Source organism: Ahaetulla prasina, chromosome 7, assembly GCF_028640845.1.
Source record: "Ahaetulla prasina isolate Xishuangbanna chromosome 7, ASM2864084v1, whole genome shotgun sequence".
Lineage (NCBI taxonomy): Eukaryota > Metazoa > Chordata > Lepidosauria > Squamata > Colubridae > Ahaetulla > Ahaetulla prasina.
This window is the reverse complement of record NC_080545.1, coordinates 4,551,019-4,623,107: the sequence shown is the minus strand read 5'-3', so window position 1 is coordinate 4,623,107 and position 72,089 is coordinate 4,551,019. Positions and strand designations below refer to the sequence as shown.

Genomic DNA, 72,089 nt, shown 5'->3' with positions numbered 1-72,089 from the left:
TGGGTTCGTGTGTCAGAGAAACAGGAAAATGGAATTGACCCAGCCAATTATGCCTGCAGAGATTAAACAGAGACCCAAACAGGCTTAGTATTTTGGGAGGCTAAAATAACTCCACCTGTTCCCTGGGTTGTGTGAACTGCGATCGGGATGGGTTGACCGCCAGCTCAAGACGACTTTTAAAATCTAAACAACGTCTTGCAGGGGTCTTGCTCTAACGGGTCACCTGGAATAGCATCCGTTCTAATGTCGTTTTTGCAGCCATGTGATTCACTGCAGTTATTAAGTTAGTTAGAGGGGCTGTTAAATGGATCTTCCTTCCCTGTCGACTTCGCCGGTCAGAGGGTCTCAAAAGGGGAATCACGTGACTTCCGGAACACTGCAACCGTCATAGGTACACGCCAGTTGCCAAGCATCTGAATTTTGATCACGCGACCACAGGGATGGCTGCGACTGTTGTTGAAAAAACAATCCTAAGACACTCCTTTTGGTGCAGTTGTCGCTTCGAACCGTCACTAAATGAACAGTTTGTAAGTCGAGGACTATATCTGTAAGAGATATCAGAGTTTTGGAAGGGACCTTGGAGGTCTTCTAGTCCAACCCCCTGCTCAAGCAGGAATTTATCCTTTACAAAATCCTTGATTAGAACTTGTTCGCTTGAATGATGTTGCTGAATGTCTAATTCAATATTTTCACGTGCTGGAGAAAAATAGATGAAAACGCCTTTCCGAGAGACAATCCAGTTAGTCCGTTGCGTTAAATCCGTTGCAGTCCATCTTTGGCGGCTCCTTAAATTGTTGTGAAGATGCCATTATCCCTTCAGCTTTCGTGGAACAGGACCGCAGCTTCAGATAATGGCCTGAATTCCTGGAAGAGAGACTTTTATAGGGTTAGGAGGGGGGGGGGAAATGAGAGGTGGAAAATGGAGGAGAGAAGTAAGAAAAGGCAGGGTTGTTTTCCAGAGGTGGGAGACTCCAAGAAACAAAATTGTTTAGATTGCGGGTCATAAATAACGCAGGAAAATCTGTCTTTATTAGTGCTCTGCAGCCCGATCAGCGGAGAATCTTAGGGCTTTTCAAAGACCCAGACATTCTCTTATCGCTTGAGTTTTATTGCCCTGAGACAAGTTTATGTACTTATGTCACCGCTGTAATTCAGGGGAAGGATTAAAAAGAAGAAGAAGAAAAAAAGAAGGGGAAAATTGCAAAACAACAAGGCGAAATGCAGAGTTTGGAAGAGAATGGAAGCATCTGTAACGTCGTCGTCTGAAAACGATTTGAAACAGTTGATGGAGATGGCTGAAACGGCAAAAACGGACTAAAGAAAAGAATACAAGTTACTTTGGTTTCCACATGGAAACCGCCTCTGAACTTCATGCTTGTGTGTGGAAAAGAATGAAACTTTGATTCGGGTTTTTTTTTTTTATTTCTTTTTGTCACAACAGTATACGCCAACAATTGTCATAGATAAAACAACATATTTTGAAGAAAATATATACATATATGTAAAAAAATATGCATCAACTATATCAATTTGATATGATGAAGGGAACAATAGGACAGGAACAGTAGGCACTTTTGTGCTCTTATGCTCTTATGCACAATATATATATATTTATATATATATATATATATGTTTTGCAGATCAGACTGATAGATCTTTATAGAAACGACTTAGGCAAAAGTAAAAAGTTGTGATTTCATGTTAATGCCTTATTCGACGGTGACAAAGAGAGTTGGAAGTCAATGTTTCTTTCTTTTTCTTTCCCTATCCTTCCTCCCTTTTCTTTCCCCTTTTCCCTTCCCTCTCGCTGTCCTCTTATTTGCTTTTGTATTTTATAATACCTTAAAACTTAATTAAAAAAAATAATGTATTGGTAAAAAAAAAAGAAGAAGAATTGAAACGTTTCAATCTCCTTGGAGCCCAGTTCAACTCTTGGTGACTTCGTGGATATATTAAACATGCGGTTTTCTTGGCAACAACACGTCCGCCTTTTGCCGTGGCTTTCTTGTGGGATAGGTGTATTTTTAAATTTGAATAGGTGTCATTTTGAGTTACGGCCTAGGGATTTCCTCTTGAAATAATAACCTGTTAAGCAACTTTACTTTTGAGCTCAGACAAGGCGGCCCGATGAAACTATAAAGTGATTTAATAGTCTACATCAGGGATGGCTAACCTTTTTCGGACCAAGTGCCCAAAGCATGCGAATACACATGTGCATGCCCAAACCCCCCAAATGTAATGCGCGCACAGCCAGTACATGTGCCCCGCCCCTGTGCATGCTACCGGTTCTGTGGGCGTGGCTTGGTGGGTGTGGCTTGGTGGTCATGTGACCTGGTGGGTGTGGCCAGCTTGTAAAATGTGGTGAAACTCACTTAACAATGCTCTTGCTTAGCAGCCAAAATTTGGAGCACAATTGTGGTCATAAGCAAGCTTTCTTTCTTTCTTTCTTTCTTTCTTTCTTTCTTTCTTTCTTTCTTTCTTTCTTTCTTTCTTTCTCGTCTCTCTCTCTCTCTCTCTCTCACACACACACAAACACACACACAAATACACACACACACACACCTGGTCTGGGCACATAGACGGTCACAGAGCTCTTCCCGGGGAGTTTTTCTGCCCAGACACAGCAGCAACAGTGGCAGAGGCAGCGGCACCAGAGCTTGCCTGGGCTCTCCTGCCATCCTGGAACTGCGCTGAGCTTACGAATCCGATGGCGGCAGCAGCGGCAGAGCACACCCTGCCCTTGAGGGACCCAAAGGTGGGTGGCCTGGCCCAGAAGTGGTGCATTCCCCATCATGGGCTGGATGGGGGAGGGGGGAAGGCAAGCGGGCAGCAATCAGCCAAAGTGTTGTGACTCCAGCCCCCGAACCTGGCCCCATGCCCGAAAGTGACTCCGAGAGTGAGGGGGAAGGGCCGGTAAGGCTTACCTAGGGAGCACCACTGCCTTTGGCCTGGCTCCAGAAGCCAGAACCAGACCAGTCGGAGGATGTAATGAGGCCGTCATCTTCTGATTCCTCCCTTCCCCAGGCTACGCCTTCAGACCCAGCTGATAATAATAATCAAGCTTGGCTTGACCCGCGCTTCAGAAGATTAGAGAGGTGGCATCATCAAAAGGAAGGGTGGGGCCATAGGATATATAAGGACCTTTGGGACTGCTCTCACTCCACAGGAAGCAAAGGTTTAACTGAACCGTTTCAAAAAGAGCTGAAAGTCTTGCTACATGAGTCATTTGTTTGAACTTTGGCAGGCAGCTGCGATTTCTCTGCCAGGACTGATAAGAACGGTGAATCCACTGGCTGAAGGCCAGCTCGTGGGACTGAAGTGGGGAAGGAGACAGAACACAAAGGCCCCACGGAAGCCACACCCAAAAGCCGAGCAAGCCTTGCCAGGTCCTCCCGAGGTCGAGCACAGTGGGTCTCCCTCCCCCACCCCACTGCCAGCATTGGCTTACCTTCTAGATTCTCTCCCTGCAGCCCTGCCACTCTTTCCTCAGTTTCCTGCCTTCCACTTGCCTACCTTCACACATGGCTGCGGGCTGCAGACTGGTTCAGGAGCGTGCCCAGCCAAAGATTGTTACCGGTTCTCCGAACCAGCCCCAATCTCCGCTACCTACTTGCCCGATCCGGTCCAGTCCGGTAGCATTTCACCCCTGTGTGCAGCCCATGCATGCACCTCCCACCCCCAGTGCAAGCATGGCAGAGACTCAAAGACCAGTTGACCGGTGGGAGGCACACGCACAGGTGCAGCCGAGCTGAACTGGGACGATGGGTCACGTGCCATCGGAGAGGACACTGCGTGCCATAGGTTTGTCATCACGGGTCCACATCAACTTTGAACTGATAATAATAATAATAACAACAGAGTTGGAAGGGACCTTGGAGGCCTTCTAGTCCAACCCCCTGCCCAGGCAGGAAACCCTACACCATCCGTTTAGTAATAGTTTAGTTTATTTTAATTTCTTTTAATTGTATATATTTTGTATTTTATTCCGGCTGTACACCGCCCTGAGTCCTTCGGGAGAAGGGCGGTATAAAAATTTAATAAAATAAATAAAATAAAAATAAAAAAATCTCAGTCAGATGGTTATCCAACATTTTCTTAAAAATTTCCAGTGTTGGAGCATTCACAACTTTTGGTGGCAAGCAGTTCCAGTGATTAATTGTTCTAACTGTCAGGAAATTTCTCCTTAGTTCTAAGTTGCTTCTCTCCTTGATCAGTTTCCACCCATTGCTTCTTATCCTGCCTTCAGGTGCTTTGGAGAAGAGCTTGACTCCCTCTTCTTTGGGGCAGCCCCTGAGATATTGGAAGACTGCTATCATGTCTCCCCTGGTCCTTCTTTTTAAACTAGACATACCCAGTTCCTGCAACCGTTCTTCATATATTTTAGCCTCCAGTCCCCTAATCATCTTTGTTGCTCTTCTCTGCACTCTTTCTAGAGTCTCAACATCTTTTTTACATCACAATGACCAAAACTGGATGCAATATTCCAAGTGTGGCCTTACCAAGGCATTATAAAGTGGCACTAACACTTCACGTGATCTTGATTTTATCCCTCTGTTTATGCAGCCCAGAACTGTGTTGGCTTTTTTGGCAGCTGCTGCACACGGCTGGCTCATATCTAAATGGTTATCCACTAGGACTCCAAGATCCCTCTCACAGGTAATACTATTGAGCAAGGTACCACATATATGGTACCTGTGCATTTTTATTTTTTATTTGCCTAAATGTAGAACCTTACTTTTTTCACTGTTGAATTTCATTTTATTAGATAGCGCCCAATGTTCAAGTCTGATGGCGGATCAGATTTGATGAAGAAAGGTCTTTAATTGCATTCTTGGATGACCCATGTCAAAAAGCCACGTAGAACGATCAAATCTAGGCAGAGGTGAGCTTCCTATAATTTAACAATCGGGGAGACATGATAGCAGTCTTCCAATATGTCAGGGGCTGCCCCAAAGAAGAGAGGAAATCAAGCTATTTTCCAAAGCACCGGATAGATAGATGATGAAAGAAAGAAAGAAAGAAAGAAAGAAAGAAAGAAAGAAAGAAAGAAAGAAAGAAAGAAAGAAAGAAAGAAAGAAAGAATGAATGAATGAATTTTTATTGGCCAAGTATGATTGGATACACAAGGAATTTGTCTTGGTGTATATGCTCTCAGTATACCTAAAAGAAAAGATACCTTCATCAAGAATCATAAGGTACAACACTTTAATTATAGTCATAGGGTACAAATAAGATGATAGATGATAGATAGAGAGCGAGCGAGAAAGGAAGGAAGGAAGGAAGGAAGGAAGGAAGGAAGGAAGGAAGGAAGGAAGGAAAGAAAGAAAGAAAGAAAGAAAGAAAGAAAGAAAGAAAGAAAGAAAGAAAGAAAGAAAGAATTTTTATTGGCCAAGTATGATTGGATACACAAGGAATTTGTCTTGGTGTATATGCTCTCAGTATACCTAAAAGAAAAGATACCTTCATCAAGAATCATAAGGTACAACACTTTAATTATAGTCATAGGGTACAAATAAGATGATAGATGATAGATAGAGAGCGAGCGAGAGAGGAAGGAAGGAAGGAAGGAAGGAAGGAAGGAAGGAAGGAAGGAAGGAAGGAAGGAAGGAAGGAAGGAAGGAAAGAAAGAAAGAAAGAAAGAAAGAAAGAAAGAAAGAAAGAAAGAGAAAGAAAGAAAGAAAGAAAGAATTTTTTCTTAATCAAGTGGGATCGGACACACAAGGAATTTGTCTTGGTGCATACGCTCTCAATGTACATAAAAGAAAAGATACATTCATCAAGAATCATAAGGTACAGCACTTAATGATAGTTATAGGGGACAATCAGATAAGCAATCAGAAAACAATCAAATCAATATAAATAGTAAGGATACCAGCAACAAAGTTACAGTCATACAGTCATAAGTGGAAGGAGATGGGTGGTGGGAACGATGAGAAGATTAATAGTAGTGCAGACTTAGTAAATAGTTTGTGGGGATGGGGCTGAGTTTCTGCCTCCCTTTTAGGGGAAATATTCTGCCCTTTTAATATTTCGTAAAATATCTCATTTTCCTAGGAGAGGGGTGGATGCTAACCTCCTACAGCACTTTTGGAACAACTATGACCTGGATGACTGCAAATCTCCCTAAACGTTAAACTCTAAAGGTCACTTGCAATCCTCAAGTTGTCTCTTTCGTGGGCTACCTTCTCCATTTCGAAAAGGGCCGAGGTTGCTTCTAGAGTCTGTCCTTGCTTTTTTTCTTAATTTAAGAACTTATAATAGCCAGACAAGCCCAGACTTGTTTTGATAGACATAATCAGGAAACCAGTCCCAATCCAAAATTATGCCCTAGAATCGGTCCTGCAGCCAAGCGTCTTGTAAATATATACAGTCAAATCTTTAGCTAAGAGTCATCAATCTGGAAGAGTTTCTCGGACTCCCCTCTTCTGCCAGGAAAGCCCTTTCTGACTCAAAATGCTAGTTGCCTGTTGCTGTGGACCTCATCCAACATCTGCTTGGCGTTCCATCATGAGTTGGAATCCACAGGAAAATAGTCCAGGGGTGAAATCCAAAATTTTTCCCTACCGGTACTGTGGGCATGGACAGGAGAAGGATATTACAAAATCTCCATTCCCTCCTCACTCCTGGGGGAAGGATATATTGCAAAATATCCATTCCCACCCCACTCTAGGGCCAGCCAGAGGTGGTTTTTGCCGGTTCTCTGAACTACTCAAAATTTCCACTACCGGTTCTCCAGAACCTGTCGGAACCTGCTGAATAGCATCCTTGGAATAGTCCACTTCTCTTCTCTGCTGATGCTCTTCAGTCCCCAGCAAGAAGCATACCGTAGTTGCTTCTGTGTAGGGAGACCCTCTTCCCAATTCAGCAATGGAGACATTTCAGCAGATAGAAAAGGGCCAGAGGTGGGTTTCAGCAGGTTCTGACCAGTTCTGGAGAACCGGGAGCAGAAATTTTGAGTAGTTTGGAGAACCGGTAGTAAAAATTCTGACTGGCCCCACCCCCATCTATTCTCTGCCTCCTGAGTCCCAGCTGATCGGGAGGAAATGGGGATTTTGCAGTAACCTTCCCCTGGAGTGGGGTGGGAATGGAGATTTTATAGTATCCTTCCCATGGAGTGGGGAGGGAATGGAGACTTTACAGTATCCTTTCCCTGCCACGCCCACCAAGCCACGCCCACAGAACCGGTAGTAAAAAAAATTGAAACCCACCACTGAAAAGGGCGTAGAAGCGCTGATCACTTCAGATGAATTCCCACCCCTCCCCCGTGGCCATTTGGACAGTAAATCATCCTTCAAAATTATTAAGTATGGCTGGAAAAGAATGAAGTGAAATTGTGGTGTGTGAAATTATGATGTATTATTGAGTTATCAGGAGTGGCGTGTTGAAATAGTTAACAGTGGAAGGTAGCTAAGATCTGGGATTCTCCTTTCTGATACTGCTCTGTGTTGTTTTATAAAGAGAATATTGCCTGCCTAACAACACACATGCACAAACACACACACTCTTCCTACCCACCCCAGGAGAAGGGGAGGGGAGGGAGTGAAGAGAAGAGAAGGGAAGGGAAGGGAAGGGAAGGGAAGGGAAGGGAAGGGAAGAGAAGAGAAGAGAAGAGGTAGAGGTGAGTAGAGGAGAGAAGAAGGAGGAGAGAAGAGGAGGAGAGGAGAGAAGAGAAGAAGGAGTAGAGTAGAGTAGGGTAAGAAGAGAAGAAAAGAGAGGAGAGGAGAGGAGAAGAGAAGAGAAGAGAAGAGAAGAGAAGAGAAGAGAAGAGAAGAGAAGAGAAGAAGTAGAGGTGAGTAGAGGAGAGAAGAAGGAGGAGAGAAGAGGAGGAGAGGAGAGAAGAGAAGAAGTAGAGTAGAGTAGGGTAAGAAGAGAAGAAAAGAGAGGAGAGGAGAGGAGAGGAGAAGAGAAGAGAAGAGAAGAGAAGAGAAGAGAAGAGAAGAGAAGAGAAGAGAAGAGAATATTTGTAGCTCAGATTTGAACTGTGGGGTCCTTGGTGCTCTCTAAGCTTGGAGGTTTTATTGCAGACGTTTCATGACCCAACTAGGTAACATCATCAGTGCTCAAAGGAAGTGGAGTTTTCAGGGAGGAGGAGGACTGTGGTGTCCAGGATGAAGGGGAGGAGGAGGAAGGGGAGGAGATAGAAGGAAAACAATCAGGTCTATAAGTTAACACCTGTAGTGATTCACTGAACAGCAATGGTAAGCAAAGTTGTAAAATGGAGCAACTCACTTTACAAATGTCTCATTTAATGAGAAATTTGGGACTCAGTTGTGGTTGTAAGTCAAGGACTCCCTGTATTTGCATCCACAAACAACACTTTAATTGTCCCATGCTAAAGGAAGACGGAAGGACACGAACGATGGAAATAAAATTTTCTGCACCTAGGAGCTCTCAACAGTTTTTATATGTTGCTTTCGCAAAGCCGACTGAGGCTTTGCCAGTGTGTTTAAATCAAATGGGTGTGAGGGAGCCAATTTTTCTGTATTTAATCCATATGGTAAACAGCTGTTCTTCCCTTGGACTGGTTTCTAAAGTTTTCTTTAAAAAAAAAAACTGAGAAGGAACAGGGGTGGGTGGGAAAGGACCATATTTTTCAGTAAGTTCATCAGCTTTCATGACAAAATGAAACTTTGGCCTGGCTGCAGACTGCAGGAATTAAGAGCAGGTGTCAGTCAATCGAAATTTTCTATATGCTCCCATAAAATAAATGAAGTAAAAACGGGCCCTTAGCCAAAAGCAGGGATCGATTTAAATGTACGTCTGGAAAAATTGTGTGTTTTGGGAGACAGATTTCCTTGCTGTAAGGCACATTGTTTTCAAAGCTAAGGTCCACATTCTAATAGAAGACAATTATGTCATGGTGTTTCCTTTAGCTGGTGTTCGTAGCTGTTTTTCCATTGACATTTAAAACAACATCAGCTCATGCGGGGGATTTTTAGCTAAAGGCTTAAAACAGCTTTCCTAAACTGTTCCTTTTACTTTAACTAACAATATTAGTGTTAAATCTCTGCATTTCCCACCCCAGCGCCTATATATGATAGATAGATAGATAGATAGATGATAGATAGATAGATAGATAGATAGATAGATAGATAGATAGATAGATAGATAGATAGATAGATGAGAGAGAGAGGAGAGAGGGAGGGAGAGAGGGAGAGAGGGAGGGAGGTAGATAGATAGATAGATAGATAGATAGATAGATAGATAGATAGATAGATAGATAGATAGATAGATATAGAGATAGATAGATGAGAGAGAGAGGAGAGAGGGAGGGAGAGAGGGAGAGAGGTAGGTAGGTAGGTAGGTAGGTAGATAGATAGATAGATAGATAGATAGATAGATAGATAGATAGATAGATATAGATGATAGATGATAGATAGATAGATAGATATAGATATAGATGATAGAGAGAGAGAGAGATGATAGAGATAGATAGATAGATAGATAGATAGATAGATAGATAGATAGATTATTGATAGTTAGATAGAGATAGAGATAGATAGATAGTTGAGAGAGAGAGAGAGAGAGAGATAGATAGATAGATAGATAGATAGATAGATAGATAGATAGATAGATAGATAGATAGATGAGAGAGAGATGATAGATAGATAGATAGATAGATAGATAGATAGATAGATAGATAGATAGATAGATAGATAGATAGATAGATAGATAGGAGAGAGAGAGGGAGGGAGGGAGGGAGGTAGATAGATAGACAGATAGATAGATAGATAGATAGATAGATAGATAGATAGATAGATAGATAGATATAGAGATAGATAGATGAGAGAGAGAGGAGAGAGGGAGGGAGAGAGGGAGAGAGGTAGGTAGGTAGGTAGGTAGGTAGGTAGATAGATAGATAGATAGATAGATAGATAGATAGATAGATAGATAGATAGATAGATAGATAGATAGATAGATTATTGATAGATAGATAGAGATAGATATAGATAGATAGATAAGAGAGAGAGAGAGAGATGATAGATAGATAGATAGATAGATAGATAGATAGATAGATAGATAGATAGATAGATAGATTATTGATAGTTAGATAGAGATAGAGATAGATAGATAGTTGAGAGAGAGAGAGAGAGAGAGATGATAGATAGATAGATAGATAGATAGATAGATAGATAGATAGATAGATAGATAGATGAGAGAGAGAGATGATAGATAGATAGATAGATAGATAGATAGATAGATAGATAGATAGATAGATAGATAGATAGATAGATAGATAGATGGAAGAGAGAGAGGGAGGGAGGGAGAGAGAGGGGGGATAGAGGGATAGATGATAGATAGACAAACTATATATACCACATATGGAAGGCTAACATATTGAATAGCATTAATGAATTAACTCATTCATTCATTCGTAGCTTGTCTACATTCTACATAATGGGTCCTTAGTGCTCTCTGAGCTTGGCTGTTTTCATGCTGATGTTTCATTATCCAAACCAGGTCATCAGTGCTAGTCATTCAGTCGGTAATCATCATCGGATGATGTTACCTACTTAGGTAATGAAAACAACCCAGCTCAGAGAACACTAGGTACCCTTCAGTGGCTAAGATGCTGAGCTTGTCGATCAAAAAGTCAGCAGTTCAGTGGTTCGAATCCCTAGTGCCACATAATGGGGTGAGCTCCCGTGACTTGTCCCAGCTTCTGCCAACCTAGCAGTTCGAAAGCACGTCAAAAATGCAAGTAGAAAAATAGGGACCACCTTTGCTGGGAAGATAACAGCGTTCTGTGCGCCTTTGGCATTGAGTCATGCCGGCCACATGACCACAGAGACGTCTTCGGACAGCACTGACTCTTCAGCTTTGAAACGGAGATGAGCACCGCCCCTAGAGTCGGGAACCACTAGCACATATCTACGAGAGGAATCTTTACCTAATTTAATGAAAAGAAGTACTAGGGGAGAAAAGGATAGAAAAAGGATCAAATTGGTAGAGCTGGCCTAATGAAAAGAAGGACTAGGGATGACATGATAGAATAGAATTAGAATAGAATAGAATAGAACTTTTTATTGGCCAAGTGTGATTGGACACACAAGGAATTTGTCTTGGTGCATATGCTCTCAGTATACATAAAAGAAAAGATACCTTCATCAAGGTACAACATTTACAACACAAATGATGGTCATAGGGTACAATTTAACACTTAATGATACAACACTTAATGATAAGCATAGGGTACAAATAAGCAATCAGGAACGATCAATATCAATATAAATCATAAGGATTACCGGCAACTAAGTTACAGTCATATAGTCATAAGTGGAAAGAGATTGGTGATGGGAACGATGAGAAGATTAATAGTAGTGCAGATTTAGTAAATAGTTTGACAGTGTTGAAGGAATTATTTGTTTAGCAGAGCGATGGCCTTCTGGAAAAAACTGTTCTTGTGTCTAGTTGTTCTGGTGTGCAGTGCTCTATAGAGTCGTTTTGAGGGTAGGAGTTGAAACAGTTTATGTCCAGGATGTGAGGGATCTGTAAATATTTTCACGGCCCTCTTCTTGATTCGTGCAGTATACAGGTCCTCAATGGAAGGCAGGTTGGTATGATAGCAGTTTTCCAATATTTGAGGGGCTGCCACAAAGAAGAGGGAGTCAAGCTATTCTCCAAAGCACCAGAAGAACTTAGAATAACTTTATTGTCCCTTTGAATGTACACTAATTGGCATACATTAAAATGAAATTTCATTTCATACAGCTCTCAAAGGGTCACCACCTCCAATATACACCACATAAATATGACTAAATAAATAAATACAAAATTATGCATATACCTACATATATTATAGACAGAGTGGAGGGAAGGAGGGAGGGAGGGAGGGAGAAGGGGATGACAAGAAGCAACGGATGGAAACTAATCAAGGAGAGAAGCAACCTAGAACTAAGGAGGAATTTCCTGATAGTGAAAATAATTAGCCAGTGGAACAGCTTGCCACTAGAAATCATGGGTGCTCCATCACTGGACGTTTTTAAGAAGAGACTGGACTTGTCTGAAATGGTAAAATGTCTCTTGCTTGAACGGGGGTTGGACTAGAAGATCTCCAAGTTACCTCCCAACTCTGTTATTCTGTTCTATTATATCCCCTTGTTCTTCCACTTTTCCACTTTCTCTTTTCTCAGCTACCCCATTGCATTTTTCGCCCCCCCCCCCCCAGATCTTGCCTTTCTCACCTTCTCGCCTTCCTCTTTCCCTGTCCTCAACTGCTCCGTCTTTCTGCTTCCTGGTCTGACTCCCTCCTCCTTCCCATCTGCTTTGCATCTGCTACTTTTTCTACTAACACTGGCGATGACATTCCCTCACCCTGCCCAAGTCTTCCATCCTTCCGAGGTGGGTAAAATGAGGACCCAGATTGTTGGGGGCAAGAGGCTGACTCTGTAAACCGCTTAGAGAGGGCTGTAAAGCATCGTGAAGCAATATATAAGTCTTATTGCTATTGCTATCTTTTTTTTATTATTATTTATTTATTTTGTCACAACAGTATATACAATCATCAACATAAAGGGCCGTGATAGCTTAGGCTGTAAGAAGCCTGTTATTAGAACACAGCAGCCTACAATTACTGCAGGTTCAAGCCCGGCCCAAGGTTGACTCAGCCTTCCATCCTCTATAAGGTGGGTAAAATGAGGACCCAGATTGTTGGGGGGCCAATAAGTTGACTTTGTAAATATACAAATAGAATGAGACTATTGCCTTACACACTGTAAGCCACGCTGAGTCTTCGGAGAAGGGCGGGATATAAATGTAAATAAAATAAAAAATAAAAAATAAAAAAATAAATAAACAATAATTCATCATGAGAGAAAAAGTATATATAAATAAAAGTATAAGTAAAAGTATGCATATAATACTATAATGAACAAAAGGACAGGAACGGTAGGCACTTTTGTGCTCTTATGCACGCCCCTTATAGTCCTCTTAGGAATGGGGTGAGGTCAATAGTAGACAGTTTTTGGTTGAAGATTTTGGGGTTTTGAGTAGAGACCATAGAGTCAGGTAGTGAGTTCCAAGCGTTAACAACTCTGTTACAGAAGTCATATTTTCTGCAATCAAGTTCGAAGCGGTTGACATTACGTTTGAATCTATTGTTTGCTCTTGTATTGTTGCGATTGAAGCTGAAGTAGTCTTTTACAGGAAGGATATTACAATAGATGATTCTCTGTGTTAAACACAGATCATGTCAGAGTCGGCGGAATTCTAAGTTTTCTAAACCCAGGATTTCAAGCCTGGCGGTATAAGGTATTTTATAAAAATCTTTATTTTATTTTATAAAATAAAGTATTTTATAATATTTTATTTTATTTTATTTTATAAAAACCTTGACTTTTTAAAACTCTCGCCGTGGTCTCCTCCATCAGGAATGCTTGGTGCAGGGGTCTGCAACCTTAACACTCAAAGAGCCCTTTGGACCTGTTTCCTACAGAAAAGAAAACACCGGGAGCCACAAAACCTGAGTGGGCGTGACCAGCTAGATGTCACTCACTTCCACCAGTCACATGACCCCCCCCAGCCACGCCTACCCAGCCGGTCATTAGGGCAAAGAACCGGTTGTTAAAAAACACTGGGAACCACAAAATTTTATTTATTTATTTATTTATTTTATTAAATTTTTATACCGCCCTTCTCCCGAAGGACTCATACACATGTGGTGTACAGCCAGAATAAAATACAGAATATATACAATTAAAAGAATTTAAAATAAAACTATTACTAAAAGGCTGATAATTAAAAAAGATTTAAAAATTTAAAATATTAATAAAACCCCAATTTAAAATCAACTATTTATGCCAGTCCTGCTTGAATGAATAAATATGTTTTTAGCTCACGATGAAAGGTCCGAAGATCAGGCACTTGACGTAAGCCAGGGGGGAGTTCGTTCCAGAGCGTCGGTGCTCCCACAGAGAAGGCCCTACTCCTGGGGGCCGCCAGCCGACATTGTTTGGTGGACAGCACCCTGAGGAGACCTTCTCTGTGAGAGCGTACGGGTCGATGGGAGGCATAAGGTAACAGCAGGCAGTCTCGTAAGTACCCGGGCCCTAAGCCATGGAGCGCTTTAAAGGTGGTAACCAGGATCTTGAAGCGCACCCGAAAGACTACAGGAAGCCAGTGCAGACTACGGAGCAGTGGTGTTACGTGGGAGTGGTGTTACCACTTGCACAGCTGCATTCTGGACTAACTGCAGCCTCCGGGTGCACCTCAAGGGCAGCCCCATGTAGAGAGCATTGCAATAATCCAGCCGAGACGTAACCAAAACCCTTTCGACATCTCTCTCCCTCCCTGCCTCCCCTTTCTGTATCTCTCTGTCTCTGCCCCAGCTGTTTCTCCATCCCCCGCCATCACCCTTACCTTCTCAGGCCAGGCAAAGAGCGATGGGATCACCAAACAGGGAGCCACAGAGGAGGGCCCAAAGAGCCGCATGCGGCTCCAGAGCTGCAGGTTGCTGACCCCCGGCTTGGTGGAACAAGACTCTTAAAATTATCTTGATCAGTCGTGGAAGTCGATCATACAGGAATACATTTATTCCGATGTATCAAAGCCCATCAAAAAGGGTTTATGTCATAATCAATGCCTAAGTGGATTTGAATACTCATTCATACGGCCATGTCTTATCTTATTTTATTTATTTTATTTATTTATTCGAATTTTTATACCGCCCTATCTCCCGAAGGACTCAGGGCGGTGTACAGCCAAATAAAAACATAAGAATAATACAAATAAAAACAACAATTAAAAAACTTATTAATTAGGCCGAAATTAAAATATCACTAAAATAGTATAAAACCCCATTAAAACTAAATTTAAAACTAAAAACCCTAGGCTAGCCCTGCGCAAATAAATAGATGTGTCTTAAGCTCGCTTAAGCTTATCTCCTTTTTTGACCAAATTTTCAGTTCAAAATATATTCCATCAGAATGTTCTGTGTGTTGGCCCAGAGAGTAATTCAGTTGGATTTATTCCCAGTTCAGGATAATTATTCAGGAAAAGCTAGCAATAAGCAGTGAACAATCTGCAGAAAGGATAAATAAAGAACAGAAGAGGACTACGTTACAAGATCTAGCACACTTGAAAAATTATTGTATTGAAACAGAATGAAAAATTGGAATATGTGAAAGGAAGGAAGGAAGGAACAGATGGGATGGGAAACGATATCAGAACATTTTAATTATAATAAGAGTATAGTAATTAATGAGCTATGTTTCAGTATATGAAACATATAAACAGTATATGATACTAATATAATGTCACCAATATGTAAAGCTACTCATTACATGACATCATGCTATAGTGATGATTGGCAGTTTTATGTTACTTGTTGTGGGAAGTACTGTGTGCATGAAAGATGGAGAATGTGAGACTCATTCAAAACAGGGAGGAAGTATCGCTCAGAAACATTTCGGTTCAATTAGCCAATGAAGAATGATGACTTGGAAAAAGATCTAAGAAATACTGTTCTCACAATAATCTGTGAGGTCCTCGGAGCTCTCGGAGCTTGGTTGTTTTCACATGATAAGAACTCATTCATTGCACAATGTATGGATGGACTTCACCCTAATCTCAACTGGGAAACCGTCAGCATCTAAAAACAAGTTAAGTTGAAAAATGCTAGAGAATTCCTGGAAATCTGGCACTCACCCAAATCAGCCATCCACAGGCACACAGAGATCTACATCTACATACCATTCAAAAGAGACAACCTAAAAGCAAATAAATAGATACAGTGCTACCTCGGTACTCATCGTTAATTAAAGACAGATTCCTAGTGTGTCCAATCAACTTGACCAATAAAGCTGTTCTGTTCTGTTCTGTTCTGTTCTGTTCTGTTCTCTCCTCTCCTCTCCTCTCCTCTCCTCTCCTCTCCTCTCCTCTCCTCTCCTCTCCTCTCCTCTCCTCTCCTCTCCTACAAAACTAGAATGATTAAGCAGAAGACACAAGGGGACAAATTCCTTGTGTGTCTAATCAGACTTGCCCAAATAAAGCTGTACTGTACTGTTCTGTTCTGTTCCGTTCTGTTCCATTTCATTCTGTTCCATTCCATTCCCTCTTCTCTTCTCTTCTCTTCTCTTCTCTTCTCTTCTCTTCTCTTCTCTTCTGCATTCTGTTCTGTTCTGTTCTGTTCCGTTCCGTTCCGTTCCATTCCATATTCTCTCCTCTCCTTTCCTTTCTCCTCCTCCTCTGCATTCTGTTCTGTTCTATTCTGTTCATTCCATTCCATTCCGTTCCATTCCATTCCGTTCCATATTCTCTCCTCTTCTTTCCTTTCCTCTCCTCTTCTGCTGTTCTGTTCCGTTCCATTCTATTCCATTCCATATTCTCTCCTCTCCTTTCCTTTCCTCTCCTCTTTTGCATTCTGTTCTGTTCTGTTCTGTTCCGTTCCGTTCCGTTCCATTCTATTCTATTCCATTCCATTCAGCTCCAATTTTTGCAAGTATTACTTTCATTTGAGTTTAATAAAAGTATCACATTGTGGATTTTATGCTTCATCATGTTTGAAAAACACACAAACTTTCAAATTTTCTGAGGTGGAATAGATAATTATCCCTACGACATTTAAGCTGTTGATTGTTAAGTAGAGAGCATTTAATCACTCAGAAGACAATTTAAATATTAGATTTCATAACCAACAAAATTTCGCTATCTCCTCACACAAAATGAAATGTTGACACAGAGCTTAGCTGGAAATATGACTAATATCGGGGAACTAAAGTATTATGTAAACAATTTGACCTTTCATGCTTTTTTTTTTTAATTTTAGGCTTAAGTTTATAGTTTGACATCTGGAATTTATCTGGTTTAAGAACAAGCAGATTTAAAAAAAAACACAAAAAAACAAAAAACCTAGAGCTGGATCCAGGTTTTATTAAGAACAAACCGAAATGATGTAACATTTGTCATGCTTAAAAGAGAGCCTCTGAAATAAGCGAGACAGGAAAACCGTGATTAATCCAAGTTCTCGTTGACTTCAAGAGGACTTCTTGGAGGGCGACTTACCCTGAGATCCTAGAAAGAATTGGACTCTTAAGATTGAGATTCAAAGACTGAGTACCAGCTGGTCCTTCACAATCTGGAAAAAAAGTAAGCTATGAATTTGAACCTTGCTTTGAGGAGCATGCATTTATTGATTATTATTTTTTATTTCATTTTGTCACAATAGTATACACAAACATTGTCATAAATAAAACAACATATCATGAAGAATATATATATATATATATATATATATATAAGTAAAAAAATATGCATCAGCTATATTAATTTGATATAATGAAGGGAACAATAGGACAGGAACGGTAGGCACTTTTGTGCTCTTATGCATGCCCCTTTTAGTCCTCTTAGGAATGGGGTGAGGTCAACAGTAGACAGTTTTTGGTTGAAGATTTTGGGGTTTTGAGTAGAGACTATGGAGCCAGGTAATGAGTTCCAAGCGTTAACAATTCTGTTACAGAAGTCATATTTTCTGCAATCAAGTTTGAAGCGGTTGACATTAAGCTTGAATCTCTTTTTTGCTCTTGTAATATTGCGATTGAAGCTGAAGTAGTCTTTTACAGGAAGGATATTGCAATAGATGATTCTGTGTGTTAAACACAGGTCATGTCGAAGTCGACGGAGTTGTAACAGATTTATTTAGCATTTGGCATACAGCGTGCATGGACTAGCCCAATAAATTTAAATTTCAACTACAGTAGTGGCCAGAATTGTGGAAACCTTTTGGGGAAAGTGATAGACCTTTACAGAAATGTCTAGTTTATAGTTTATGAAAAAAACAAAAATACGCAATTTGATGTTGATGCCTTATTTTACTGCACCACAGCGAATCGGAAGTCAGTGCTTCTTTTGTATTTTGTATCTTTATTTTGTCTTATAAATCAATTGTTAAACCTTTTTTAAAAAAATCAATGTCTAGGCCCATGATGGCGAATCTATGGCACGCATGCCACAGGTAGCACACGGAGCCACGAGCGTTGCCCTAGCTCAGCTCCAGTTCATTTGCGCGCGCCGGCCAGCTGATTTTTGACACTGGAAGCTGGGAAACAGGCCATTTCCGGCCTCCAGAGGGCCTCCAGGGGTTGGGGAAAGCCATTTTCGTCTTCCCCAGGCTCCTAGAAAGCTTCCAGAGCCTTGGGAGGGCGAGAAACGGGCCTACCGGGCCCACGGGGCCATCATGTGCCAAAAGCGAGGGGACCGCAGGGGCGGGGTGTCACATGGGCATGCATGGGGGGGCATTGAATTATGGGTATGAGCACACACACACAACGACCCCCCTGTACTCCCCCCACGTTTGGCACACAACGGCAAAAAGGTTCACCATTAACATAACGTAACAACAGAGTTGGAAGGAACCTTGGAGGCCTTCTAGTCCAACCCCCTGCCCAGGCAGGAAACCCTACACCATCTCAGTCAGATGGTTATTCAACATTTTCTTAAACATTTCCAGTGTTGGAGCATTCACAACTTCTGCAGGCAAGTCGTTCCACTTATTAATTGTTCTAACTGTCAGGAAATTTCTCCTTAGTTCTAAGTTGCTTCTTTCCTTGATCAGTTTCCACCCATTGCTTCTTGTTCTACCCTCAGGTGCTTTGGAGAACAGCCCGACTCCCTCTTCTTTGTGGCAACCCCTGAGATATTGGAACACTGCTATCATGTCTCCCCTAGTCCTTCTTTTCATTAAACTAGACATACCCAGTTCCTGCAACCGTTCTTCATATGTTTTATCCTCCAGTCCCCTAATCATCTTTGTTGCTCTTCTCTGCACTCTTTCTAGAGTCTCAACATCTTTTTTACATCGTGGCAACCAAAACTGGATGCAATATTCCAAGTGTGGCCTTACCAAGGCATTATAAAGTGGCACTAACACTTCACGTGATCTTGATTCTATCCCTCTGTTTATGCAGCCCAGAACTGTGTTGGCTTTTTTAGCAGCTGCTGCACACTGCTGGCTCATATCTAAATGGTTATCCACTAGGACTCCAAGATCCCTCTCACAGGTACTACTATTGAGCAAGGTTCCACATATACGGTATCGGTGCATTTTGTTTTTTTTGCCTAAATGTAGAACCTTACTTTTTTCACTGTTGAATTTCATTTTGTTAGATCTAACCAGAACTGGAGAAGCTTCTTGGGTGAGAAGCGAAAGGGAAATAAAGAAAAATCAGAAAGCCCAGTTGCCTTTAAAATAAAAAGGCAGCCTTTGAGGCAAAACATGACCTAGATGAATGAGAGAACTTCTGTAGACCTCTTCCAGTATCTCCTTCAGCTTCTTAATCAAACCTACAATCATGGGAGAACCTACCCATTTCCCATACAAATCCTAACCAGGTTTTGGTTGCCAAGATGTAAATAAAGATGTGGAGCCTCTAGAAAGAGTGCAGGGAAGAGCAGCAAAGAGGATTAGGGGACTGGAGGCTAAAACATATGAAGAATGGTCGCAGGAATTGGTTATGTTTAGTTTGATCAAAAGAAGGACTAGGGGTCAACCAATAATGTTGGAAACTTGGGAAAGAATTTGGGTGAGGAATGTGAAATTTACACAAGCGCAAAATATGAGAGAAAATTTTTATAAGATGTTTTATAGATGGCATTTAGACCCCAAAAAGTTGTCATGTATGTATCCTAATATACAGGCTAAACGTTGGAGATGCGATTATGAAGATGCCACTTATTACCATATATGGTGGACTTGTAAAAAAGTTAAAGCATTTTGGATTAAAGTATGGTGGATCATGCAGAACATTCTGAAAAAGAAGATTAAGTTTACTCCACAGTTCTTTCTACTAGGAATAATTATGGATTGTACAGCTATAGAGACTAAATTGATTTTGAACTTAATAACAGCCGCAAGACTTTTGATTGCTCAATATTGGAAGAAAGAAGAATTACCTACAATTGAAGAATGGACACTCAAAGTATCAAATCTGGCAGAAATGGCAAAAATTTCTGCTTATTTGAAAGACAAGAAAAATATATTTTAGAATGGAAAATGTGGATTGATTATATTCAAAATAAGTATCAGATAAAAAAATATCGAATAACATATGAGTAAATTTAGGAAATATTTTGTATTAGATATATTTTTTGAAGGAGAGGGGAATTGAGAGTGTGATTATGTGTGGAGTGACTAGAGATTATAATTTAGGATTTATTTTGGATTATGATTGTTAGTTTTGATACCCTGCATTTTGTTCTGGGAAGTCGGGGTGGGGGGTGGGGGGTAAGGGGGAGGGGAATTGGGGGGTTGAGGGTAGAGGATGGAGTGATGGTTAATGTACACGGATTATTGAAGATGTATGAATATAATTAACGTAGGGTCGGGTCTGCCCAGCTACCATTTTAGAATGGTGGGGAGGGAGAAAAGAGGAGAGAGTAGGAGGTAGGAAAGAGGAGAAGGGTGGAGAAGAGGGAGAAGAGGAAGGAAGAGGGGTAGAAGAGGGAGAAGGAAGGTATAGGGTGGAGGGAGGAGAGGATGTAGATAAGAGAAGGGGAGGAAGGTCTGGAAAGTAGAAGAAGGTAGAAGAGGGAAGAGAGTTAAAAGGAGGAGGTGGTGACTGGGCAAGCCCGACTAATTGTATATGACTGTACATTGGATGAGTTGTTGGATATGAATGTAAAAATAAAACTTTTTTATATATAAAAAAAGAAGGACTAGGGGTGACATGATAGCAGTATTCCGATAGCTCAGGGGTTGCCACAAAGAAGAGGGATTGAAAGAGGAATAGAAGAAAGGGAAAAGGAGAGGAAGAAAGGGAGGAAAAAAAGAGTAGGAGAGAAGGTTAGAAAGGGGGGAAGAAGGGAGAAGGGGGAAAGGAAGGAGAAGGAGAGAAGAGGAAGGAGAGGAGGAGAGAAGAAAATAGAAAAGGATAGAAGAAGGCAGGGAAGGGAAAGAGAGAAGAAGGAGAAGAAGGATTGTTGTAAAATAAGGGAGAAGAAAGGGTAGAAGAGCAACCCTGAATATAATTAATTTAAAAAATCTAATTTCTTTTTTTTTCTTTTTTCTTTAGAAAATATATAGAATAGAATAGAATAGAATAGAATAGAATAGAATAGAATAGAATAGAATAGAATAGAATAGAATAGAATAGAATAGAATAGAATTTTATTGGCCAAGTGTGATTGGACACACAAGGAATTTGTCTTGGTGCATATGCTCTCAGTGTTCATAAAAGAAATAGAATAGAATAGAATAGAATAGAATAGAATAGAATAGAATAGAATAGAATAGAATAGAATTTTATTGGCCAAGTGTGATTGGACACACAAGGAATTTGTCTTGGTGCATATGCTCTCAGTGGACATAAAAGAAAAGATACATTCGTCAAGGTACAACATTTACAACACAATTGATGATCAATATATCAATATAAATCATAAGGATTGCCAGCAACAAGTTATAGTCATTCAGTCATAAGTGGAAAGAGATTGGCGATGGGAACTATGAAACGATTAATAGTAGTGCAGATTCAGTAAATAGTCTGACAGTGTTGAGGGAATTATTTGTTTAGCAGAGTGATGGCCTTCGGGAAAAAAATGTTCTTGTGTCTAGTTGTTCTGGTGTGCAGTGCTCTATAGCGTCGTTTTGAGGGTAGGAGTTGAAACAGTTTATGTCCTGGATGCGAGGAGTCTGTAAATATTTTCACGGCCCTCTTCTTGATTTGTGCAGTATACAGGACCTCAATGGAAGGCAGGTTGGTAGCAATTATTTTTTCTGCAGTTCTAATTATCCTCTGAAGTCTGTGTTTTTCTTGTTGGGTTGCAGAACCGAACCAGACAGTTATAGAGGTGCAAATGACAGACTCAATAATTCCTCTGTAGAACTGGATCAGCAGCTCCTTGGGCAGTTTGAGCTTACTGAGTTGGCGCAGAAAGAACATTCTTTGTTGTCCTTTTTTAATGATGTTTTTGATGTTAGCTGTCCATTTGAGATCTTGCGATATATGTGTGATTAATTATGAATAAGAGAATGTACATTTACAATATGTTTATAAGAAATAAAATTTTAAAAAAACTTTTTATATTAAAAAAAAGAGAGGGAGTCAAGCTATTCTCCAAAGCCCCTGAAAGCTGAGCAAGAAGCAATGGATGGAAACTAATCAAGGAGAGAAGCAACTTAGAACTAAGGAGAAATTTCCTGACAGTTAGAACAATGAATCAGTGGAACAACTTGCCTCCGGAAGTTGTGGATGCTCCAACATTGGAAGAGTTTGGATAATCATTTGTCTGAAGTGGTGTAAGGTTTCCTGCCTAAGCAGGGGGTTGGACTAGAAGACCTCCAAGGTCCCTTCCAACTCTGTCATTCTATTCTATTCTGAACCCGCTTCAGCTTCAGGGTCCAGACAAGATCAGCTGAATGCTGGAGACGACTTCCGGTATCCAGCGGCAACGGACGTCTGGAAGGCTTCTCCTGCCTCCAGCGCCCGAATCCGGCCGCCGCCGAGGCCCTCAGGGGCCAGGTGTTCCGAAAAGGACACCTGCCGCACGGACGGCTCGCCAGGGGTCTCCCAGCCGACATACAGGACTGTGGGGACCGATGCTGGCGCGTCCTAGGCTCGGCGGGGTTCGAGGCCACAGGCGCGGCCATTATTTTGGTCGTCGCCTGGGCGCTGTGCCCGTGACACCGGGCATTGGATTATAACTGCAGCAGCCTGGTGGTGAACAGGGCACGGAGAAGAATTGAGGAGGAGAAGGGAAGGAATATCGGTGGCGTGGTGGAGTGCTCCGGTCGGGGGTTTTCTCCCCTGCGGTTGGAAGGAGCACGAGTTATTCTGGAGAGAGGAGAACTTAAAATAAGAAGATTACGGTTTTGTGGAGCTCTGGAGAGAAGAGGTGATGGAGAAATTTAGGAGGGAAGGTTTGAGGCCCCTCCTTCTGGGGAACAGTGGTGGCGTCCAGCTTCCGCCTTCACTATGAGAATTTTGATGACATCACTTCCTTGACTTCCTGGTTGACTAACTGTACTCTGGACTCGTTGCTCCTGTGAGTGCCCCTGGTGGATCGGAGGAAATTACAAGGATACTGTGCCTGCCTGAGGATTTTGTATTTTTTTTCCTTAATGGCAAAGGTCAGAGACCAACTGCTGGAGAGATGGAGAATTTTGGAAAAGTTATCTAATATGGACAAGAAATTGGATGAAATAAGAGCAGAAATTGTGACTATCCAAAAGGATTTAAAGGATACTCAACAAGTTTCAGCAGAAAACAAGCAGAAAGTGGAAGGTTTGGAGGGTGAGATGGGCAGTGCAGAAAAGAGAGGAGACGACAGGCAATGCTGTGCTTGGACTACAGATGGATAAAATGTCTTATTTCCTTAGGTTTCAAAATTTGGAAGAAGTGGACCAAGAAGACTTGAGAGATGTTGTGACTAAATTGTTGGGAGAATTTCTTGGGAGAGGTGTTGATTTCATGAATTGGGATGTGGATCGAGTTTATAGAGTTAATTCGCAATATGCACGCACGCATGCAGTTCCCAGAGAGGTTCATGTCAAATTTGTGAGAAGAGAGACGAGATGAAATTCTTAGAAAACATAGGAGTGGGGCACTGATTTACAGGGGCAGGAGATAGCCATTCTGAGGCAGATTCCCAGACAGGTCGTGAAAAAGAAAGAAATATTATTTTTGTCAAGCAAATTGTACCAGAAGGAGTGGGCTTCAGATGGCTGATGCCAGAGGATTGATGATTTTCCGGGAGGGCATTACGAAAAAAATCAGTACAATTGCGGAGGCTACGGCCTATGTGGAGGAACACAAAGCCTTCCTGGAATCAGATGACCCAGGAATTGAAGAAGGGGAGGTTATAGATCATGGGGCTGAAGCGGCTGCCGCTGTTGCGGCCCTGGAGTTGGGTCAGGCTGAACCCAGAGTTCTGAGATCCAAAACTAGGAAGTGATAAAGATATTTGGGATTGTGTTGGTTTTCCTTATTCTCTTTTGTACGATATTCTGTTTATTCTTGACTCTTCTTTATTACGTATTTAAAATTTGCAAACTTAGCTACTTCGTGTCACCTGCTTGCCTTATGGCTGTTGTATGTGTTAAAAAATTTGAGTAAAATTCTTATTTTAGATAAGAAAAATGAAAATTTACCATACCTGATATGTATTTGTATAAACCTTTTTTGACTAATAAAAACTTTTTGAATAAAAAAAAAAAAGATCAGCTGAATGCTACCACCTTCAAAGATGTAAGTACAATATGGATGGATTATTGAACTCTCTATAAATATAAACCTCAGGCCATTCAACTCAGCTTTTAGAAACCCCTTGAAATTGACATTTATGGTTTGAAACGCTGGAGAAATGGGAAACAGATCGTTTCAGGGAAAAACCAATTAGCTCATGTTATTTCCATTTCAATTCTGTTCTTTGCAAACTTGTTACAACTATTAAAAGCCCATGATAGAATTAGAGGAGCAATATTATTGACTTTTAGAATACATACAGTATGCCTTGTCCCTACTATAGTGTTGTTCCGCACCAATACGGTGAGAAAAGTATGGGAAGACATTTTCTATCTACCTGACATCTGTTGATCAGGGTTTATATGCTACTCCAATCCAAGGAGTCTCGGAGCAGCTCCCTTTTTACAGTTAGAAAACTAAACCAGCAAAGTAGCAAACTAACAATGAAAATTGCAGAAAAGACTATGGCCATCAAGAACCTTAACCATCCAAATACAACTGGAGGCGGGGCGGGAGGTAGCTCCCATCTTAGGTATACCATAATAATCTTTCTTATCCTGGAAATAAAAATAACTTCAGAGGAAAAAAGACTGCAGCTGAGAAAGTTTAGACCTTTGACCTTGTAGATGACCGTTCATAAGAGAAAGGATATAGGACCTTAATGGAGAAGCCAGTGACTGTATGGGTCTAATACATCCCAGGATTGTATCCATGTATGGCTTTAGATGCCACCACCAGTAACCTGGGGCTTTTTCAGGGGTGAAATCCAGCAGGTTCTGACAGGTTTTGGTAGAACCGGTAGCGGAAATTTTGAGCAGCTCGGAGAATCGGCAAATACCACCTCTGGCTGGCCCCAGAGTGGGGTGGGAATGGAGATTTTGCAATATCCTTCCCCCAGGAGTGGGGAGGGAATGGAGATTTTGCAGTATCCTTCCCCCAGGAGTGGGGAGGGAATGGGGATTTTGCAGTATCCTTCCCCCAGGAGTGGGAAGGGAATGGAGATTTTGCAGTATCCTTCCCCCAGGAGTGGGGAGGGAATGGGGATTTTGCAGTATCCTTCCCCTGGATTGAGGAGGGAATGGGGATTTTGCAGTATCCTTCCTCTGCATTGACGAGGGAATGGGGATTTTGCAATATCCTTCCCCTAGAGTGGGGAGAGAATGGGGATTTTGCAGTATCCTTCCCCTGGATTGGGGAGGGAATGGAGATTTTGCAGTATCCTTCCCCGAGGAGTGGGGAGGGAATGGAGATTTGCAGTATCCTTCCCCCAGGAGTGGGGAGGGAATGGGGATTTTGCAGTATCCTTCCCCCAGGAGTGGGAAGGGAATGGAGATTTTGCGGTATCCTTCCCCCAGGAGTGGGGAGGGAATGGAGATTTTGCAGTATCCTTCCCCCAGGAGTGGGGAGGGAATGGGGATTTTGCAGTATCCTTCCCCTGGATTGAGGAGGGAATGGGGATTTTGCAGTATCCTTCCTCTGCATTGACGAGGGAATGGGGATTTTGCAATATCCTTCCCCTAGAGTGGGGAGAGAATGGGGATTTTGCAGTATCCTTCCCCTGGATTGGGAGGAATGGAGATTTTGCATCCTTCCCGAGGAGTGGGAGGAATGAGATTTTGCAGTATCCTTCCCCAGGAGTGAGGAATGGATTTTGCAGTATCCTTCCCCAGGAGTGGGAGGAATGGAGATTTTGCAGTATCCTTCCCCAGGAGTGGGAGGAATGAGGATTTTGCAGTATCCTTCCCCAGGAGTGGGAGGAATGGGATTTTGCAGTATCCTTCCCCTGGATTGAGGAGGGAATGGGGATTTTGCAGTATCCTTCCTCTGCATTGAGGAGGGAATGGGGATTTTGCAATATCCTTCCCCTGGAGTGGGGAGAGAATGGGGATTTTGCAGTATCCTTCCCCTGGATTGGGGGGTGAATGGAGATTTTGCAGTATTCTTCCCCGAGGAGTGGGGAGGGAATGGAGATTTGCAGTATCCTTCCCCCAGGAGTGGGGAGGGAATGGAGATTTTGCAGTATCCTTCCCCCAGGAGTGGGGAGGGAATGGAGATTTTGCAGTATCCTTCCCCCAGGAGTGGGGAGGGAATGAGGATTTTGCAGTATCCTTCCCCCAGGAGTGGGGAGGGAATGGGGATTTTGCAGTATCCTTCCCCTGGATTGAGGAGGGAATGGGGATTTTGCAGTATCCTTCCTCTGCATTGAGGAGGGAATGGGGATTTTGCAATATCCTTCCCCTGGAGTGGGGAGAGAATGGGGATTTTGCAGTATCCTTCCCCTGGATTGGGGAGGGAATGGAGATTTTGCAGTATTCTTCCCCGAGGAGTGGGGAGGGAATGGAGATTTGCAGTATCCTTCCCCCAGGAGTGGGGAGGGAATGGGGATTTTGCAGTATCCTTCCCCTGGATTGAGGAGGGAATGGTGATTTTGCAATATCCTTCCCCCAGGAGTGGGGAGGGAATAGAGATTTTGCAGTATCCTTCCCCTGGATTGGAGAGGGAATGGGGATTTTGCAGTATCCTTCCTCTGCATTGAGGAGGGAATGGGGATTTTGCAATATCCTTCCCCCAGGAGTGGGGAGAGAATGGGGATTTTGCAGTATCCTTCCCCTGGATTGGGGAGGGAATGGAGATTTTGCAGTATCCTTCCCCTGGATTGGGGAGGGAATGGAGATTTTGCAGCATCCTTCCCACAGGAGTGGGGAGGGAATGGGGGTTTTGCATTATCCTTCCCCTGGATTGGGGAGGGAATGGAGATTTTGCAGCATCCTTCCCCTGCCATGCCCAAGCCACGCCCACCAATTAAGCCACGCCCACAGAACTGATAGTAAAAAAAAAATGGATATCACCGCTGGGTTTTTTTGCATTGCTTCAGAATTTCTCTTCTTGGTTCCAGTTGCTTTTTTTGACAAGTATCTAGATGCAACAATAGGATGGTTGGAGTTACATCCTATGGGTCAAGGTGGTACTCACCGCAGCATGACTGCATTCTTTGCTGAAGGCCTTTCCCGGATGCGCTGATTCATGGTGCCAGGCATCTATCTTCACAGGAATAACATCTCCCAGGAAAACAGGTGATTTTACAAGTTACAGACAGCTGGAAAGACAGAAACTAGCTTTCTAAGTGCTACCGACAAACGGTAGGAAAGGAAGAACCTCGGTAAGGACATTTCCTAGGGCCATCTTTGGACTTCCTTCAGTTTTGTGTGTCGGAGCCTGTGGATTGACCATCAAATATAGACGAAACATGGTGTCAGCTCCACATTCTAAACCCAACAGAGAAATCAATTCCTCATAAAGTCTACTTTTTACTAATATTGAGGCAGTAACAAAATTTTGCAAGTCTGACTGAGCTTTCTCTATCCTCCCCACCCCGCAATGCTCATGAGAATGAAGGAGGCGCCTGCTAAAAATCACTTCTTGTTTTGGATTCAAGTCACGTTTTTCCTCTTCTGGCTTTGATAACAGATCTGGTCTATCTTTCTCTCTACACATGGTGAAGATTTAGAGTGAGGGTCTCCAACTTTGGCCACTTTATGACTTGTGGGCTTCAACTCCCAGAATTCCTCAGCCAGTATGGAATTCTGGGAGTTGAAGTCCACAAGTTGTCATTTCTCTTGATTTGGAGAAATACAGAACATATTGCCATCATCACGACAACTGCAGGAAGTTGCTAACTTCCCACGCATTTATTTGGATTTCCTTATTCTGCACTTGCATTTCTCAATTGATTGGTAAAAAAATTGGTATATAGCTGTCGCAAATGAAACAACTCCAGAAAAGTTTCCTTAGAATTACGTTTTTGGTAATGGAATGTAAAAAAAGAAGTCAGTTGCGTACAAAGACCAGAAAGTATATTATTTCCACATCATTTTATTCAAACTCCATGATTCAAAATATTTCTTCTTCAATTTTATCAGAATTGTTTGGAAAGAAAAAACACAAATTTCTCGGCAGTACATTCATTTTGATTAATGCTATCCTTCCCTTGGAGGGGACGCAGCGGCTCAGGGGCTAGGACGTTGAGCTTGTTGATCGAAAGGTTGGCAGCTCAGCGGTTCAAATCCCTAGTGCTGCCGTGTAACGGGGTGAGCTCCCGTTACTTGTCCCAGCTTCTGCCAGCCTAGCAGTTTCGAAAGCACGTAAAAATGCATGTAGAAAAAATAGGGAGCACCTTTGGTGGGAAGAGAACAGCGTTCCGTGCGCCGTTGGTATTGAGTCATGCCGGCCACATGACCATGGAGACGTCTTCAGACAGCGCTGGCTCTTCGGCTTTGAAACAGAGATGAGCACCTCCCCCTAGAGGCGGCAATGACTAGCACGTATGTGCGAGGGGAGCCTTCACCTTTACCTATCCTTCCTATTAATGATAGTTGCAGATTTTTCCATTTTTCCTAGTCTATTTCAATTTGATTTCTCAGTTTATAGTAGTTATCTTCTTTATTGAATGGACTTATCTATTTTTCCACAGCTATATTAATCTCTCTAGGAGATTCAGGCTTAGGACCCGGGTACTTACGAGACCGCCTGCTGTTACCTTATGCCTCCCATCGACCCGTACGCTCTCACAGAGAGGGCCTTCTCAGGGTGCCGTCCGCCAAACAATGTCGGCTGGCGGCCCCCAGGAGTAGGGCCTTCTCTGTGGGAGCACCGACGCTCTGGAACGAGCTCCCCCCGGCTTACGTCAAGTGCCTGATCTTCAGACCTTTCGTCGTGAGCTAAAAACATATTTATTCATTCAAGCAGGACTGGCATAAATAGTTGATTTTAAATTGGGGTTTTAGTAATATTTTAAAATTTAATTTTTTTTTAAATTATCGGCCGTTTAGTAATAGTTCATTTTAAATTCTTTTAATTGTATATATTCTGTATTTTATTTAGGCTGTACACCGCCCTGAGTCCTTCGGAAGAAGGGCGGTATAAAAATTTAATAAAATAAATAAATAAATAAATAAATTTATGAATTAAATAGATTATAAATGGAATTGTTTACCAATCTTCATTAATAGGCGTATTTTTGTCATAATATTTTTTCGTAAAATGTTTTTCCTTATTTTCCTCATTTTTCTCCTGAAAACAAAATCATTTCTAGAATCGTGACCATATACAGGTGTCTGGGTTCCAAGTAACACCCCCAATGAAAGGAAGCTCCGAGGCTTGAATTTCTTCAAAGTTCCGTTTTATTGAAGATGTCATATTGGCACATCTGGGAAAATTCGAATCTGAAAGTTTCCAGGTTTTCCCCACCCAAAGGAAAATTCAAGTCCCTGCCCCAGCACCCACATATCCATCCCATGGTCCAATCAGGCACCATCCAAAATTGAAGATACCTCCCAGTCACCTCATCGCAGATGCCGGGCACTGTGGTCTTGACTCTCTGAGAAAAGAATGTTATTTTGACTATATACCACCCATACTCTACACAATCCCCCCTCCCATTTCCCCACAGTAGAAAATGTGGCAGGCCTGAAGGTCCAACTGTAAAAGATGGCTTCCAAGTCTAATAACAGGTCTGCTTCAATTATGGATTCCATGTTTTTTATGGAGAAAGGGAGGGGAGGGGAGGGGAAGAGAAAGGAGAAAGAAAGAGGAGAGCAGGAAAGGGGAAGGAAAAGGAAGGGAAGGGAAGGGAAGGGAAGGGAAGGAGGAGGGAGGAGAGGAGAGAGAGAGAGGGAGGGAGGGGAGAGGAGAGGAGAGAGAGAGGGGAGGGGAGGAAGGGAAGGAAGGAAGGGAAGGGAAGGAAGGGAGAGGAGAGGAGAAGAGAAGAGAAGAGAAGAGAAGAGAAGAGAAGAGAAGAGAAGAGAAGAGAAGAGAAGAGAAGAGAAGAGAAGAGAAGAGGGAAGGGGAGAGGGGAGGGGAGGGGAGGGAAGGGAAGAGAAGAGAAGAGAAGAGAAGAGAAGAGGGAGGGGAGGAGTGAGGAGAGGAGAGGAGGGGAGGGGAAGGGAAAGAAGAGATTTTTAAAATAAAGGTTGGCTGGAAGATAACCATCAGCATGGACGGAGGGATGGGTTCGTTTGTGAGTTCTAACCTACAAGAAAAGTTTGTTTCAAGAAAAGAAAAGTTTGCTTCAACTTCCCATTTCTCCCCCCATGGCAGTAGCTTAAAACATTTTGTGTTTCGTTCCAGAGGGACATCCATGGCTTTCCAAGCTGTACTCTCTCAAAACAACACTAGCTTAGAATGAGTATTCTTTGACAGAATGTTCCAAGTAAGATAGTTTTGTCCCACTCAAAACAAGACAAAACAAGACACTTTCCCCATTATAAACACTTTATAAACACACTCAGACTTTCCATTACTTGGATGCATTCATTGGACTCTGCCTTGCTCAGTCCCTCTGTGGTCCTTGATAAAATCAGTATTTTAGGTCAAGGGTGGAGAATCTGTAGCCCTCCCAGATGTTCCAACCAGCCTGGCTGAATGATCAGAATTGTCATTTGGTCAGTGACAAAGGCTATCTCTTCTCATTCTAGGTCGTTCTAGGACAGTCTTAGGAAGTGAAATGCAAAGCTTCGGCAATATTCCAGTGATGATTCCAATTACCACCTTTAAAGCGATCCATGGCTTAGGACCGGGATATTTGCGAGACCGCCTTCTGCCACCGATTCCCTCCCAACGACCTGTGCGCTCCCACAGAGCGAGCCTCCTCAGGGTGCCATCGACCAAACAATGTAGGTTGGCGGCCCCCAGGGGGAGGGCCTTCTCTGTGGTGGCACCAGCCCTATGGAACGAGCTGCCTCCGGGATTACGCCAACTCCCCGACCTCCGGGCCTTCAAACGTGAACTGAAGACTTTACTATTTCACCAAGCGGGACTAGTCTAAGACATATTTTAGCGAAATTTTTAAGGGGTTTTAATCGGTCTTTGATCATTTTAGTGATTCGGCCAGTAAATATTTGTTCTTAATTGTTTTTAAATATTGTTATTTATTATATTTATATTGTATTGGTGTGGATATTTTAACAATTGGCTGTAAACCGCCCTGAGTCCTCCGGGAGATGGTGCAGTATAGAAATGTAATTCTAAATAAATAAATAAATAAATAAAATAGATGAACGACAATTAATTCTATCCCAGTACTAAGTACTATGGGATCCTTCAGAAATTTAGCCTCTTCCAAAGCAGTCCCTTCCTATCTCTGTCACCAGTGGTGTGTTTCAAATTTTTTTACTACCAGTTCTGTGGGTGTGGCTTGGTGGGCGTCGCATGGCTTGGTGGGCATGGCTTGGTGGGCATGGCAGGGGAAGGATACTGTATAATCTCCATTCCCACCCCTCTCCAGAGAAGGATACTGCAAAATCCCCATTTCGTCCTGATCATCTGGGACTTGGAAGGCAGAGAATAGATGGGGGCGGGGCCAGTCAGAATTTTTACTACCAATTCTCTGAACTACTCAAAAATTTCTGCAGAACTGCTTAGAACCTGTTGAAACCCACCTCTGTCTGTCACACCGCAAAGATTTCAGTATCAAACAGAACTGGCTCGAATGAGGAAAATATCATCATCGTTGGATTTCTGCATCAAGATTGCTAGTTTCTTCCAGTGGTAGACTTCTGAGTAGAATATCTGCAAAAGCTCCTAGAATAATCTTCCATACATCATAAAAGGTATATGGTGTATAATCCAGCAAGTAACAAACCACTAAAAGGAAATAGTTCTACTCTGAAGGAGAGGAGGAGGAGGAGGAAGAGGAGGAGGAGGAGGAGGAAGAGGAGGGGGAGGGGGAGGAGAAGAAGGAGAAGGAGAAGGAGAAGGAGAAGGAGAAGGAGAAGGAGAAGGAGAAAAAGAAGAGGAGGGAGGAGGAGGAGGAGGAGGAGGAGGAGGAGAGGAGGAGGATCTCTGTAGCTCAGACTGCTAAGACAGTCTGTTATTAACAGCAGCTGCTTGCAATTACTGCAGGTTCAAGCCCCACCAGGCCCAAGGTTGACTCAGCCTTCCATCCTTTATAAGGTAGGTAAAATGAGGACCCAGATTGTTGGGGGCAATAAGTTGACTTTGTATATAATATACAAATGGATGAAGACTATTGCTTGACACAGTGTAAGCCGCCCTGAGTCTTCGGAAAAGGGCGGAATATAAATGCAAATTAAAAAGAAGAAGAAGAAGAAGAAGAAGAAGAAGAAGAAGAAGAAGAAGAAGAAGAAGAAGAAGAAGAAGAAGAAGAAGAAGAAGAAGAAGAAGAAGAAGAAGAAAAGCGGAGAAGGGGGGAGGGGGAAGGAGGGGGAACGTGGATTTCTCCATTATATATTAGATCTGTTAAAATGGGGGAAGAGAGTAAATTTACCCAACAGTTATTACAATTGTTCCTATATTATTTTGGAATGGAATATGTATTAACAAGCATTTTGCAGAATAATCAGTCTGTCAGCAACGTAAGTCTTTAATTCCAGTAGCATCCAATTTTGCCTGCAGCAGCAAATTACACTTATTTTACCATTTCTTTTTCAGCCCGTTGCATCAGTTGGTGCTTAGTCAGACCATGTAATTTCAGCATCTTTCATCATTTCCTAGTATCAAGGGTAGTGTGATTCACTCAAAACCATAGAAATGGTGGTAGACTTTAGGAGAAACCCTTCCATACTTCCACCTCTCACAATACTTGACAACACAGTATCAACGGTAGAAACCTTCAAATTTCTAGGTTCTATCATATCGCAAGATCTCAAATGGACAGCTAACATCAAAAACATCACAACAAAGAATGTTCTTTCTGCGCCAACTCAGGAAGCTCAAACTGCCCAAGGAGCTGCTGATTCAGTTCTACAGAGGAATTATTGAGTCTGTCATTTGCACCTCTATAACTGTCTGGTTCGGTTCTGCAACCCAACAAGAAAAACACAGACTTCAGAGGATAATTAGAACTGCAGAAAAAATAATTGCTACCAACCTGCCTTCCATTGAGGACCTGTATACTGCACGAATCAAGAAGAGGGCCGTGAAAATATTTGCAGATCCCTCGCATCCTGGACATAAACTGTTTCAACTCCTACCCTCAAAACGACGCTATAGAGCACTGCACACCAGAACAACTAGACACAAGAACAGTTTCTTCCCGAAGGCCATCACTCTGCTAAACAAATAATTCCCTCAACACTGTCAGACTATTTACTGAATCTGCACTACTATTAATCGTTTCATAGTTCCCATCACCAATCTCTTTCCACTTATGACTGTATGACTATAACTTGTTGCTGGCAATCCTTATGATTTATATTGATATATTGACCATCAATTGTGTTGTAAATGTTGTACCTTGATGAACGTATCTTTTCTTTTATGTCCACTGAGAGCCTATGCACCAAGACAAATTCCTTGTGTGTCCAATCACACTTGGCCAATAAAATTCTATTCTATTCTATTGTATCTAAATTGCAACACCTTGGAGACCACTAGCTGGCACTAAAGAATTCAGATTGTCCCCATCTCTGTACTGCCATCTAATGGTCTTCTGTATATTTGCAGCCCAGATGCAACAGCTAGACCAATGAGGCATATACATCATAAAAAACGTGTACATATGTTCGTGTGTGTGCGTGCGTGTGTGTTGTGAGTATGCATGCGCATAGGTGCTTGAGAGTGCTATGGTTGTACTAATAGCCATGAATGCTACTACTCAGTCCCCAGTACTTCGGAGCACTGCAATTGAGATGTTCGTAGAGCCAAGAATTCAGGGCATCGAATCCGCTAAACAAAACTAAGAGTCTTTCAGTTACATCAGACACTACGATGAGGGGTTGGGATGTATGCATACACGCACACACACACACAAAGGGAGAAACTGGATTTGTTTGGGTTTTTTTGTTTTGTTTTTTTCATCTTGTAATAGTGAATAACATGCTGAGTAAACAAGTAATGGGAATTACTTTTATGCAATAAATCTAGAACGTTTAAGCAGAAGGCAAAAGGAGACAAATTCTTTGTGTGTCTAACAACACTTGTCCACATAAAGTACTGTATTCTATTCTGTTCTGTTCTGTTCCGTTCCGTTCTGTTCCGTTCCGTTCTGTTCTGCTCTTCATTCCACTATTCATATTTTCTGTTCGGTTCAGTCCAGTTTTTTATTCCAATATTCTATTCTATTCTGTTCTGTTCCATTCTGTTCCGTTCCATTTAATCTCTTCTCGTCTCTTCTCGTCTCTTCTCTTCTCTTCTCTTCTCTTCTCTTCTCTTCTCTTCTCTTCTCTTCTCTTCTCTTCTCTTCTCTTCTCTTCTCTTTCCTTCCCTTCCCTTCCATTCCCTTCCCTTCCCTTCCCTTCCCTTCCCTTCCCTTCCATTCAATCTATTCTATTCTATTCTATTCTATTCTATTCTATTCTATTCTATTCTATTCTATTCTATTCTATTATATTCTATTCCATTCCATTCTATTTTCTATTCTATTCTATTCTGCTCTACTCTATTTACACAACTGCAGTGAGAAAAGAAAAAGAAAGGGTGACCAAAAATACTAATTCAAAAATTTACAATCTAAAGTGTTCTTTTTACTATTGCTGTTATTCCATTTTCCAGCTCAACTGGGAAAAACAGGTTCCCCTTTCTTCCAAAACTATTTTCAGTGGAACGAGTCCAGGGCTGCAGCCTTCGCAACTGTTTTCACAACGTCTTTGCAAACTGATTTATACTAACCAGTTCCAAACACAAACTCATCTGTTGACATCAGAACTAAACTGCCCAAAGTAATGAGTTGGGGCTTGGAAAGGTCACTCTGTGACCTCATGAACTCTTATTAGTCACCGGCCATCAAAGCAGATTTGGCCAATAAATGTAAATAACAACTCAAGATGGGAAACTCAAAGGATGGATTGGTCACCAAGCTGGTATTCTTACTTCTAGTTCAGTATTTCTCAATCTCGGCCAGTTTTAGATATGTGGACTTCAGCTCCCAGAATTCCCTAGCAAGCAAATCAGAATTCTCAACCTTGGAAACTTTTAAGATGGATGGACTTCAGTTCTCTCCACGTCTTAAATTTGCCAAGGCTGAGACACCAAGTTGGTATCCTTCCTATAGTTCAGTACTCCTCAACCTTCATCAAGTTACCAAATTCCCCAGCCAACAAGTTAGTGTTTCTTAACCTTGGCAACTTTAATGATCTTTCAGATTTTTAAGATCTAAAATGGAGAGCTAACATCAAAAACGTCATCAAAAAAGCACAACAAAGAATGTCCTTTCTGCGCCAACTCAGGAAGCTCAAACTGCCCAAGGAGCTGCTGATCCAGTTCTACAGAGGAATGATTGAGTCTGTCATCTGCACCTCTATAACTGTCTGGTTTGGTTCTGCAACCCAACAAGAAAGACACAGACTTCAGAGGATAATTAGAACTGCAGAAAAAATAATTGCTACCAACCTGCCTTCCATTGAGGACCTGTATACTGCACGAATCAAGAAGAGGACTGTGAAAATATTTGCAGATCACTCGCATCCTGGACATAAACTGTTTCAACTCCTACCCTCAAAACGACGCTATAGAGCACTGCACACCAGAGCAATTAGACACAAGGACAGTTTCTTCCCCGAATGCCATCACTCTGCTAAACAAATAATTCCCTCAACACTGTCAGACTATTTACTAAGTCTGCACTACTATTACTATTAATCTTCTTATCGTTCCCATCACCCATCTCCTCCCACCTATGACTGTATGACTGTAACCTTGTTGCTGTATCCTTACAATTTATATTGATATTGTTTCCCGATTGCTTATTTGTACCCTATGATTATCATTAAGTGCTGTACCTTATGATTCTTGATGAAGGTATCTTTTCTTTTATGTACACTGACAGCATATGCACCAAAGACAAATTCCTTTTGGGTCCAATCACACTTGGCCAATAAAAAATTCTATTCTATTCTATTCTATTCTATTCTATTCTATTCTATTCTATTCTATTCTATTCTATTCTATTCTATTCTATTCTATTCAGATGTGTGGAGTCAGCTCCCTTCCCATCTTAAAGTTGCCCAGGTTGAGACACCAAGTTGGTATTCTTCCTGTATCTCAATATTTCTCAATCTTGGCCAGTTTTAGACATGTGGACTTCAACTCCCCGAATTCCCTAGCCAGTAAGTCAGCTTTCCTCATTTGTGGCCAGTTTAAGAAGTTGCCAAGTTTGAGAAATGCTGCTCTATTTAGTATAACTCTCATCCTATACAATTTTCTAAAGACCAACCAGCATTTAGGTCAATGAGACTTTATATGCAAATAGTCCTTCTAATACCAGGATAATATTTAGCATTCATGAAACGATCTATTAAAGATTGCCTACAAAAGTATATAAATGGGAAGATTACATCCTAATGAAGAGCATCATAGCTTGTTCTGCTAACAATCATCATATTGGTTTTTACCAGCTGGGCTTTAATGAGCAATTATGTGGAAGGAAGGAAGGAAGGAAGGAAGGAAGGAAGGAAGGAAGGAAAAGAAAGGAAGGAAGGAAGGAAGGAAAAGAGAAAGAGAAAGAGAAAAAAGAGAAAAAGGAAGGAAAGAAAGAAAGAAAGAAAAAAGAAGAGAGAGAGGAAGGAAGGAAAAGAGAAAGAGAAAGGAGAAAGGAGAAAGTAAAAGAAAAAGAAAGAAAGGAAGGAAGGATGGATGGAAGGAAGGAAGGAAGTGAGGAAGGAAGGAAGGAAGGAAGGAAGTCACTAAACAAACTGTTGTAAGTCAACTACTTGTCAACTACTTGTATTACATCTCATGCTATTCAGGGGTTTAACAGCCATGTTACTAACATTTTTCTAAAACACAAATGAGAAGTTCCTTTTTTATTTCTTCTTAAATTTAACGACAAACAGGCAAAATCTGAATTTACTGTCTTACAGAAGTAAATACAGAGGTCGACCGCGAGGCGCCTCACATGTGGGGTGCCGCAGGGGTTGGTTCTCTCGCCTCTCCAGTTCAACATCTATATGAAGCCGCTGGGGGAGATCATCTGTGGTTTTGGGGTGAGATAACAACTGTACGCTGATGATACGCAGCTGTACATTTCCACCCCTGACCACCCCAATGAGGCCGTCGAAGTGATATCCCGGTGTTTGGAAGCCATATGGGTCTGGATGGGGAGGAACGGGCTCAGACTCAATCCCTCCAAGACTGAGTGGCTGTGGATACCAGCGTTCCGGTACAGTCAGCTGGTTCCATCTCTGACTGTTGGAGCCGAATCATTGGCCCCTATGGAGAGGGTCCGCAACTTGAGTGTTCTCCTGGATGCTCGGCTGTCATTCGAGGAACATATGACGGCCGTCGGCAGGGGAGCCTTTTATCAGGTACGCCTGATTCACCAATTGTGCCCCTTCATAGACCGGGATTCTTTGTGCACGGTCACTCATGCCCTCATCACTTCCCGCCTGGACTACTGTAACGCTCTCTACATGGGGCTCCCCTTGAAGAGCACCCGAAGGCTCCAACTAGTCCAGAATGTGACTGCTGCGCAGGCTGCGCTGGTTGCCGGTTGTCTTCCGGGTGCAATTCAAGGTGTTGGTAGCCACCTTTAAAGCGCTCCATGGCTTAGGACCGGGCTATTTACGGGACCACCTGCTGCCACCGATAGCCTCCCATCGACCTGTGTGCTCCCACAGGGAGGGTCTCCTCAGGGTGCTGTCAGCCAAACAATGTCGGCTGGTGACCCCCAGGGGGAGAGCCTTCTCTGTGGGGGCTCCAGCCCTCTGGAACGAGTTTCCTCCGGGGTTACAATCACTCCCCGACCTCCGGACCTTCCGACGCAAGCTCAAGATTCTTTTGTTTCACCGCGCAGGGCTGGCCTAATGTGTTAATGGTTTTTACTCAGGGTTTTATTATTATTTTAATTAGTTTTAACATTAGCCAAAATTAAATTAGATTTTTATAGCGTCTTTTAACTTTATTTATTAATATTGTTTTACATTGGCTGTAAACCGCCCTGAGTCAGGAGAAGGGCGGGAGAAGGGCGGTATAGAAATTTAATTAAATAAATAAAATAAATAAATAAATAAATGAACGGATCACACGTAGTAAGGTACCAGCAATTAAGCATGGACATTCATTTTGCTTTTTTTTTTTTAATCAAAATACATTTTAGGGCCACACAAGGAAGCATTAAAACCCTTTCACGTTTACTAATGCGGCTTCAAACATAGTCACACACCAAGGCAAGCTGGTGGCATTCATTAGTCACACTGCATTGTAGAAACTTAGCACCCACCCCTCTCCTAAAGGAAGAATGAAATATTCCAGGAAATATTAAAAAGGCAGAATATTATATTTCCCTGGATGAGAAATAGAGAAACATGTTTTTAAAGTTACTACCTTTAAAGCGCTTCATGGCTTAGGACCGGGTTACTTACGGGACTGCCTACTGCCACCGATTGCCTCCCATCGACCTGTGCGCTCCCATAGGGAGGGTGTCCTCAGGGTGCCGTCGGTCAGACAATGTCGACTGGCGACGCCCAGGGGGAGGCTCTTCTCTGTGGGGGCTCCTGCCCTCTGGAACGAGCTACCTCCAGGGATACGTCGACTCCCTGACCTCCGGACCTTTCGACGCGAGCTCAAGACATTTCTGTTTCATCGCGCAGGGCTGGCCTAATAGTTTTGATGGGGGCTTTTATTAGAGTTTTATCAGAGTTTTAATTATTTTTAGCCAAACTGAATCAGTTTTTTAAATAATGTTTTAATTTTTGTATTTTTGTTTGTTACTTGGCTGTAAACCGCCCTGAGTCCTTCGGGAGAAGGGCGGTATATAAATCAAAATAAGAAAGAAAGAAAGAAAGAAAGAAAGAAAGAAAGAAAGAAAGAGAGAGAGAGAGAGAGAAAGAAAGAAAGAAAGAAAGAAAGGAAGGAAGGAAGGAAGGAAGGAAGGAAGGAAAGAAAGAAAGAAAGAAAGAAAGAAAGAAAGAAAGAAAGAAAGAAAGACAAAGCAGCTCCCTGCAGCTCCCTGCCCCCCTTTCAGCTCCAGGGTGATGGGATTAAGACATGGCCCTCAGGACATGATAGAATTAGCCCTCTACCCAGAAGTAGTATTCAGCCAGTTCAGTACGGTTCACCCGAACCGGTAGTGGGGATTGCGGGTGCACCAGCCAAGGGTGGGTTCTACTTACCTTTGCTACCGGTTTGCAGCAGGATCGTGCATGCTTGCTTTTGAGCATGTGCAGAAGCTTCCTGATGATGTCAGTGGGAGAGCCTGCCCCCCCCCACAGTTTTACTACCGGTTCAGGAGAACTGGTCCGAACTAGGGGCAACCCACCACTGGCACCAGCCCACCCGCCCTGGCGCTATGCCGTCCTATTTAGGCACGTTTTCGAGGCCAGGCGCATGCACAGAAGGTATACGCATGCAAAGCAAGTGTGTGCGCGGAGAACTGGTGGTAACAATACCTGAAACCCACTGCTGCCTCTACCCTTCTAACAGCAGGGCTCACTGCATTGCAAAATCACCTGGGGACATTACATCAGCCCACAGTTCAACCAGACGTATCTCAGACTAACTCCTAGGATTTGCACACGACCCCTACAGCAACCGATGGGATATCTGCCCTTGTGTTGTGACCTAGGCCCAAGTAGGTAGTAGTAAACTCAAGTCAGTTCAAAAACAAACAGACTTTATTAGAGCACCTGAGAATTAACTCATTCTCAGCATAGTCCAAACTAAATCAAAGCAAATTCTTCCTAACACAATTCTTCAATCTTATCACCAACCTTGGCAAAACCTTTTCTTGGCAAAAGTCAAAAGCAGAAGATGCCGACAAGAAATAAATGCAGCAAGACAAGGAGCAAGGCTATCAACGTTGTTTTCCGGCAAAGAGCCCAAACGCCTTTGCTGGTCTTTTAAGCCTTATGGGATGGGCCAGTCATCTCTTGGCCCTACTCCCGAGTCGTCCTCTTTGCTTGAACTGCTCTTGCCTTCTGGCAGCTCTTCTCATGCGTGCATTAGGAACAGGCTCCTCCTGTTCTTCTGTCTCTCTACTGTCAGCCTTCAGAGGCTCTGGTGTCCGCACCTCACTCCCCGATGACCCTGGCCCCACCTCAGCCTCCGACACAAAGCCCTCATCCAGGCCTTCCCCAGCCTCCAGGACTGGTCCATGTTCTTCCTCAGCCTCATCGCTGTCCGACTCTGTTGCCAGCTCCGCAGGCTGATGGCGGACCACAATACTTTGCCACAGGAACAGGAAACTCTAGGGCAAGGCCCAAGAGAGGGTATAAATATATCTCTCTCCACTCTATGTGGGCAGCTAGCCAGAAATCACACATGCTTGGTGGTTCTGCTTCACCATTAAACCATCTTTCCAAGCAGCTTCCATATTTCCAAGGTCTTTCTCCCCCACTTGGAACTGAACCCAGATGGACATTTCTTCCTACAGCATAAACCAGAGTTTCTTCAGCTGCTTAGCCAACTTTTGGAGTTGTTTCCCCTTCAAATACAAAGAGGAACTTAAAGAGCCTAATATTATTCTTTCAGAGGGAAAGATCAACTGAAAGACAAAGCAGGGGGAAAAAAAATATTAAATCGGTTTCGGTATGAAAAGAAACTTAACAACCAGAACTGTGCAGTAACCATTGAGAGTATTGTGAAAATAGTATTTGTGGCAGATGGAGTTAATGAAACTGGATAATACTAATAAAAAAAAGAATTAAAAAATGGCCGGAAAATTTATGGATAGCAGTCAGTCAGCAGATGGGGTCGGATGTTTTCTAAAATTTACTAAACTGGAAATGGTATTAATTTTATTTTTAATTGTTTATCGGAATTAAATCTGTCACAAGCAACAAGGCTCATGGAGGTTGACAGTGAATTGAGAGCATAAAAAATGGACACAAGAAACCAATGAAAACATCCAGAATAAGACTAAAACAACCCTGGAGTATAATAACGAAATATCCATCAATGGGTGTTCCATCGCTCATCATAACCTTTTCTGTTCGTTCACGATGAACTTCTATAACTGAACGCAAGTGGAATATTATTGACTATGTCCCAAATTAATAAAGACTTGGGATAAAATTACACACCCTTCAATATTATGAGACTCTGTAATTGGTTGTAATCCAGTCTTGTGTAGAATGAAATAAACTGCAGTTAAAAAAAAATGAAATTTGTCAATTTTGGGCAAATGCTAACTATTGAATGTGGAGTCCTTGGTGCTCCCCGAGCTTGGTGGGGGTTTTTTTTGCAGACATTTCATTACCATACCAGGTAACATCAGCAGGGCTAGGAGGGACTGGAGGAGGAGGAGTGGGGAGTGTGGGGAGGAGGAGGAGGAGTCAGGGCTAGGAGGGAGTGGAGTTTGTGGAGAGGAGAACTATGGGGTCCTTGGTGGTCTCTGAGCTTGATGGTTTTTTTGCAGATGTTTCATTAACAAACTAGGTGACATCATCAGGCCTAGGAGGGAGTGGAGATTGTGGGGAGGAGGAGGAGGAGGAGGAGGAGGAGGAGGAGGAGGAGGAGGAGGAGGAGGAGGAGGAGGAGAACCAGTGGTGGGATTCAGCCAGTTCGTACCTATTCGGGAGAACCGGTTATTAACTTTCTAAGCAGTTCAGAGAACCGGTTGTTGGAAGAAATCTTATTTTGTTTTTGTTTTTTTGCCACTTTACAAGGTTAATCCTGTAAGGAAGGCAGGAAAGAAACATTCTGGTGGTGTTTCTAGCCTAATCTTTATTGCCCCGCTTACAGAAACTGCCTCTCTGGTTAACTCTTATTACATTGTAACAGCTAAGGCGAAGCGCCCATCAACATGAGTGATGTTGGGTTGGCCACGCCCACATGGTCACATGACCACCGAGCCACGCCTACTCAGCTGGTCGTTAGGGCAGAGAACTGGTTGTTAAATTATTTGAATCCCACCACTGAGGAGAACCATGGGGTCTTTAGTGCTAAGCTTTATGGGGGTTTTGCAGACCTTTCATTACCAAACTAGGTAACACCATCAGTGCTCTTCTGTCAGTAACTATTAAGTCCCATTTAATACAACAAGATGAGCATTATTTAGAGTACCGATTGAGAAACAAAGCATTACTATTCGAGAAACTTTCCATAGTTCGTTTTAACCAAAGATAGATTTTATTATTATTATTATTATTATTATCATTATTATTATTATTATTATTATTATTATTATTATTATTATTATTATTATTATTATTATTATTATTATTATTATTATTATTATTATTATTCCCCCTGCCCCCAAAAAACCCTTCTCTTTCTCAATACACTCATAGGATCCAAGTCGAAGCTTCCCAGCCAAAATGCAATTAGTCCCAGTTCCTCATTATGATCTTTGCAAATGCTATTTGCATATCATTAACATTACCGCCATATTGGTAAGTACCCGTTTTCACATTCTTTGGGACAGAAGGGAGGGTGGGGGGGAATAACAGTTCGCTACCCCTGTACGACAACAGCAGCTACCAAAGGCGACAGGGAATCTGTTAGATTTAATTGGATATTTATCCCTCAGGAAGTTGATGGATCTCCAACGCTCTTTCGTTGCATTAACGCCTTTGGATTGACAAGATAGATCGACAAATGCCCGTGCCCTCTATCCAAGTGCCTGGTTTTTCTAAAAAGGAAATAAATGTCAATTTGTAGAGAATTATATAGCCAATATTTAAAGAGTTCATTTGCCAGAGCGATAAAAGAAGAGTTGGAGGTCTTTAATGCCCGAATACAATCAAATTGAATCTGGGAACGCTGTCGCGATGTAGGCAATATGCTGCTCTAAAGGTTAACGGAGATGCAGCCAATTCTTTGCTTCAAATGTCAGCCGTGCACACTTCATAGATTCCTTCACATCTCCTCTTGCAGCCCCATCAATAAACAACGACAGCTGTCGCTCCTCTCAGAGCCGGTTTGTGAAGCCCATGAGCGAGAGGGCTTCCTGCTCAATGATAAGGTGAGTGACATATTTGTGAAAATAAGACAAATGTGGAGACTCCAGAAAGAGTGCAGAGAAGAGCAGCAAAGACGATCAGGGGTCTGGAGGCTAAAACGCATGAAGAACGGTGGCAGGAAGTGGGCATCGCTTAGTCTAGTGAAAAAAGTTGTACGCACTTCTATTGAACGGATGTCGGTAATCCTAAGTAAAGGTTCCCCTTGCACATACCAGTATTTTTCAGACTATAAAACACTCCAGGGGAAGGATACTGCAAAATCCTCATCCCCACCCTACTCCTGGGGGAAGGATATTGCAAAATCTCCGTTCCCACCCCACTCTGGGACCAGCCAGAGGTGGTATTTGCCAGTTTTCCGAATTACTCAAAATTTCTGCTACCGGTTCTCCGGAACCTGTCAGAACCTGCTGGATTTCATCCCTGGATGGGCTCCTAAATAGCCCACAGAAGCCTGCATATATTCAAATCGAAACAGTCACTCTCCAAAATCTAAGCAGTATCTTTTTGTTTAAAAAAAAAAATCTGCATTCTGTACATGCAAATATGCCAATCCGGGATTCAATTTATTTCTCCCCTTTTCAGTTCATAGAGTTCATTTTGGTCCGGCTTTGCCTTTCGGTTTGCAAAGTCGGGAGCCCTTTCTTTAAAAAAAAAATAATACCCCAGAAAGATATGTAATTTCATGTCCAGCTCTCCCAATATAAACATTGTCGGCCTGCAGTTGCAGAGAGATAATTTCAAAAGAGAAGGAGTAATTAGGTGAAAGCCTAATTAACCTTTTGTGAAGAGCTATTAATCCCCTTCTCAGCTACAGCAACACTGAGCGGTTTCATTTTGATGTTTGTCCCCAACGGACGGGAATTTGGGAAACTCAACTCAAAGGAACAGAGTTGAGATGAAGAGAAACAATTTGAAAGAAAAGTGATAGGCGGTGGGGGGGGGGAGTTTTAAGAAGCTCCATTTGGGACTTGTTTCTTTTGAATTTCCCCATACTTGTGATTCATTTCAGCTGCAGACACAACACTGGACTTATTTTTTTATTTTATTTTTTTATTTTATTTATTTTAATAATAATAATAATAATAATAATAATATTTTAATGTATAGACCGCCCTTCTAAGGACTCAGGGCGGTTTACAGCCACTATAAAAACAGAAAACAACACATACAATGCTAAAAACAACCCTTAAAAAACTTATTCAAATGGCCAATTTAAAATACAGTATCAACCCTATAAAATTTAAAATTTAAAATTTAAAACCCATATTTAAAAATTCAAGCCAGTCCAGCAAGGCGGAATAGATAGGTTTTAAGTTCGCGGCGAAAGGTCCGAAGGTCAGGTAGTTGTCGAAGTCCAGGGGGAAGTTCGTTCCACAGGGTCGGAGCCCCCACAGAGAAGGCCCTTTCCCTGGGAGCCGCCAGTCGACATTGCTTGGCTGACGGCATCCTAAGGAGTCCCTCTCTGTGAGAACGCACCGGTCGCTGGGAGATTTTGTCACAACAATATATGTAGGCCTCATACAAAAAGATTATATAATATATAAACTTATATATAAGTAAATATTAGGAGGTATAAGCATATATATATAGGAAGAAGAAAAGAAAAACAATAGGACAGTTTGTTTGTTTTTTCCTTTCACTTCTCATCCTAGCTTCTCATCCAGGAAGCTTCTTCAGTTCCTCAAAGAAAAACCAAGGAATTCCAGTTGCCTTTTGAAAAAGCACCTTAGGGAAATAATCAAAAGATTAGATTTCTATTCTATTCTATTCTATTTTGCATTCTATGTTCTGTTCTGTTCCGTTCTGTTCTGTTCCATATTGGGTTTTTTCTCTACTCAACACCACTCCGCTCTACTCCATCTATTCTGTTCTATTCTTTACATTCTGTTCCATTCCATGTAATAATAATAATAATAATAAGAAGAAGAAGAAGAAGAAGAAGAAGAAGAATAAGAATAATAAGAATAATAATAATAGCAACAACCACAACCACAACAACCACAACAACAACAGAGTTGGAAGGGACCTTGGAGGTCTTCTAGTCCAACCCCCTGCCCAGGCAGGAAACCCTACACCACTTCAAACAAATGGTTATCCAACATCTTCTTAAAAATTTCCAGTGTTGGGGCATTTACAACTTCTGCAGACAAGTTGTTCCACTGATTAATTGTTCTAACTGTCAGGAAATTTCTCCTTAGTTCTAAGTTGCTTCTTTCCTTGATCAGTTTCCACCCATTGCTTTTTGTCCTGCCCTCGGGTGCTTTGGAGAATAGCTTGACTCCCTCTTCTTTGGGGCAGCCCCTGAGATATTGGAAGACTGCTATCATGTCTCCCCTAGTCCTTCTTTTTGTTAAACTAGACATATTCAGTTCCTGTAACTGTTCTTCATATGTTTTAGCCTTCAGTCCCCTAATCATCTTTGTTGCTCTTCTCTGCACTCTTTCTAGAGTCTCTGCATCTTTTTTACATCGTGGCAACCAAAACTGAATGCAATATTCCAAGTGTTCCTTTCTGTTGCAATATTCCGTTCCTTTCTGTTCCATTCCATTCTGTTCTGTTCCGTTCCATATCCATTCCATTCCATATTGGGTTTTTCCTCTACTCTACACCACTCCACTCCATCTGTTCTGTTCTGTTCTGTTCTGTTCTGTTCTGTTCTGTTCTCTTCCATTCCATTCCATTCCATTCCATTCCATTCCATTCCGTTCCATATCCATTCCGTTCCATATTGGGTTTTTCCTCTACTCTACACCACTCCACTCCATCTGTTCTGTTCTGTTCTGTTCTGTTCTGTTCTGTTCTGTTCTGTTCTCTTCCATTCCATTCCATTCCATTCCATTCCATTCCGTTCCATATCCATTCCGTTCCATATTGGGTTTTTCCTCTACTCTACACCACTCCACTCCATCTGTTCTGTTCTGTTCTGTTCTGTTCTGTTCTGTTCTGTTCTCTTCCATTCCATTCCATTCCATTCCATTCCATTCCATTCCGTTCCATATCCATTCCGCTCCATATTGGGTTTTTCTCTACTCTACACCACTCCACTCCATCTGTTCTGTTCTGTTCTGTTCTGTTCTGTTCTGTTCTGTTCTTCCATTCCATTCCATTCCATTCCATTCCATTCCGTTCCATATCCATTCCGTTCCATATTGGGTTTTTCCTCTACTCTACACCACTCCACTCCATCTGTTCTGTTCTGTTCTGTTCTGTTCTGTTCTGTTCTGTTCTGTTCTGTTCTCTTCCATTCCATTCCATTCCATTCCATTCCATTCCGTTCCATATCCATTCCGTTCCATATTGGGTTTTTCCTCTACTCTACACCACTCCACTCCATCTGTTCTGTTCTGTTCTGTTCTGTTCTGTTCTGTTCTGTTCTGTTCTCTTCCATTCCATTCCATTCCATTCCATCCCATTCCGTTCCATATCCATTCCGTTCCATATTGGGTTTTTCTCTACTCTACACCACTCCACTCCATCTGTTCTGTTCTGTTCTGTTCTGTTCTGTTCTGTTCTGTTCTCTTCATTCCATTCCATTCCATTCCATTCCATTCCATTCGCTCCATATCCATTCCGTTCCATATTGGGTTTTTCCTCTACTCTACACCACTCCACTCCATCTGTTCTGTTCTGTTCTGTTCTGTTCTGTTCTGTTCTGTTCCCTTCCATTCCATTCCATTCCATTCCATTCCATTCCGTTCCATATCCATTCCGTTCCATATTGGGTTTTTCCTCTACTCTACACCACTCCACTCCATCTGTTCTGTTCTGTTCTGTTCTGTTCTGTTCTGTTCTGTTCTGTTCTGTTCTCTTCCATTCCATTCCATTCCATTCCATTCCATTCCGTTCCATATCCATTCCGTTCCATATTGGGTTTTTCCTCTACTCTACACCACTCCACTCCATCTGTTCTGTTCTGTTCTGTTCTGTTCTGTTCTGTTCTCTTCCATTCCATTCCATTCCATTCCATTCCATTCCATTCCGTTCCATATCCATTCCGTTCCATATTGGATTTTTCCTCTACTCTACACCACTCCACTCCATCTGTTCTGTTCTGTTCTGTTCTGTTCTGTTCTGTTCTGTTCTGTTCCCTTCCATTCCATTCCATTCCATTCCATTCCATTCCATTCCATTCCATTCCATTCCGTTCCATATCCATTCCGTTCCATATTGGGTTTTTCCTCTACTCTACACCACTCCACTCTTTCTTTTCTTTTCTTTTCTTTTTTCTTTTCTTTTCTTTTCTTTTCTTTTCTTTTCTCTTCTTTTCCTTTCTACTCTACTCTTCATTCAAATTCTATTCTATTCTATTCTATTCTATTCTATTCTATTCTATTCTATTCTATTCTATTCCATTCTATTCTGCATCTTCTCCCCTCTCCCATCCCATCCCGTATTTGATCACTGCGTCTATGTGAACGTAAAGTATCGTGTATTATTTCTGCCCACCCCTGATCTCCAAAACATACCACACAAAATTTTTCTCCCCACCTTCAGAAAAAAATTTCTCCCCACCTTCAGAAAATAAGCTGTTAGCTTTAAAGATCCTTCGACTCTCTTTCATCATCACTTCAAGAATTTCTAGTTAGACGAAACTAAGCAATGGTCATTATTCTCTCATTTCCTTTTAACACAAAGTCATGCCTGTTGAAATATATCAGCTTTGGGGGGAAACTCGGGACATTTTGCGATGTGTTTCTTCAGCCTGGCAAAATCGGGGCCTCCTAATTAATTCAGCATGTAGAATTAAAAAGGATGTAAATTAAGAACATGACTTTTCCTCTTCTTCTTCTTTTTTTTTTTTAATTTCAAAGGAGAAAGTGTACCCAAAAACCAGAACTCAAATTATTTTTTCTTTATCCATGCGAACAAGAACACAAAGAGAGAAAAAGATTGGGTTTATAAAATAACCTTCCCTTTTTGTTTTAAGATTTTAAAGTTTTCATGCAATTTTTACAGTTCGCCCATTTCAACATCTGCAACTGGGGAAAAAAAAGATGTGTTGCAATTTAAATAAAGTAATTGAAATAAATTTATAGCTGAAGTGACTGTTGGAAATCATCATAAAAATTAACATCTTTTACAGATTACAGAATTAAACAGTTGGAAGGGATCTTGGAGATCTTCTAGCCCAATCTTCTGCTCAAGCAGGAGACCCTAGACCATTTGAGACAAATGGCTGTCCAGTCTCTTCTCAAAAACCTCCAGTGATGAAGCACCCACAACTTCTGGTGGCAAGCTGTTCCACGGGTTAATTGTTCTAATTGTTGGAAAATTACTCCTTAGTTCTAGGTTGCTTGTCTCCTTGATGAGTTTCCATCCATTGTTTTTTGTCCTGCCTTCAGGTGCTTTGGAGAATAGGTGGACCCCCTCTTCTTTGGGGCAGCCCCCCCAAATATTGCATCACGGCTATCACGTTCCTTACCTAATTAAAGATATAAAACTTTCAATGGACTCTTTTAGAGTTGAATGATGAAGTCTTTAAATGTAAAATTCCCACTTACGGTACAAAGAAAAAATCGCTTGAGCGAAAGAAAGCTAGAGTAAACCTCAATTGGTTAAATTTTTTTGGCGTACAATAAATATTTAAGCAGCAAATCCTCAACAACAGAGGTCTCCAACCTTGGTCTCTTTAAGACTTGTAGACTTCAAGTGCCAGAATCCCTCAGCCAGCAAAGCAGGGGTCTCCAACCTTGGTCCCTTTAAGACTTGTGGACTTCAACTCCCAGAGTCCCTCAGCCAGCAAAGCAGGGGTCTCCAACCTTGGTCCCTTTAAGACTTGTGGACTTCAACTCCCAGAGTCCCTCAGCCAGCAAAGCAAGGGTCTCCAACCTTGGTCCCTTTAAGACTTGTGGACCAACTCCCAGAGTCCCTCAGCCAGCAAAGCAGGGGTCTCTAACCTTGGTCCCTTTAAGACTGGTGGACTTCAACTCCCAGAGTCCCTCAGCTAGCAAAGCAGGGGTCTCCAACCTTGATCCCTTTAAGATTTGTGGACTTCAACTCCCAGAGTCCCTCAGCCAGCAAAGCAGGGGTCTCCAACCTTGGTCCCTTTAAGACTTGTGGACTTCAACTCCCAGAGTCCCTCAGCCAGCAAAGCAGAGGTCTCCAACCTTGGTCCCTTTAAGACTTGTGGACTTCAACTCCCAGAGTCCCTCAGCCAGCAAAGCAGGGGTCTCCAACCTTGGTCCCTTTAAGACTTGTGGACTTCAACTCCCAGAGTCTCTCAGCCAGCAAAGCAGGGGTCTCCAACCTTGGTCCCTTTGTGGACTTCAACTCCCAGAGTCCCTCAGCCAGCAAAGCAGGGGTCTCCAACCTTGGTCCCTTTAAGACTTGTGGACCCCTGCTCAACAATATCTTGAATTGATAAGGTCTAGGACAGTGATGGTGAACCTTTCTGCCATCGTGTGCCAAAAGCGGGGGGGGGGTGGGGGGAGGGGGGCATGCGCGTGCCCTCACCCATAATTCTATGCACCCTGCGCATGTGCATGCGACACCCCCCCCTCACGCTCCCCCTCACGCTTTTGCCACAGTGTACCCGATAGGCCCATTTTTGCTCTCACCAGGCTTCAGAGCCTTTCTAGGAGCCTGGGGGCATGAAAATGGCCTTCCCCACCCCACCCCCTGTAGGGTCTCCAGAGACCAAAAACAGCTGTTTGCCAACTTCCGGTGGGACCGGAAGGCCCATTTTTTTGCTCTCTTCAGGCTCCAGAGCCTTTCTAGGAGCCTTGGGAGGACCAAAACGGCCTTTCCCACCCCCCCAGGAGGTCCTCTGGAGGCCAGAAATGGCCCGTTTGCCAACTTCCTGTGGGACCAGAAGTTGGCAAACGGGCTGTTTCCAGCCTCCAGGGGTCCTCTGGGGGGTGGGGAAGACCATTTCCCCCTCCAGGCTCCTAGAAAGGCTCTGGAGCCTGAGGAGAGCAAAAAATGGGCCTTCCCCACCCCCACCAGGCCCTCCGGAGGTAGGAAACAGCCTGTTTCCCTATTGCAGGTGGGCCCAAAAGGTCCAAAAATCAGCTGGCTGAGCTCACATGCCCACCAATATGGCCACGTGTGCCATCTGTGGCACACGTGCCATAGGTTCTCCATCATGGGTCTAGGAGAATGGTTTCTTACCATGTTCTACCTGGTTCTCTTCCTCCAATCATAACAATGTAAAAATGTAATACATATATATATTATATTATATGTATGTGTGTGTGTGTGTGTGTATGTGTGTGTGTGTGTGTGTGTATGTATATATATATATGTAGGTCTTTGGTTATTCGGGTTTTCTCCCAGAAATTGAAGTGTATATATATATATAAGTCTCATTCGTCATCTTCAGGCTGGAGTTTTTGGCTTTGTTCTTACGTGAGCAAAGTATATATGTATTATGTGTGTGTATATATATATATATTGAATGGATGAATGAATAAATAAATGAATGAATGAATGAATGAATGAATGAATAAATAAATAATTCAGCGCTCTGAGTATTTGTCAAAATGTAATGCAGTAAGGAGCTTGGATCACAGCAGGGGTCCCATTTGGTTTCATCTAATTGCATTTGGCACTCGGAAGCTAAAAGAAAGTGTGCTATATTGGCAATCCATCCCTGGCCTTAATGTCAGATAGATTGCAGAAGCTCCATCCAGATCTGAGCTATCTGAATTGGGGAAAAGGGTGAGCGGAGCCCCCCCTGTTGTTGAAACCACACAAACAGTTTCCTTGGCGCCTGTTGTCGAATGCACAGATATTATAGCCTGTTTTGACATTTTATTGGAATTTTTTAAAAAGGCAACCAGAAAAGCTGGCAGCCTGAGGGACCTTTCCCAAATTGTAGGAAACAGTGGCAAACCGAATTTGTTTCCGTGCCAAATACACACACACACACACACACACACACACACACACAAAACCCACCCTTCATGGATGTTATCAAGGCAAGACGATTTAGGGAAACTGACTTCACCATAATGAAGTTACAGTGAAAAGGCTCAGAATAAGAATGGAACCATAGAAGACCATCGAGTGCTGGGAGGGCCCCGTGCTGAAGATATATCGGTCAGGCATTAGAACTTCAGATTACAAAAAAGCAGGAAATAAATGAGAAGGAGGAGGAGGAGAAGGAGGAAGAGAAGGAGAAGATACTGTAGAGAGGAGGAGGAGACAAGAAGGTGAAGGGGATTATTGAAAGGAGGAGGAGGAGAAAGAGGAGAAGGAGAAAGGAAGAGAAGGGGAAGGGGAAGGGGAAAGGGGAAAGGGAGGGAGAAGGAGGAAGGAGGAGCAGGAGGAGGAGAAGGAGAAGGAAAAGGAGAAGGAGAAAGGAAGAGAAGGAGAAGGAAGGGAAAGGAGGAGAAGGAGGAAGGAGGAGGGAGAGGAGGAAGGAAGGAAGGAGATGGAGGAGGAGGTCAAAGAGAAGGAAAAGGAGGAGAAGGAGGAGAAGGAGATGGAGAAAGGAAGAGATGGGGAAGGAAGGGAAAGAGAGGGAGAGAGAAAGGAGGAGGAGAAGGAGGAGAAGGAGAAAGGAAGAGAAGGGGAAGGGAAAGAGAGGGAGAAGGAGAAAGGGAGGAGGGGAGTGGGAGGAAGGAAGGAAGGAGAAGGAGAAGTGGAAGGGAAGGGAGGGAGGGAAGAAGAAGGGAGATTGAGGAAGGGAAGGGAAGGAAAGGGGGAAGGAGAAGGTATACAGCAGGAGGAGGAGGAAGAGGAGGAGGTGGAGGAGAAGGAGAAGGAAGAAACAATGACACAAGCCACAATTCTATTAGCACTGATAAAAATGTCGATTATTAATTGCTTGTTGGAAGATGATAATGCATCAATAAGTAAGAATCAACATTTAGCTCACCGTTCCCAAGTTTCACTACCCACGATCAATACCATATTCTTCTAATGCCCACATACATTTAATCAAAATTGGGAAGCCGTCATGGGGCAAGAATTTTAACGAACGCGTGCTTTTGTATATTTCAATGTTATTTTTTTTTTCTTTTTAGAAAACAGATCTTTCCTATTCCACATTCATGGGAACTTGGTGTGGAAGGAGAGACTATATTAAAAAGTAGAAAATTCATAGCATGTTTCCTGAAGTGACGCTAAACCATTCCAGATATTTTTTTGAGGGGGGGAGAGGGGCATGTTGGGGAAGTTGTGTGTACGGATGAAATACGATCCTAAGACCAGGGTGTCTGTCTGGAAAATCATGTCAAATCCTCTTTTTTAAAATCCATAGCACGTATTTTTTTTTTCCTTCCTCTCCCTCTCTCTCTTTCAACTGTAAAATGTTACCCTTGGGGACTCCAGCAGAAATCACAACAGCCAGTGGCATTAAAATTCATGTTGTGCTAGAACAAGGAACATGTGTGGAAGCACGTTACATATATGAATCGGAAACCGCGGGCAGGGAAGAAAACCGAAGGAGCCCATGATGCTGTTATATCTGAGAGAGTGCCACTGAAATTTCACGTCACTTACATGACAAGAACCCGCAAGGCAGAATGTGTGTAATGCGATTTATTCTGCAATGTAATCCATATGGGAAGCTGTATTAATGACCGCCGTAAAAGGACAAAGGGCCCAGGGAATCACAGTCGATGGGGGCTTTTTTAGGAGATAGATTTTGCTGAATGCAAGCCTTTTCTCCAACCAAGTTTTAACAGATTAACCGAGTTGGAAGGGACCTTGTAGGTCATCTAGTCCAACCCCTACCCAGCCACCCAAGCAGGAGACCGTCCACCATTTCTGACCAATGGCTGTCCAGCCTCTTCTTGAAAGGTTCCAGGGATGAAGCTCCCACAACTTCTGAAGGCAACTTCTGTTCCATGGGTTGATTGCTCTCACTGTCAGGAAATTTCTCCTCATTTTTAGGTTGAATTTCTCCTTCACTGGTTTCCATCCATAATATGTGGACAAGAAAGTCCACAGATGAAATGAAATTCTATTCTATTCTATTCTATTCTATTCTATTCTATTCTATTCTATTCCATATTTTCTGTTCTGTTCTGTTCTGTTCCGTTCTGTTCCATTCCATAGTTTCTATTCTATTCTATTCTATTCTATTCTATTCTATTCTATTCTATTCTATTCTATTCTATTCTATTCTATTCCATTCCATATTTTCTGTTCTGTTCTGTTCTGTTCCATTCCATTCCATTCCATTCCATAGTTTCTATTCTATTCTATTCTATTCTATTCTATTCTATTCTATTCTATTCTATTCTATTCCATATTTTCTGTTCTGTTCTGTTCTGTTCCGTTCCGTTCCGTTCCATATTTTCTATTCTATTCTATTCTATTCTATTCTATTCTATTCTATTCTATTCTATTCTATTCTATTCTATTCTATTCTATTCTATTCCATATTTTCTGTTCTGTTCTGTTCTGTTCCATTCTGTTCCGTTCCGTTCCATATTTTCTATTCTATTCTATTCTATTCTATTCTATTCTATTCCATTCCATATTTTCTGTTCTGTTCCGTTCCGTTCCATTCCATATTTTCTATTCTATTCTATTCTATTCTATTCTATTCTATTCTATTCTATTCCATTCCATTCCATTCCATTCCATTCATTCCCTATTCTACTCTTTCTCTGTTCTGTTCTGTTCTGTTGCGTTCCGTTCCGTTCCGTTCCATTCCATATTTTCTATTCTATTCTATTCTATTCTATTCTATTCTATTCTATTCTATTCTATTCTATTCTATTCTATTCTATTCTATTCTATTCTAATCCAATCCAATCCAATCCAATCCAATCCATTACACTCCACTCCACATTCTACCCTACCCTACTCTACTCTACTCCACTCCACTCCACTCCACTCCATTCCATTCTATTCAATATAATTAAATATAACAGCATCTCTGACTTATTGAAACGAAACTTACTTCTGAAGTTACTCAATGTTTCAATTCACTAATAAAAAAAAAAAGTTTAAGAGAGACAAAAAGTAAACAGTACCAGATGAGTGCGTGAAACAAATTGCTCAACACAAACACACACACACACAGATGCCGACACATGAATATCATAATTCATTCTAACACGGGTATTAAAAACTCAGCAAATATTCTGTTCAGTTAAAAGACCTTTCAGAGTCCTGGTCTCCCTTCGTTTTCTGAAATATCTGCCTGATCAGAAGAGCTCAAACCCTGGACGGATGTCAGCAGACAATGAAACAAAAATCTACAATTTTAAGTGCAGACGTCCACAACTGAGGTTGTGTTTGTTTAATAAATCAAATTCTTGATCCCGCTTCTCAGACTTTTATTAAGTTAGGAAAGATATATGATTTTTTCCCCCCCTTGCATTTCATGATTCTTTTACAAGCGCATACATTTATATTAAATGAAGTCTAACTTAAGGCTATAGTGAATATTTGATATTCCTTTAAAGTCTTGTACATTGGAATAATATCATACCCAGGTTTCAATCAGACTCCCTAGTATAAACTTTCAGAAAAATGCCTTAAAATTAATCATAGGGTGCCAAGCTGAGGTTCATTATCAACGAACGTTAGACCAAATTTTAGGTCATTACACCAATCGTGAAATTCAATTTTTTTACTACCGGTTATGTGGGTGTGGCTTGGTGGGAATGGCAGAGGAAGGATATTGCAAAATCTCCATTCCCACCTCACTGCAGGGGAATATTGCAAAATCTCCATTCCCACCCCACTCCAAGGGGAAGCATAATGCAAAATCTCCATTCCCACCCCACTCCAAGGGGAAGCATAATGCAAAATCTCCATTCCCTTCCCACTCCGGGACCAGCCAGAGGTGGTATTTGCTGGTTCTCTGAACCTCTTTCAATTTTCACTTTTCTTCTTTCTACTGTAACAGCTATTGTAATAGCAAATCCTTCCTAAAAATTATTGCATTACATTCTTTTTTTTAATAAAAAAGTTTTATTTCCATTTTCCAACAACCTATTCAATATACAGTCTCTTATTCAACATTAGTCATTAACTTTCATTTGTTACTTATTCAGACCTGCCCAGCTACCACTTCCTTCCTTAACACAACCTTTCCTCCTCCCTTCTCTACTTTCTTCTACTTTCTTCATCCTTCGCTTTTCTACTTCCTCTCCTCCTTCCCCACTCTTCTCTTCCACCCTTTCTAACCCTCTCTCTTTCCCCTTTCTTCTTCCTCTCCTTTCCTCCTCTTCTACCTCTCTCTTTCCTACCTACTTTCTTCCTTCACTCTCTCCTCTCCCTTTCCATTCCCTTCTGAAATGGCAGCTGAGCAGCCCCGATTTCATTTCAAATTATTTCTATTTCTTAATTACATATTTTCAATCATTCCTTTACATTGATCCATCTCCCCACTTCCCCTTCCTCCCCCCTCCCACCCCCCGAGACTTCCCAGAACAAAGTACAGGGTATAAAATTTAACAATCATAAATTAAAATACAACATAAGTCATAATCCATAGTCACTCCTCTCTCTACATTCTTGATTAAATTATCTTTCCATTGATATATAATTTTCTGGTACTACTCCAAAAAAAAAAAAAAAAAGTGGTGTTATTAGCTAGTTTTAAAAAATACGCCTTTTCCCAAAAGGTTTCCACAATTTTGGCCACGACAGCAATTAAGGTCTCCAGCGGGTTTTTTCCCACCCTCGTGTAGCTATGAAATTTTCTCTTTCTCATCTGAAACCATCAGGCTGATCCCTGGCTGTGAATTTTACAATCGGTCTTTCTGTCATTAGCTTGCTAATTGGCTGCTGGGGAAATCCCAGGAGCCTGACAAAAGGAAGTAAGAATCGCAGGTAATTGCTAGAATGGGATTCCCTTTGCACTTTGGAAGCATCTTCACATGGTTCTCAGATGTGTGAATAATCCATTAGTGACCGGAGGGATTCATTCATTGATGGAGATGTTACATTACTACCATCTGCTTTAAACAGAATAAACAGAATAACAAGAGTTGGAAGGGACCTTGGAGGTCTTCTAGTCCAACCCCCTGTTCGAGCAGGAGGCCCTAGACCATGGGGTCTGCAAACTTGGCTCTTTTAAGACTTGTGGACTTCAACTCCCAGAGAACTCCACAAATCCACAAGTCTTAAAAGAGCCAAGTTTGCAGACCCCTGCCCTAGACCATTTGAGACAAGTGGCTATCCAATCTCTTCTTGAAAACCTCCAGTAATGGAGAAGGGAGGGAGGGAGGGAGGGAGGGAGGGAGGGAGGGAGGAAGGAAGGAAGGAAGGAAGGAAGGAAGGAAGGAAGGAAGGAAGGAAGGAAGGAAGGAAGGTCCAGTGATGGAACACCCACAACTTAATTATTATTATTATCTCTTTTATTGATTAAAAACATGAAAGTCAGTCAACTGAACATTTAAAAATGTATCACAAATACCACTGACTGGTGCTAATGGTTGATCCGGGTTGATGCCAGCATCCTAGGTATCAACCAATTATCTTCTTAAAATATATGATGTTCCAAGTAGCGCTGGTGTTATTGCAGGAAATGCAATTTGTTGATGTATCTTATAAAATTCTTGGACATGGTACCAAGTGCCCCAGTGAGAATGGGTATCACTCAAGGGTGAAATGCTCCCGGTTTGGACCAGATCACCCAATCTGGTAGCGATGATGGTGGATGGTTTGGAGAACCGGTAGCAAAAATCCCTGCTCCCCCGCCCCAGCAGGCCTTTCTTGCCACAGTTGTTAAGTTAAAGCCCACTGTAACAATATTGCCAAAAAGGCACCAAGAGTTGTTAACCTAATCTTGCATAACTTCTTCTCTGGTAATATTGTACTACTAATTAGAGCATGCAAAACATTTGCTAGACCAATTCGCGAATACAGCTCATCTGTCTGGAACCCGCACTGCATATCGGACATAAATACAATCGAGAGAGTCCAGAGATATTTCACAAGAATAGTCCTCCACTCCTCCGCTTGCAATAAAATACCTTATGCCACCAGACTTAAAATACTGAGTTTAGAAAATTTAGAACTACACCGCCTTCGGCATGATCTGAGTATATTTCATAAAATCATCTGCTACAAGGTCCTTCCTGTCGAAGACTATTTCAGCTTCAACCACAACAATACACGAGCACACAATAGATTTAAACTTAACGTGAACCGCTCCAATCTTGATTGTAGAAAATATGACTTCAGTAACAGAGTTGTTAATGCCTGGAATGCACTACCTAACTCTGTGGTCTCTTCTCAAAATCCCCAAAGCTTTAACCAAAGACTATCTACTGTTGACCTCACCCCATTCTTAAGAGGTCTGTAAGGGGCATGCATAAGAGCACCAGTGTGCCTACCGTCCCTGTCCTAATATTCCTTTTTTACTTGTATCCAAATTATGTTTATACTTTTACCAGTTATTTGATAAATGATTGACAAAATAAATAAATAAATAAAATAAACGTAACTTTGCCCCCTTCTCATAGGTTGCTTGCCCATCCCAGGTTAGGGGCGAATTCCAACTTGAAAGATCTGGATCAGGGATCCAGAATGGCCCAGAAGAGGACAATCCTCCAGGAACTATGAGAACCTCTACATTGTCGTTCTAATTTATGATAGATCTAAGCAATTAATGTTTCGAGCTATAAAACCATCAGAAAGCATGAGATGTGGCAACCCGAACCACATAAAATTACATAAACTGTAAGATTAAAATGGCTAGACTTTCCTCACAAAGTTGAAAGGCTAGCAAAAGTCTGCAAAGTAGAAAGGGAAATTCAAGCAGATTTCGAAAGCCGTTGCTCTGTTTTGTGAAGCTTGTAAAAGCCCTGGGCTATCATTTACCCTAAATGCACAGATGCAATGTGTTCAGAACAGAATGAATGTTATCTGGATTCTTTTTTTTTCTTTGGGCCTAATTTATTAATTTGACAATTAAAGACCAAGCAGTCTGATGTAGAAGCTCCTTGTTTCTTTATTGGCTAAATTTAGTCCCATTGCACGAAGATTTGCTTCCTCCTCCTCCCCCTCCTCCTCCCCCTACTATTCCTCTTCCCCTTCTCCTCTTCCTCCTCCTCCGCCTCCCCCTCCTCCTTCTCCTTCTCCTCCTCCTTCTCCTCCTTCTCCTTCTCCTCCTCTCCTTCTCCTCGTCCTCCTCCTCCTCCTTCTCCTTCTTCCCCTATTATTCCTCCCTCCCCTCTCCTTCTCTCCTTCTCCCCTCCTCCTCCTCCTTCCGCTATTATCCTCCTCCTCCTCCTCCCCTCCTCCTCCTTCTCTCCTCCTCCTCCTCCTCCTCCTCCTCCTCCTCCTCAGAAATAAGGGGAAAACATGGAAAGTGGACTCACATTTTGCATAATGCATCTCAGACACATCTACAAAGACACATCGGCAGTTCGAATCCCTAACGCCACATAACGAGGTGAGCTCCCGTTTCTTGTCCCAGCTTCTGCCAGCAGGTAAAAAATGCAAGTAGAAAAACAGGGACCTCCTTTGGTAGGAAGGGAACAGTGTTCTGTGTGCCTTTGGCATTGAGTCATGCCGGCCACATGACCACGGAGACGTCTTTGGACAGCGCTGGCTCTTCAGCTTTGAAACGGAGATGAGCACTGCCCCCTGGAGTCAGGAACAACTAGCACATATGTCTGAGGGGAACCTTTACCTTTATACCCCGTTGACCTTACAGGACTTTCTTAGTTTTGGTTTTTGTTATTCTTTTGAAAACATTTTGCTTCCCATCCAAGATGCTTCTTTGGTTCTGGAGTTCTGAATTTTCTTGGATGAGAAACAAAACATTTTCAAAGGCAGGGAAAAAAACAAGGAAATCCACAGATGAAGGTCAATATATGATGTCCCAAGAAAGCCCTGCAGGAAAGTCCAAAGGTTCTGCAAGAAAGTCCAGTTGCATTTTGGAAAAAGCACCTTTGGGACAACCATGACCTGGATGATTGAGGTTCTCCAGAAACATCTCTTGGACTTCACATTCTTTCTCAGATTTTCTACAGAAGCTGGTTGAGCTGAATGTCTGGAGAATCCTCCATGCTGACTTCCCTTCCTAGTCACTGTCCTATAAATAACCCATAATAACGATCAGCTACTTTCTTGTCCCTTGATCTCATTTCATCCATCTGGTTTCTCAGATGATTCCAGTGACCTAAAGTTCACTTTCACTTCCTGATGGTCCTCATTGTTAGAGCACAACCACCAACATATTTAGCAACTTAAAAGGGGTTGTTGGTTCCTCTTCTGGAGATATTTTCCTAGCACACATGGTGTTCCACCTTCCCCTTGGGGGAGTCACGTGGGGACGTTTCACAACATACTTAAACCAAAACAAGAGATGGAGGGCACCATTCTGAAGCTTAGTATTTCTTTTTAAAAAAAAAGAGAATTCCAGGCCATCATGACAAAAAAAAAATGAAGACTGAGCTAGAATGAAAAAGAGAGAGAAAGGGAAGGAAGGAAGGAAGGAGGGAGGGAGGGAGGGAGAAAGAGAGAAAGGGAAAAGGGAAAGAAAGAGAGAGAGGTAGGGAAAAAGGAAAAAGGGAGGAAGACAGAAAGGTAGAAAGGGAAAAAAAGAAAGAAAGAAAGAAAGAAAGAAAGAAAGAAAGAAAGAGAAAGAAAGAAAGAAAGAAAGAGAAGGAAGGAAGGAAGGAAGGAAGGAAGGAAGGAAGGAAGGAAGGAAGGAAGGAAGGAAGGAAAGAAAGAAAGAAAGAAAGAAAGAAAGAGGGGAAGGAGGAAGGAGGAGGAAGACAGAAAGGCAGAAAGGAAAGAAAGAGAGAGAGGTAGGGAAAAGGAAAAGGGAGAAAGACAGAAAGGGAGAAAGGGAAAGAAAGAAAGAAAAAGAAAAAGAAAGGAAGGAAGGAAGGAAGGAAGGAAGGAAAGAAAGAAAGAAAGAAAGAAAGAAAGAAAGAAAGAAAGAAAGAAAGAAAGAAAGAAAGAGGGGGGATGGAGGAAGGGTGGGAGGAAGACAGAAAGGGAAAGGGGAAAAGGGAGGAAGACAGAAAGGCAGAAGGAAAGAGAGAGAGAGAGAGAGGAAGGGAAGGAGGGAGGGAGAAACAGAGAAAGGGGAAAAGGGAAAAGGGAGGAAGACAGAAAGGCAGAAAGCAGAAAGGAAAAGAAAGAAAGAGAAAGAGAGAGGGAGGGAGGGAGGGAGGGAAGGAGGAAGGAAGGAAGGAAGGAAGGAAGGATTATTTCATATTATTCATGCAAGTTATTTATTTTATTTTATTTATTTATAATTTAATTTCTATACCATCCTTCTCTCGAAGGACTCATTCATTAGATTTAAATCCCAGAATTTATTCAGGAGCTAGTTATTACTGGTTCTGTGGGTTTGGCTTGGTGGGTGTGGCTTGGTGGGCATGGCAGGGGAAGGATACTGGAAAATCTCCATTCCCTCCCGATCAGCTGGGACTCAGGAGGCAGAGAATAGATGGAGTGGCGGGGCCAGTCAGAATTTTTACTACCGGTTCTCCGAACTACTCAAGATTTCCACTACTGGTTCTCCAGAACTGGTCAGAACCTGCTGAAACCCACCTCTCATTGACCCCCTCCTCTTTGTGGCAGCCCCTGAAATACTGGAAGACCGCTATCACGTCCCCCCCCCCTCGTCCCTCTCTTCACTAGACTAGATATACCCAGTTCTTCATTCAAGGTCTTCATCTCAAAAGCACTTGCTACTTGGAAGCTGTGGCGAAGGGGATTTGTGTGTGTCTTGTTGGATAAGACACATTACTTGAACGCCGTCCCCAGTTTCAACTCCTGCAGAGAAAAGAATTGAAGGAACTTGGAGAGGATCATTATTTGTGGTTATCTAGGATGGCTGACGTCACTTCAGCAGAAGTGTGTACTGCTCGAGAGGCGATAGTACATCCAGTTGTGAACTGCTTTGTGTTATCAGCTGCCCTATTACTGACCTCAGAATGTCAGTAATATCATTTGAACGGCGAATTCTCTATATCTGAAGCCTTCCTGGTGTCATCTGTGAACATCTGGTTCTTCCCATGTAATACTGGCAGGAGAAAATTTCTGGAGATGGGAAATACTGTTTTGGGGGTTCTTTTTGTAGCCAGACCCAGTTCAACTCTGATTGGAAGGCTGGGTTGCCAAATAGTAAACTACTATCCCATAAGACATTGAGCAGGGGTAACCAGGGTAAGAGTAACCAGGGACTGAGATACTTAGCGTATAGCAGGAGACTCTGTCTGAATCAAGGGGCTCTTGGAATTTCCATATATTTCTGAGTCAGGCTGAAAAGTAAATTTCATGCAGCAAGAAAGCAAAATTACAGAACAACAGAGTTGGAAGGGACCTTGTAGGTCATCTAGTGATGAAGCTACTAGTGATGAAGCTTCCAGTGATGAAGCTACCACAACTTCTGAAGGCAACTTCTGTTCCATTGAATATAGAATAACAGAGTTGGAAGGGACCCTGGAAGTCATCTAGTCCAGCCCCGCCCAAGCAGGAGACCCTACACCATTTCTGACAGATGGCAGTCCAGTCTCTTCTTGAAAGCCTCCAGTGATGAAGCTCCCACAACTTCTGAAGGCAACTTCTGTTCCATGGGTTGATTGCTCTCAATGTCAGGAAATTTCTCCTTATTTCCAGGTTGAATCTCTCCTGGTTCAGTTTCCATCTGTTATTCCTTGTCTGGCCTTCAGGTGCTTTGGAGAATAGCTTGACACCCCCCTCCTCTGGAATATTGGAAGACTGCTATCATGTCTCCCCTGGTCCTTCTCTTCACTAGACTAGCCATGCTCAGTTCCTGCAATTGTTCATTGTATGTTTTAGCCTCCAGTCCCCTAATCCTCTTGGTTGCTCTTCTCTTCACTCTTTCTAGAGTCTCAACATCTTTTTTACAGTGTGGTGACCAAAACTGGATGGAGTACTCTAGGTGTGGTCTTACTAAAGCTTTCTAGAGTGGTATTAATACCTCACTTGATCTTGATTGTATCCCTCTGTTAATGCAACTCAGTATCTGTAAGCAGTGGTAAAAAAATGTGGGGTGCAGTTTGAAGCTTTGATCCCCATGATTACAGACAACATCTCTGGTTTTGTTTTGTTTTAAACTATACCTTGAAGATAATGTTCTGGTACTACAGGATATGCTCTGGATCAGGTCAATGCAGTGATGCCATCTGGTGGGCCCATGGAGGCAAGCTTTCTCTGTTATTGTCCTCTCCCTCAAGAATTAAGGTAGTTCTTGACTTACAACAGTTCATTTAGTAGCTGGTCAAAGTTACAACAGCACTGAAAAAAAGTGATTTATGTCCATTTTTCACACTTACGACTGTTGTAGCATCCCCATGGTCATCTGATGAAAATTCAGGTGCTTGGCAGCTGATCTGTATACTGCACAAATCAAAAAGAAGGCTGTGAAAACATTTACAGACCCCTCACATCCTGGACATAAACTGTTTCAACTCCTACCCTCAAAACGACGCTATAGAGCACTGCGCACCAGAGCAACTAGACACAAGAACAGCTTTTCCCCGAAGGCCATCACTCTGCTAAACAAATAATTCCCTCAACACTGTCAAACTATTCACTAAATCTGCACTACTGTTAATCTTCTCATCGTATCCATCACCCATCTCCTTCCACTTATGACCATAACATTGTTGCTTGTATCCTTACGATTTATACTGATATTGATTGTTTCCTGATTGCTTATTTGTAGCCTATGACTATCATTAAGTGTTGTATCATTAAGTGTTAAATTTGTACCCTATGACTATCATTAAGTGTTGTAAGTTTTTTTTTAATTTGCATTTATATCCCGCCCTTCTCCGAAGACTCAGGGCGGCTTACACTATGTCAAGCAATAGTCTTCATCCATTTGTATATTATATACAAAGTCAGCTTATTGCCCCCAACAATCTGGGTCCTCATTTTACCTACCTTATAAAGGATGGAAGGCTGAGTCAACCTTGGGCCTAGTGGGGCTTGAACCTGCAGTAATTGCAAGCAGCTGCTGTTAATAACAGACTGTCTTACCAGTCTGAGCCACAGAGGTACCTTGATGAAGGTATCTTTTCTTTTATGTACAATGAGAGCATATGTACCAAGATCAATTCCTTGTGTGTCCAATCACACTTGGCTAATAAAAAAATTCTATTCTATTCTATTCTATTCTATTCTATTCTATTCTATTCTATTCTATTCTATTCTATTCTATTCTATTCTATTCTATTCTAAAGCTCCTGGATATTTCATCTTCAAACTTTGAGTTCCAAGTGGCGCCAGGAAATATGATGCAAGATCAAATTCACTTTCAATTTACCATAACGTTGTTACCTTAGTGAAGAGTTGACATCTAGCAATGTATAAGGAGAATTTTTTTTTTTCTCTCTTAGCAGTTTTGAGAATTGACCGGCCATTGCTGGGTTCATACAATGCCTTCATAATTTATCACCACTTTGGTGGCAAGGGTGACCCTGAAAGTCCTTGGAATTTTATATGGCTCCTTATGAAAGATTAATCAAAGAACCATATCAAGTTGGAACAACTGTCTCCAAACCATTTAAAACATTCAGACAGGAGCCACCATCGCAAACCGCTTTGCAAGACCTTGTTTGGTGCAAAAAAGTGGTGGTGGTGGGGAAATATCGTAAAATAATACACGGTGTAAAAATATTTTTTTTTATTTGCATTTATAGCCCGCCTTTCTCCGAAGACTCAGGGCGGCTTACACTATGTTAGCAATAGTCTTCATCCTATTTGTATATTTATATACAAAGTCAACTTATTGCCCCCAACAATCTGGGTCCTCATTTTACCTACCTTATAAAGGATGGAAGGCTGAGTCAACCTTGGGCCTGGTGGGACTTGAACCTGCAGTAATTGCAAGCAGCTGCTGTTAATAACAGACTGTCTTACCAGTCTGAGCCACAGAGGCCCCTCTGCTTTTGAAATTCTCTCAAAGGCAGAGGGGAAGAGGGGAAGAAAAAGCTAGAGGGAGTGGGTTAATTGTCCCCTAACAAGCTCCTTCTGGAAGGTTCTTCCTCAACCCTTGAGTGTTTATTTGATTAAAATTACAACCACTCCATCTTTGTCTGACTTTGAGACCCTCGCAGTCAACCGTGTCGACCCCCCTCTTTGACAAATGTCAGTCTGATAACTAAATGATGTTATTAGGACACTTTTTTAAAAAAAAGAAAAAAAGAAAAAGCAACAGCTGTCAGAATTGGTCTTAAAGGACAACACTTTGGGGGACCTTTGGACCTATTTCCCACAGAAAATACAACACCAGGAACCACAAAACCCTTCCGGTGCCTGACTAGAATAGAATAGAATTTTTATAGAATTTTTATTGGCCAAGTGTGATTGGACACACAAGGAATTTGTCTTGGTGCATAGGCTCTCAGTGTACATAAAAGAAAAGATACGTTCATCAAGGTACAACATTTACAACACAAATGATGGTCAATATATCAATAGAAATCATAAGGATTGCCAGCAACAAGTTATAGTCATACAGTCATAAGTGGAAAGAGATTGGTGATGGGAACTATGAGAAGATTAATAGTAGTGCATATTCAGTAAATAGTCTGACAGTGTTGAGGGGATTATTTGTTTAGCAGAGTGATGGCCTTTGGGAAAAAACTGTTCTTGTGTCTAGTTGTTCTGGTGTGCAGTGCTCTATAGCGTCGTTTTGAGGGTAGGAGTTGAAACAGTTTATGTCCAGGATGCGAGGGATCTGCAAATATTTTCACGGCCCTCTTCTTGATTCGTGCACTATATCCGGAGCGGCCACAAAACGAGCATATGTAGTTGAATTAAACATTCTTCTTGAAACTTCTATTCTTGGATTTATCCATGGTTGGCCTGTCGGGGGTCAAAAAGCTCAATAAATTGCATGCCAGCAGGTACCGCACATTGGCGGTTGTGACTCATATTTTGAGCAACAGGGAGCCGCAGCAGAGGGTTGAAAGAGCCACATGCAGCTCCAGAGCTGTGGGTTGCTGACTCCTAGAGTAGACATACCCAATTCCAGCAACCATTCTTTATATGTTTTAGTCTCCAGTCCCCTAATCATCTTTGTTGCTCTTCTCTGCACTCTTTCTAGAGTCTCAATATCTTTTTTACATCATGGCGACCAAAACTGAATGCAATATTCCAAGTGTGGCCTTACCAAGGCCTCATAAAGTGATATTAACACTTCACGTGATCTTGATTCTATCCCTCTGTTCATGCAGCCTAGAACTGTGTTGGCTTTTTTGGCAGCTGCAGCACACGGCTGGCTCGAAATTATTTTTTCATGAGACTATTTGAAACAGATTCACTGTAATGCATTGCAGACTGCAAAGGTCTCCCATTTTCTTCCCCCCCCCCAAGTTTTTTATTTTTATGTTTTTTATATAAAATCAATGCATGAACAGTGTGGCCCCTGGGTACCATACATTCTAATACGAACAAAACTAATCAGTTTAATCATAATCATTACATTCAATCTGCTCATATATTTCTAATAATAATACACACTTGTATTAAGTTATAGTCTATCATTGTTCAGTTGTTCCACGTCTTCTCTTGATATAAAAATGTATACAGAGATACCTTCTCTTATTTCTAATTTCTAAGGTATTTCTAATACCTTCTCTTATTTCTATCACTTATTCTAGCTTTTAATCGTATCACCCTTTATTAAGAAACTTGTTCTTTCTTTCCTATCTAACTTCTAATCACGTCACCTACCTTAAAAAAGAAAAAAAGAGGAAGAGAGAGAGAGAGAAAAGGAGTTATCATCCATCCATCATCTCTTGCCCACTTCAATATTTTAATTGCTAGCCCACTGCAACTACATAGCAAAAAAAGCTCTAAGAGTTGTAAACCTAATTTTGCGTAGCTTCTTTTCCAAAAACACCACACTACTAACCAGAGCATATAAAACATTTGCTAGACCAATTCTAGAATACAGCTCACCTGTTTGGAACCCTCACCACATCTCTGACATCAATACAATTGAACGTGTCCAGAAATATTTTACAAGAAGAGTTCTCCATTCCTCTGAAAACAACAAAATACCTTATCCCACCAGACTTGAAATCCTAGGCTTAGAAAACTTGGAACTCCGTCGCCTTCGACAAGACCTAAGTTTAACTCATAGAATCATCTATTGCAATGTCCTTCCTGTTAAAGACCACTTCAGCTTTAACTGCAATAATACAAGAGCAACCAACAGATTTAAACTTAATGTAAACCGCTTTAATCTAGATTGCAGAAAATATGACTTCTGCAACAGAATCATCAGTGCTTGGAATACTTTACCTGACTCTGTGGTCTCTTCCCATAATCCTAAAAGCTTTAACCAAAAACTCTCTACTATTGAGCTCACCCCATTCCTAAGAGGACCATAAGGGGCGTGCATAAGCGCACAAACGTGCCTACCGTTCCTGTCCTATTGTTTTTCTTTTCTTCTTCCTATATATGTATAGGAAGTATATACTATATAATCTTTTTGTATGATGTTGTGACAAAATAAATAAATAAATAAATAAAAAGGAAGATAGGAAAAAGGAAAAGCAAATGAAAACAACAACAATCATCTATCCATCATCTCTCCCATTTCCGATGAGCTCTAGTTTATTCTGAGATCCCAAGTAAACTAAAGATATTTTAAAAAATCATATTTTTAATCCTATATTGATCAAAATAAAGTGATCAAAATCGTATTTAAAATAAATGCTTTAAGGCCATGTCCCCGTTCCTCCTTCTTTCCTTTCTCTTAAATGATTGAATTTGACCAAGGTTTGTTCACCTCTATATATACGGTGTGACTGCCAATGTTTGCATTCCATACAATATTTCAATGTGCTATTTTTAATATCATATTTTAATTTGCTTTCTGACTTTCGTCGTTGAGCCCGAGCCAAGATCTCTCAATTTCCTAAAGCTAGAGATATATTTCTAGCCTGATCCCTGGTCTTTATGAATTGGTGACTTGGCTTCGGCTAAAAATTGAGTCGCATGTTTTCCTTTCCTACAATATTAATGAGAGACAAAATTAGGAACTAGTCCCTTTGGTAATAGTTTCAATATTTCATTCTATGTTTTTTTTCCCAAGAACTGGTTGTTATGCTTTTGTCAAGTTCTGATTTAACTAGAAAATACCAGATCAATCTTGGAATGTCTTAATTTTTCAGATGGCATTTTAATTTTCCATCTCCTGCGACAAGAAACATGAATTTTCACTAATTGACCGGTTGATTTAATGTGGGAAAAAGAGAAGACTGGCCTGGGCTTTTGACTGCTGCAAGTTAAAATGTTATGGCTTAAGAATTATCATGAGCTCAGCCGCTCTCAAGGTTGACACTGAAAAGTACTAAGTGAATTATATATACTTGTAAAATAATGCAATACAGAGTTGAAGGTAGAGGTTGCAATCTTGGCAGCTTTCAAATTTGTGGGCTTCAGCCCCTCAATTCCCCCAGCCACGTTCCTCTGTCATTGCTTGAGAATTCTCAGAGTTAAAATCTCCTGGAAGTTATCCAGGTCGCAAAACACAGATGTAAAATACAGATGAAAGACAAATAATAAGCCCTCCTGTGATCCTCCAATGTTGCAACTATGGTTTTTTTTTTTTGTTTTTTTTAATGGGAAGGAAAGCTGTAGATACGAAACATTGAGGAAATCACCGAATGTCTTGAAGGCGACCCCAGAACCAAATGAATAACTATATTTAATTGAAATGAAACGTGATTTAAATGGACTTTACTCATTTGTTTTCTGGGTTTCTGTTACCCAAAAGTTTTTAGAGCTCCGGGGTACAAAGAGGAGAGCTTGACTGTTTGAAATAAGATTGGACAGGCTTTCAATGACGTTTATTCTCTCCATTGCATTAATAGTCAGTTTATAACTAGGAAGTGAATATCTATCTATCTATCTATCTATCTATCTATCTATCTATCTATCTATCTATCTATCTTCTATCATCTGTCTCTTTATCATCTATCAATAATCTATCTATCTATCTATCTATCTATCTATCTATCTATCTATCTATCATCATCTTCTATAATCTATCTATCTATCTATCTATCTATCTATCTATCTATCATCTGTCTCTCTATCATCTATCAATAATCTATCTCTCTATCTATCTATCTATCTTCTATCATCTGTCTCTCTATCATCTATCAATAATCTCTCTCTCTCTCTCTCTCTCTCTCTCTCTCTATCTATCTATCTATCTATCTATCTATATCATCTATCACCTATTTATCATCTATCTATCTATCTATCTATCTATCTATCTATCTATCTATCTATCTATCTATCTATCTATCATCTTCTATCATATATAAATTATCTATCTATCTATCTATCTATCTATCTATCTATCTATCTATCTATCTATCTATATCATCTATCACCTATTTATCATCTATCTATCTATCTATCTATCTATCTATCTATCTATCTATCTATCTATCTATCTATCATCTTCTATCATCTATCAATTATCTAGCTAGCTAGCTAGCTATATCATCTATCACCTATTTATCATCTATCTATCTATCTATCTATCTATCTATCTATCTATCTATCTATCTATCATCTTCTATCATATATAAATTATCTATCTATCTATCTATCTATCTATCTATCTATCTATCTATCTATCTATCTATCTATCTATCTATATCATCTATCACCTATTTATCATCTATCTATCTATCTATCTATCTATCTATCTATCTATCTATCTATCTATCTATCTATCTATCTATCTATCTATCTATCTATCTATCTATCTATCTATCTATCTATCTATCTATCTATCTATCTATCATCTTCTATCATCTATCAATTATCTAGCTAGCTAGCTAGCTATATCATCTATCACCTATCAATAATCAATCTATCTATCTATCTATCTATCTATCTATCTATCTATCTATCTATCTATCTATCTATCTATCTATCTATCTATCTATCATCTGTCTCTCTATCATCTATCAATAATCTATCTATCTATCTATCTATCTATCTATCTATCTATCTATCTATCTATCTATCTATCTATCTATATCTACAGTATCTACACTGTATACACATAGACACACTCTCACACACATTATCATACCTCCTAAAATAGATTAGAAGTTACACCGACTTTTCCACTTGGTAGAGCAACACTTTTTGCTGTTTGCCTTGATTGCTTCATCAATGGGTGAACTATATTCTTTATGTTTATTTTTTGTTTTTTATTTGTCACATTTTGGAGCTGCCCCTGTCCCTCACAAAGAGGCTCTGATGATATATGGTGATAGGAGCCAAGATTTGTGTATATAATTAGAATTCAGGTATATAATCAGAAGCACATTCACATTTTCAAATCACACTGATATTTGCAACCACGTCTTTGGATGTATACATTTCTGTTCATTTTTGCTTTAGGTAGATTAGTTTTTAACGCTCCGATTTGTGCGGGTAAAATATACAAATTTGATGGACTTTGTGGACTTTGTGGATATAGATTTAATGGTTTTAATGGATTTTGTGGACTTTGGAGAAAATTTTGTGGAGGGCTTTTGCATAGGATCGATGCTGGGCCCACCTTGGAAGAGATGATAAACAAGAACATTAGACGGCTGGTGCTGATTGGCAGTGAGATTTCAGGTCAGGGCCAATGCAAAATATATTTCTCTTCCTGTGATATGACAGGCTGAGTAATGGGTGGGGTTTTTTTTCCCCCTGAGAACAATGCAGGAGTGTATTTGGCTTCTTGTAGCCGGAGCACAGAATTGAAAGTCCACCACATGGATTCTTTCTCTAGGGTAGAATGTCTCCACATCAGAAATCATGTCCCCATGGTCTATTGGAGGCCAGGCTTTTTGGAAACATTTTAGCGGACTGGCTCAAGATCTATTGCTGGCCTAGGAGAATATAAATCAAGGAACTGCACAGAGTAAAAGCTCAAAGAAATTATTTTGATAGCTGAGGCAGAAAATCCTTCCTCCTTGGCAGCCCAAATAATAAATATTAATAAACGTCAGATTGATGCCACAACTGCTCTTTGCTTAAGGCAATCAAACTACCACATCATTTCTAGACTTCTACAGTCCACTCCATCCACTGCTCCGACTTGGAACTAACATGACTGCTTCAGGAGTAGGAGAGTCTCATCCAGCTTCCTCAAATTCAACAGTGAAAAAAGTAAGGTTCTACATTTAGGGGGGAAAAATGCACAGGTACCGTATGTGTGGTACCTTGCTCAATAGTAGTAACTGTGAGAAGGATCTTGGAGTCCTAGTGGATAACCATTTAGATATAAGCCAGCCGTGTGCAGCAGCTGCCAAAAAAGCCAACACAATTCTAGGCTGCATAAACAGAGGGATAGAATCAAGATCACGTGAAGCGTTAATACCACTTTATAATGCCTTGGTAAGGCCACACTTGGAATACTGCATCCACTTTTGGTCGCCACGATGTAAAAAAGATGTTGAGACTCTAGAAAGAGTGCAGAGAAGAGCAACAAAGATGATTAGGGGACTGGAGGCTAAAACATATGAAGAACGGTTGCAGGAACTCGGTATGCCTAGTTTAACAAAAAGAAGGACTAGGAGAGACATGATAGCAGTGTTCCAATATCTCAGGGGCTGCCCCAAAGAAGAGGGAGTCGGGCTGTTCTCCAAAGCACCTGAGGGTAGAACAAGAAGCAATGGGTGGAAACTCATCAAGGAAAGAAGCAACTTAGAACTAAGGAGAAATTTCCTGACAGTTAGAACAATTAATAAGTGGAATGACTTGCCTGTAGAAGTTGTGAATGCTCCAACACTGAAAATTTTTAAGAAAATGTTGGATAACCATCTGACTGAGATGATGTAGGGTTTCCTGCTTGGGCAGGGGGTTGGACTAGAAGGCCTCCAAGGTCCCTTCCAACTCTGTTGTTATTATATTATTATATTATATTATATTATATTATATTATATTATATTATATTATATTATATTATATTATATTATATTATATTATATTATATTATATTATATTATATTATATTATATTATATTATATTATATTATATTATATTATTATATTATATTATATTATATTATATTATATTATATTATATTATATTATATTATATTATATTATATTATATTATATTATATTATATTATATTATATTATATTATATTATATTATATTATATTATATTATATTATATTATATTATATTATTATTATTATTATATCGACTTTGTTTGTCAGAAGGTCACAAAAAGGTGATCACATGATCCTGGGACACTGCGACCATGATAAATAGGAGCTCATCACCAAGGCCCTAAATTTTGATCATACGACCATTGGGGATGTTGCAATGGTTGTAAGTGTGTAAAATGGTCCTACATCATATTTTTCAGTGCCAATTAGAATAGAATAACAGAGTTGGAAGGGACCTTGGAGGTCTTCTAGTCCAACCCCCCTGCTCAGGCAGGAAACCCTATACTATTCCAGACAAATGGTTGTCCAACATCTTCTTAAAAACTTCCACTGTTGGAACATTCATAACTTCTGCAAGCAAGTTGTTCCACTGATTAATTGTTCTAACTGTCAGGAAATTTCTCCTTAGCTCTAGGTTGTTTCTCTCCTCCGTTAGTTTCCAGCCATTGATTCATAGGAAAGGATAGAATAGAATAGAATAGAATAGAATAGAATAGAATAGAATAGAATAGAATAGAATAGAATAGAATAGAATAACAAGAGTTGGAAGGGACCTTGGAGGTCTTCTAGTCCAACCCCCTGCTTAGGCAGGAAACCCTACAACACTTAAGATAAATAGTTATCCAATCTCTTCTTAAAAACATCCAGTGTTGGAGAATTCACAACTTCTGGTGGCAAGTTGTTCCACTTATTGATTGTTCTCACTGTCAGGAGATTTCTCCTTAGTTCTAAGTTGCTTCTCTCCTTGATGAGTTTCCACCCATTGCTTCTTATTCTACCCTCAGGTGCTTTGGAGAACAGCCCAACTCCCACTTCTCTGTGGCAGCCCCTGAGATATTGGAACACTGTTTTCATGTCTCCCCTGGTCCTTCTTTTCATTAAACTAGATTGTAACTTTGAATGTTTATGGAGAGTCTCACTCATCCAGGTCACAGTTGTCTCAAAGGTGCTTTTTTTCCCAAGAGGCAGCTGGACTTTCTCAGTTTTTGTTTGAAGATA

General features: G+C 41.4%; 1 long non-coding RNA gene across 1 annotated transcript; it reads left to right on the top strand.

Annotated features, from left to right (window-relative positions):
- Positions 1–16,973: 16,973 nt before the first annotated feature.
- LOC131201692 (uncharacterized) lies at positions 16,974–43,030 on the top strand. Its single transcript, XR_009155951.1, has 3 exons — positions 16,974–17,085; positions 42,359–42,460; positions 42,945–43,030. It is a non-coding gene; the product is annotated as an uncharacterized LOC131201692 (long non-coding RNA).
- Positions 43,031–72,089: the final 29,059 nt, after the last annotated feature.